Raw genomic sequence first — 72,089 nt, 5'->3', positions numbered from 1 at the left:
GCAGTCTTTGAGTGCCTTGTGGCGGTTGTAAAAAGTCTCCCACGTATTTCGAATAAGTGTTGTCATATTGTCTTGTCTTTTTGGGGGTTTGTGAAGTCATTTAAATGTTTTTGTAAATAAAAGTCAACTTAAGATGGTTCTAGGAATGAGCCAAACTATATACTTATATTAATATATCAGGTGGTTCTAATAAAACAAACGACCTGTGCCAGTTTCAGGAGGAAATAGATGAAAAGCGTCGAGGGGCTTCAGCTGCCGAGTAGTTAAAACTGCTGATTTGCTCCTCACACCTGTGAGTTCGTAACCTTGCTATCCTGGTAGATTTTGTTTTCATATTAGGAAGCCATCCAGCTGACTTATCGAATGGTGGTGGTTTTAACCAGATTCACGGTTGTTCCGGAAATAATGCTTGGACGGGCAACTGGGATTTTCGTGTACCAATAAGAAAAATATGAAGTTAAACCCACTTAATAAAAGAAAAAGAAAATTCGTTAAAAAAAAATCTCATTTCCGATTTTTTTATGATATTACCATGTAATGTTTATTGAGGTTAATAAAATTGAATTGAGCCTCCGTGGCCGAGTACAAAATTCAAATCATTTGCCACTTACCGATATCGGTTGTGCCTTTCTTGAGGCGTTGAAATTTCCTTGTGAGGTCTCTATCAAGGAGGCTAACGGAAGGACAGTGCTTCTACATAGGTACCTGCCCCTTAGAAAATAATACGCGTAAGAGCATCTTTGGACTTCCTCCTTCTTCAACAGCTTGAAAGTCGACAAATTAAACTGAGTCTGTGTGACCTTAACCCAACAAGAACATGGAAATATGTATATATATATTTTTTTACATAATTTGGTGGCATATTTCTGCCAACCACATATCCACTTATTTATCTCAAAATTTTCCGTAAAAATGTCACTTATTCAGTTATTATCTGGCAAGTGACAAAGCAGCGTGTTATCAACTTAAGTATCTTAGCAGGATAAAACTGCCTGTTAGTGCCAACTACTGCCATCCACATATTCACTTACGTTAACTAGGTATCTTGATTTTTGTCAGTTAGTTAGTTATGATTGGTTATATCCCGTAATCGTCCCCTATCATTACGGAATGAATGAAATACAGAAATGGGCATAATGAACATGCAAATTTATCATTCCTTCTGAATGTTAAAGTGGCTTCCGTGGCTAAGTGGTTAAGGCCGCTGACTTCGAAATCATTTGCCCCTCATCGAGCCTCATGTGGGGCTTGAGGAGACCATCCAGTCCAGCTGGCTTACGGAGGGTCAGTGGTTCTACCCAGGTGCCCGCTCGTGATGAAATAACGCCCGGAAGGGCACCTGGGGTCTTCCTCCACCATCAAAGCTGAGAAGTCGCCATATGACCTATGGTTGTGTCGGTGCAACGTTAGGCCCAACCAAATAAATAAATTCTGAATGTTATAAATCATTTCTAATAAGTTGCACAAACCATTAGTGGTGGTTTGCAGGCTTCAAATTTAGACAAGCATACAAGCTAAATGCTAGTGGAATTTGAGAATAGCTAGTGGGCTTGGAATGTACTAGCTAATTTCAGCTAGTCAATAATATACCAAGCAAATGTCTTCAAAGCTTGAATAAAGTTTGTTCTGCAGGTATACATTTTTTCTGCATGAAAAGAATGTTATCATTTATGTTTATAAATGATATTTCATTGTTCAACAAAACTCTGATATAATGCATGATTGCAGCTTGCATCAAGTTAACATGTAAGGATTTGACTTCAGCTTGTAAAAGGATAAAAATGGCACTAGCTATTTTAAGCTAATAGAATTTTTTTGTGTGACTGGCTACTTACAGAGATTAATCAGTAGGTTTTGGCCAGTAAAATATTAATAAAGTAATTAAATATTATTGTTAAACATTAGCCGGTATCTTTTCATTTTAGCTAGTGAACAAAAAGGGCACTAGCTACTTTTAGCTAGTAGAAAATGTTGCTAAATTTGACCCCTGTGGTTTAGGACGAGGAGGATATACACTAATTCATTCCGTACAAAGTCTAACCGTTAATCGCCAATTTGGGTACGAATATTAACTGGATATACACTCGTTTAAATGGGTCAGCCGTGTTGATGTACTTATAAAATAGACTTGCCCGGTTTGTAGGTTGGTCAGGGCTACGAACATGTATTGTATTTTGCCATCGGAATATTTCTATAAAATGCTTCTTCCCCTTCCGTTTCGATCCGTCCATGTTTACAAACACGTTTGTTTATTTTATAGACTGTAGTTGACGCAACTTGACCCCGATGGTTGAGCTTTGTATTATAATACATAATATTGAAAAGGAGTGTACGTTAAAGGCTTCATCTCTTTGCATACATAAATTTAAAATTGACGTAAATATTTCATCATATAACTTTACTGTAGTGGTGTAAGCACATGATTTCAGATACTTGTTTTTCTCAAGTTATATGTAGAGAAATAGGTTCGAGCCCTGTGAGAATCTTTTTTTTAAATCATTTTATCTCTTTCAACTTTTTTTCTGTTTTTAGTCTTTAACTGTTTCATTTTTATTACATTTTGTGTTTTTATTTTTTATTTTATTTATTTTATACACTTTTTATTCAAAGACATCAGTTTATTCATACATGTACAAACATGATAATAAAAAAAATCAGTCCGTTTTGGTAAAGACTCGATCTGAAGTAGCTTTTTCAAAATATTAACTAACATTTGAAATGATTTTCGGGCATCCAAGGAAGAAAAACATTTTCAAATGAACAGAACAGAACATATACTTTATTCGATTTGTACAGAGTACATCATCAGTATAATAACAAATAATATTTCAGCTAATATAGTAATCACAGTATGACAAATGACAGTAATGTATGCTAACGCTATTTATATACACACTATTGAACAGTCATGTCAAGGAAATTTTATTGAAAAAAAAAAAACACGAGCTGCACGAGGAAATGGAAATATTATTTTTTGAAAATATAAATTAGTGTACTGGATGTTTGATGAAATGTAAGTATAAATACTTTGATACTGCATTATATACAAACTAATTCCATATAAATATATACACGGCTACCCTAAGTACCCCTTATTTCTACAATGAAATAATCGATATGAATAATCAGCCTAAGGTAAAACCATCGCGGTCAAGTTGCGACTACTTTCACATATGTGGGCACTAACAGACAGTTTTGTCCTTTTAACATAATTATCTGGATTACACGCAATTTTGCCAATTGCCAGATAATAACTGGATATGTGGCATTTTTAGTGAAAACTGTCTACATAAATAAGTGGATATGTGGTTGGCAGAAATATGCCACCATAACATAACCATTGTTGAATTGTTACTAATAAACTTTGATAATGTGGCAGTCGAGTCCAGTAAGTCCAGGGGTGTTCAAAGATAATCCGTCATAAATCTATTGTAAAGCAAATATTGGATTTACCTGTATTGGAAAATAAACAGTGTCGACTGTATTGAGGTCAACTGCCACATTATCAAAATTTATTAGTACTTGTTTTTGCAAAACAAAATAAATCGGCGGCTATTTTAGCTTCCTGTAAGGTCAGATACTTTGTTCGTTTTTGGATATTTAGATAACACACGTTCTGTTTTGTACTAAATCATCTATAGGCCAATTCGTGACTGAAATAAAGTTCATGAGAGAAAGCATCTGTAATATCTATAAAATTAGGGTAATGTTCTAGCTTTAATTTTTATAAGCCAAATTCAGGACACTCTTATCATAATACGGTCAGTCATTGAGTTAGTTTCACCACATTCCATTGCAGGTTTTTCCTTGTTTCATCTCAATAATAATGATATAATGATACAAATAAAACGCATTATAGCAAATAAATTGGTAGATATAGTACTATATTTATCAGTGAAAAAAAATGATAATCCTGCCTTGCGTTTACCTATACACTTGTTTGGCACAAGATAAAAGATGCTTTGGCGCTTATGCATAGCTTCTGGGCTTGAAACCAATCTCTAAAAACTGCGTCAGGCAGTCGACGTTCTGGCTTAGTGGTTAGAGTATTGGACTAGCACCTGTGCGATCAAGGTTCGAATCTCGCCACTGACAGCCAGGAGTTTTAGTCCTAAAATGCTATGGTGTTTGGTTTCTTACAGATACGGGCTCGTCCGGGATACGAACTTTATCTCGTACAGAAAATAGCAATTTCTATGCCAAAATGGCTAGCTAATACGACTTCGTGTAACGGTCCTTTACGTATACTAATAGCCTGTACGTTTAAAACCAATCTCTGACAACTGCCATAGGGAGTAGAGTCTTTGGCTCTGTGGTTAGAGATCAAACACTAATAAATATTATTCCCTCTTTTTTTCAATATAAAACTGATATTTTTAAAGAGCTACCAAACATAGCTGGACCCATTTCAGAGAACAAATCCTTACCTCATTTTAAAGAGTTATGATAAAAATTGTATAAAATGAAGAGAAATGTAGGGTTCATATTTATTCTAAGAGAGATTTCTCTTGTCACATTTGCTTACTGTAAAGTCACATCAAAATCACACTGCTGTGACCTAGATGTACTATTCATACCAAAATTGAGTCTCACTTCACCAAAATTTAATGCAACCTACTCTCCTCTCCAATTTTTTTCTGCCACAATGTCAAAAGTATATCCACAATGATATATAAAGAGACACCAGCTTTAATTTAGACCTAGTGAAAAATTACTGTTAATAAACCTGTCCGCCATTACTCGACTAGACCAAATTCTTGCGAAAGAACATGTATTCAAATGTGACGGGTTACATGTTTCAAACCGCATATAAATACAACGCGAGCATATTCTAATCTTTTATGAATGACGTATTTTTCTAAATGTGTGAGGCATTTCGGAGAGGGTATCAAATTCTACCACTTTACTAACACATACACTGTTATACTATATTCGAACAAAAAGGTATAATCAGCTGCAATCAATATGAAAAAGGCATGTATTTAAGTTCATAACTGCTTTTCCATAAGTTATAAAATTCTGCTTATATAAAATATTTTCATTTTGCCAGGTTTGTCCTTACAAGTTACACTCATATTGTGCTAATGTTCTTTGAGGTCATTGGTTTACTGACTGTTTAAATTTGCGTCTTATTTTCGCTTATCTCAGTACAGAGATGTTCTATAAAGCCGCCTCGAGTAAGGAGTGGTGACCTCATACCTTTATATGTTTCATTCTTTTTGATTGGTTTAACATCGCACAGACACAATTATAGGTCATATGGCAACTTTTTAGTTTTGATGTGGAGGATGACCCCAGGTGCCCCTCCTTGCATTATTTCATCACGGACGGGCACCAGGGTAAGACTAACGACTTTCCTTAAGCTTGCCGGATGTCTTCCACACATGAAGAATTCAACGCCCCAAGTGAGGCTCGAACCCATATCGATGAGGAGCAAGTGATTCGAAGTCAGCGACCTAAACCACCGGGTCACGGAGGCCCCATGTGCTGTATTAGGAGTGATAACCTTAAGTATCGCGACAAATTACTGTAAATGTAATGGAATTATGATAAATTTAGTTAACTGCGTAACTGTCATTATTGTGGTTTTCCGAAATCTAATCTGCACATTAAGCTCAATACTGTAATGAAATTGCTCATTTTATTTAAATAGAAATATAAAATATTACTATTCCTTTGGTATTTAGGATAAGAAAAGTCCGGGCAATTGATGGGACAACCCGACGAATAATTAGCAGGATTAGGGTTGACAAACGGTGTTCACTCATTAATTTCCCTTGTGTAATAGTCTCTAATAAATGGGACCGGTCTTCAGGTATAAGTCGTCCATACATATATGGCCCTGGTCCGCGTTTCATGGAGAGTCTTATGTTAGTCCTAAGTCCTAGGACCTAGGACCAAAGTGAGGATGGAATATGTTTGCACTTAAAAGGATCGTTTCAATAAACAATCCTATTTTAGGCACAGACTAAGTCCTAACATTTGACTTAGGACCAATTTGTTCTCGATTTGAAATTAAAAAAAAATATAGCACATGCGCTGTTTGCCGCAATATGTCATTTGTCTGCTCCAAAATAATGGAATCGCTGCAGGAAAGCTATATATATGGCCGACTTACACCAGAAGACCGGGCCCATAAATCGATTTCGTCTACATTAACAGAGATGTTTTACACAGTCAAGAGAAACAATCTGTTAATACAGTGAAATTATTCAGCAATCCTTATCCTGTCTATGTTGTATCAGTGCAATGGAAAAGTATTAGTTATCTATGTTAAATGTTATGCAGGGTAATGTAGACATGCATCTAACAGTCCGGATATTAATGTTTTTTATTTTCTCATATTTCTATGTATAGTTCCCATATTTGACGAATATATATATTGGTAGGAAAGAGTTCTCTTTCAAAACATATTTAACTGTATATAATTTTGTGGGTTTTAAACTTTTTCAGAAAGAATCCTCTGTTTGTTGATAAATTTCACCACAAAAAAAAAAAAAAAAAAAAAAAAAAAAATTCACACTTTCCCCAAGGCATTAACTGATTTGACCTTTTTTTCAGAATGCTGACCGTTGTAATGATTATGCAGGGTTTTTATGCCTAGAGGTAAAAAGTTCATGGTTTGCGTGAGGTAGGGGAAACCGGGGCAAATCGGAACAGAAAATAAAGCTTTAACAGTTTTATGAATTTCTTGTTCAAATGTACTATTAACATTTTGATCAGACATTGAATCTGCTTCAAAAATATAAACTCATTTAAAATATTGAGTGAATAGTTAGCAAAATACGTTAGTCTACCCAAAGTAGCAAGCCGCGATGTTCCAATATGTCCCGTCGACGGGGCATATCGGAACACGAGCTGGGATGAATTGGAGCAAAACTCCGCTTCCATATCGAATCTCTGCCGCGGCTCTCTACTTTCCGGCATTTTGAAGCCACATAAAAACATTAAAATGGTCTTTGAAAAAAAATAAAAGTCTACGGCACCCGGTATTCCCAGGCGGTCACCCATCCAAGTACTAACCGGGCTCGACGTTGCTTAACTTCGGTGATCGGACGAGAACCGGTGTTTTCAACGTGATATGGCCGTAGACAAATGATGCAGGCTTTCTGCGGCTTATATACTAAACAAATCACAAAGAACATAACTGCTAATTCTATTACTATTATTAATAGCATTATTATTATTTTATTATTATTGTTGTTGTTGTCGTCGTTTATTTATTTATCTATTTATTTGATTTGATATTTTTCTTTGTACTTCTAATTTACCAGAATTAATACACGAACAATGGACCCCCTACCAATTAAGACCGCCCGACAGTGTCGTGGCACACTGACATACGCCAATTAAGGCACACTGAGAAACACACGGCGGTTCAGGTTCGAGCCTGTGGTTCAATACGTACACGTACAGTACAGCCTGCTAATTTTAATGTGCATTTTACACTACTTCATTCAATTGTCTTCGGATGAAATTGAAATTTCCCGCGCCGACATTGCTTAACCTATGTGTAGTTTTAGAAAATTTGGGGAAAATACTGTACAAATTTGAGAAATCAAGGTTGCGTAAAGCAAATGTATTGCGTATGCCTAGTATATCACAGTCATGTGATGTTTTCTGCCAGCCTATTTTGTTGTTTTAATTTATAAAAACGGGTAATAATATTTCGATTTCAGGGCACAAAATGGCCAAAATTGCACAAAATAAAAGCGGTGAGTCCTGTCCCGTATTCACTTATTATTTGCAAATGACTGACCTATATCGTATGTGTTTTAAATCAAATGGTCAAATAAAAATGATGGTAAGAAAAATGTCTACATTTTCGCGAATTTGAGCTAAATGTAGGTGGATGGATGATCGTTTCCGTTTCTTCCGAGCGTTTACCTTCCCTTCGTTACTAATAAATTGCAGTATCGAATATGACTACAAGTATTCAACTGGAGCGTACAATACACTGACTAGACGTTAGGGGTAGGGCAGATGCCAGTTTTTGGACTTTTCGCAAACCGACCGGAGACCGTCTTCCTTCGATTGAACAGAAATCAGCTAAACAATGAGATTTGAAAGAAATAAAGCATATAGTTTTCATGTATTTGTATGCTTTCTTAAAATCCAATAGAAATATTTGCCATTTTTAAGGTACTTCCGCCATCTTGAATTTAGAGTGACCTTCATTTGAGGTGTGAAAATATAGTGAACAAAAGCTTTCAAATGCAGCTGTTCCAGAGTACAAAAACAGCTCAGTTTGCAAGATCTGAAGTAAAAGTAGCTGTATAAAAAGTAAAACTAAAATTTAGAAATAAACAAAGAAGATGTTTACCTGTATTTTTCCAAATTTTTGGTTAGATTTATAAATCCTTTCAAAATACTTTATTAAAAATTCATGAATGGCAAAAGTTAGTTCAAAGTATCAATTAGTGCAAAGGAGAATTGTCTTACCGAATAGAACTAAACTTAGTACAAAATCTGTTTTCAAATCTGACCACCTCATGTATTAAAACGAAAATAAATCTGTACATATTGCTATTTTCAGCATACATAAAAGTAGTGCAATGTGCGGACAATGATTTTTCTATGTATGGTGTACCAAACTGCCTAAAATTGTAAGAGAAGTCTCAGACTTAATGTGAACAAGATTTGCAACGATCCAAAATTCTTTTCAAGGATTGTGCAAGTATATGAAAATTTTAATTTACTATTGTGGAATTTATGTACTAACGCGCTGCTTATCTCACGGAAAATTTTGGTGGAAATGGAATTTTTGGCACCTCCTGCGGTAACTACCGAAGTTACTTAACGTAACGTTCTCACACATACGTGATGTATATTTATAAGTTATAAAAACAATTGAAATATATGCGTTATCACGATATATGCAAATATTTTCAGACAATCTTGAAACATTTGGCCACAGTATTTCCGCATACAGGTCGGGGACAAGTTCGATGTGTATAATGATTCCTTAGAGGTTTCATGCGTCGTAAACTTGCCAATTTTGATCTTTCGACTTTTTATACAACATGAAAATTTATGCAGCATGTAATAAATCGCAGAAAAAAATGTGCAGCCAAATATGTTGGGAGGTATTATAATTTGTATACAATTGTAGATAACCTGATGATTTGTCACACTTTCATAGATTTAAACAGATATTCTTGCATCACAAACTACTGTTTTCACTGGATCCGCCCATATATTAACGGGAAAAAAAATCGTGTGCAAACAAGGCAATTCACCCCGCTCATGTATTAACGGGAGAAAAATCGTGTGCAAACAAGGCAATTCACGTGCTGTTAATACCCGATTTTTATTTTTAAAAATGCTTTCCCAGGGACGTATAGATGTAATTCTGCGCAGATTGACATCTAGTATCTACGTCTTTTTTCTTTCATAAAAACCTCTACTTGAAGCATTAAATATGCAATCTAAACCATAGAATGATTTACTGTATCAGTAACTAACGAATACGCTGCCCTCCCCTAACTCCCCTTTAACTCTGCGTCAATTCAGATTTTGTAGACAACCGTGAATTTTAAAGTATTGCGTGTTTACCTGTACGATTCTTTGTTTTTAGGTATTATATTTAGGATTTTGATAAGTATCAGTCAGTATGTTTTAATCTAATATCTCGAAGAAATTATATAAACAGCTTCGAATCATGACACTACGTTCGTACTCATCCATACTCCAGTATAACTCAAATGTAAGTTATTATTCTTAAAGTTGTGATCGAGTCCACCAAATTGTGAACTGATATGAAAAATTATCGGTAATTTTATATTGTAATAATGAGAGATAAAAAATTCGCTGAAAAACCTTCAGGATGTGTTTTTGATAGTGATGTTTATTTCCGGGCCCTGGATACGGATATTTAAAACATGTTTACCGTTTCCAAGAACAACTGGAATGGTAAGTAAAAATGTACCGGAATCGTCAAGTCATCACATATGAAAACAATATATAAATCGTCGTGAAATATATTTTTATGCAAGAATAGCGACCTTTGGTCTCGGTCACAAACAATCCCGCGGGCTTCTGCAGACGTAAATACACACACAAAAAGCGCGTATTATCCCTACAATAAATGTGTATTGAAATTCCGGCATAGAAATAGACACTGACTTTACATTAGTGGTTACTGCGGTGTTGACAGCGGAAGCAGCGGTCCAGTACTAAGACTGTCTGCAAAACCAAGGATAACGAGTTCTTTATCTGAAAATTACGAACATTGGGATCAGTGTTCAGTATACTGGCACGCGAGTAGTCCCCGGACAGCAGTAGTCCCGGACACCCGCCCGCAACGCTCTATTTACGCGATTCGTCTACATATTTTTGTGCCTAATCATACAGACGCTTGTTTTGGAGAAGTTTATCAAGTTCATTTTTTCACAGGTAATCATTTGAGTATAATAATCGTGGAAATCCTACCCAAAGGTGTCTTGTTTACATTTTCACTGGCGGGTCTTCCGTTTTTAATGCGCATGCGCAAGAGAGGCCCCTCTGGAGGGTTTTAAAATTAAGGCTACATGTCTTTACTTCACGACTAGCAGACGATACATACACTTTCAACAAGAAAAGTTATTTTCTTTGTGACAACAACAATACTAATTTACCAAAATATTAAAGAGGTGTTATAGCTAGCACTACATTGTCCAGATATAATATAAGCATAATTATTTTGTTTTCTGTTGTCGCAATTTCCGTGTGGCCGGGACAAATAAATATGACGCAAACTTGTGATCTTTTTACAGTTATATAAAATATCATTTGTCTTTTTCATAATTCCAGCTCATATGGGCAGTTCCCGATAAATATATTCATGAAAAATTGGTGTCCGGGCATTACTATCGAGCATGTTAAAATTTGACGTTCTACAGACCCCTTTTCGGGCCTCGCTAATCCCCCGCGAACGTGACGTCATTTCACAGGAAAAACCCTAAACTGGTAATACCGGAGCTAAGGTTTGTATATATGTAAATCGTTTTTATTCTTGATATTGGTTAAGCTTTTGAGGACGAAATATATGCGATTTCTGTCCGGGGACTACTCGCGTGCCAGTACACATGAAAATAATAGACTTGCTATTTGCCGAGTGCACACTTGTTTTCTATCATCGTTAATATAAAGTAAACTAGTAAATATTCGTACATATGCATAATCTCATAAACACTTCTTTATTGTATGTTCTCTGAAATTAACAAATAACTGGCTCAGCTGAGACACCATACTTTAAAGTAAATGCAGTTTATTCACCACGAGGTTCAAAATGCACGGGAGTCTCGTGATAGTACATGCCTTTAATTTCACATGGTTGAAGTGTAAACAAATAGTTAAATTTGCTTCGTTTTATTTCTCACGGAAAAGATCGGACGGTTTTTTATATTGGAATAATCATAGAACATATATGCATTTAAAGTTGAAAGTTGATTGTTTTCTACAGGACGTAAAACTGAAACAAGTAAGCACTTTTACTTTTCCAGCAATGTTCCTCAGGTGAACTTTGACATTGTTTACAAAGAGAAATCAGAATTGTGTCATTTTGAAATGCGTTGTTCGGCTGAAACGTATAGTTCCCGGAAAAGTTCTAAAATGGCTTATTTGGGGGATTTTTGTTTTATTTATAAATTCAACACAATGTGCAATACTTCCAGTTTTTGAAAATGATTGAAATTGAACTTGTTTTTAGAAAAAGTCCCGATCTTTCATCAATATTTTGTCAGCGGATGCTTACAAATTTTAAGTGAAACGGCTTTCTTGTCCAAGAGAGGTGTGTAAAGCAAAAACTATCATTACACAATGCGTTTTTTCTTTAAATGTAAAGGATCGGTAACGGATAAAGGAGATCGGACAGTGCAAAACTATACTAAATGGATATCTCTAACCATTGATAAGGAGGCATATATATTTCAGTAAGGAAATCTGAGGTAAAAGAACAATCATATATTTTATTTCTTGAAATAAACATGGCGGCGAAATATTTTAGAAAAACTGTGCACGTGTTTTGCGCATTAGAATGTTTAACGACATTTTCTTGAGAAAATAGCGCTCGTGTGCACTATTTTGGCATTTCTTTGATTTGAAAATAAATATTTTAAAGCAATTTAGGATGCATACGATACTAAAATTTTGCACCAAAAATGTTCACTCATTTTCTTTCAAAGCACTGTGGATATAGGGTTCAACGTAACTTTCATGCTCGCAAGTTTACCTACAGATATATCTTTTCAAGTTTTATCATATATTGTTTGTGTCCTTGCATTTCGAAAGCTGTTTCGAGGATTCTGATTTTTCACATGAATTTCTAATTTCAATTTGCGGAAGAACCTTAAGACTCTGTAGTCCATATGGAGATAACAGTGTAACATAGGTTAGCGAAAATATGGACAAATTTTCCGAAATATTACCATATTTGGCCTTGTGGCAAAAGTTAGAGTGTCCAACAATGCACAGTGCCTTGAACACAAACCTCTCCTGTACCTATTCTGCATAAACAAAACTATCTGTCAACCGATTACTTTTTTCAGAACTCCTTATTCAATTAGGCCTCTGTTTGTTTTGACATTTGTACAAAGAGCTAGCAATTAAGGTAGCAGGGTCCACTTAGATTCGAAAATGTTGGACACGGACAGTCTTACAGGTAGCGAGTCGCAACATTGCAGTTCCCTTATGAGCAGAATCAGGGTGGCCATTTTATAAATTGCGTACATGTTTTGTGCTTTTAATTAATGGCAAGATCAGGATCCTCATACAAGAATAAAGAAAGTTATCAAAACGAAAGTTTTACACCATCCATGAAAAATAGCATGCCAAAATCATCAATTTTGCACTTTTTGAACAGCTTGCAATGATCCTGCTGTAAGAAGCATGTCCAATTTTATTGCATTTCTCAATTCAATAGTCCTTACTAAACTTCAGGATATAAACGGAATGGAGGCCCATCCAGCTCGTTTTTTTCACAAAATAGGAAAATGTTCCTGAGGTGGCAGGGGAGTGCAGATTTGCGAATTCCACATTGACGTGTGGGTACTAGTGTTGAAATATCCACAGAAATCTCGTTTTTGCTTATTTTTCTTTGAAACTACTGTGGACCATTGCAGATACTATAGACTACATAAAGACGACTCTGCGGTCCTATACACCTGTCGCTTTCCACGCCAGATGTAGTGAAAATCGGCCAAATCACCCAAATTTTATAGACCAAAAATAGCCTAACCGGGCCTCACTTTGAACTCTGCCATTCACCCATTTTATATTTTTAAATCCAATTTCGTAGCATATATGTATAGTACGAACATAGATGCATACCCAGGTGGTGTGGAATGTGTCTGCCAACCACAACATTATTTCCCTAATTTTCACTTGAAAAAAAGTGGATGGATGACAGCCGCGCGTCTGGCCGACTTTTTGTTCTGATATTTATGTTTTAGCCTCAACCGGAAGTACGGAGCTAGGAATTTTAAAACACCCGCCATGTAGAATCAAAACCGTTCCTCATTCCCAAGATATATTAAAGAATTAATAATGATAAATAACCAGTAAGATAGATATGTCTTTATATCTACCCTGTCCTGTTTATACAGAAAATCGACGGGGCCAAAACTACGAAACCGCTCCCCTGCCACCTGAGTATCAATCCACAAGCACAGAACCCTTCCGTGATTTGAATTTTCCGCGAAAAGGTGCCTCATTGCTTCATACAAAGATACCAGCAGTCGGTTTTACAACAGACATAAGAATTTTACATGTGTCGGCTGTATAAATTTTCTAAAAAATTAACAATCATTATCTCTCACGTTAATTTACAGACATCCAAAATCACGAAGTTCTAATTATAACAAATATTGACGGGGGCCAAAACTCGAAGTGTAGCAGGATTCGAAGTGTACCCTGCTACCTTAACATTCGCAGTTTCGCATCTGACCAACTTCAGGACACCAATTCCGTCCAGGTCGGCTGACTGCATGTCAGGAGTTTTTTTAAATGTCCATTATCATTTTGAATGAAAACAGGGCCTTCAGTTTTGACACTTACCTTTATTTTAAGATCTTGCTAAAGGCCAATTCGCATCTAAGGCTGGCAACTACCAACTGCTACCTTAACACTGGTTATTATTACCTGAAAGCCGCAGGTATATTGGAATGCAACAAGTAGTGTAGCACATGGGGACTGGGTGATTGCACGTGATTTTTTACTGATATGCGATCGGCTTATCGCATTTATGGAACGCCGTTTTTGCAATATAGCTGACACTCTATATGATATGATATATAGAGAAATGTTTGTGTCCTGAAGTCCTCATTCATTATTTCATATACTTTTCAGCAATGCTCAATATTGATACCTAGTTGTGCATAAGAGATATTTTAAATTGCTCTTTAATTTCCTGGATTATCGTCCTACGTCCTGTGTTGTCTTGCTGTATATGTCAAGGCTGATCACTACCAAATAGAAAGTAAGCCTCCGCAGGTCTATCACAAGTAGTCCAAATATAAATAGTACTAATCTTCTTTCCTTTCCTAGTGCATTTTCTCGGCAGCAACGGGCTTACTTTTACCCTACCGTGTTTCAGTATGTATCACTTTGCATTCTATTAAATCGGCATGTTCCTATCGCATGCTGACCCCGCCTCAGATTGGAATCTGTTCAAAGATGAACTCAATCGACTTAGTTCTCTACACATTCCAACTAAAACTACTAAGACACGCTGCGACCTCCCATGGTTAACTCCCAAGATCCTTAGGCAAATCCGCAAGCGTGATAAAATGTACACTAAATTGAGGAAATCCAACCAATCCCCATGTAAAAGTAACACCTTCAAAGCCCTTAAATATAGCATCCAAAAACAGCTAAGGAACTCATACTGGTCTTACCTAGAATCAGTCATATTCATGGACGATTCACAACCAGGTAAAAATAAGAAATTCTATTCCTTCATAAAACATAAGAAAACAGAAAATTGTGGTGTAGCACCTCTTAAGCATGAGGGTCTAACATATACTGACCCTGCCACCAAGGCCAATATACTAAATAGGCAATTTGAGTCGGTCTTCTCAAAACCACAACCACTCAGTTTGAAGCAACTCTGCAAAAAAGTTACTACAAACACTTCAGCACCCAACATGCCCATGATCTCCGTAACAGAAGAGGGTGTTGATAAACTCCTGCAGGGGCTCTCTCCAAACAAAGCCTCTGGCCCAGATGAACTCTCACCAAGAGTTCTAAAAGAGCTACACCACGAGATAGCGCCCATCCTTACAATTATATTTAGGTCATCCCTGGAAACTGGCTGTGTCCCGCCAGATTGGAGAAGTGCAGTTGTCGCCCCTGTTTATAAGAAAGGCCCGAAATCCAAGGCCAGTAACTACAGGCCAATATCTCTCACCTGCATAGCTTCCAAATTATTGGAACACATTCTAGTCTCCAACATCATGACACATTTTGACAATAATGACCTCTTAAGCCAGTACCAGCATGGCTTCAGATCTAAGCATAGCTGTGAATCACAACTGATCAGCTTTACACAAGAAGTTTACGACAACCTTGAGCAAGGTCAACAAACAGATGTAATAGTAATGGATTTTAGTAAAGCATTCGACAAGGTTGATCACAATAAATTGATATTTAAACTTAATGAGCTGGGTGTCCACCCTCTGGTATCACAGTGGATAAAGTCATTTCTGAAGGGTCGAACCAAAGAGTAGTTGTAGACGGCTGCACTTCTGACACCCTGCCTGTCCTGTCCGGTGTCCCTCAGGGATCCGTCCTAGGGCCCTGTCTCTTTCTGGCTTACATTAATGACCTACCAGATTCTATTAGAAGTAAGGCAAGACTGTTTGCAATTGATACCATAGTATACCTTACAGTCAAGTCCTCATCTGATGCCCAAACACTACAAAAAGATTTGTACGCCCTTGAAAAGTGGGAACAGGACTGGTCAATGGAATTCAATCCAGACAAGTGTGAGGTGCTGAGAATTACTCGCAAACGAAACCCTGTCATGTTTCCTTACACCCTGCATGACAAGGAACTGAAATCTACCGATACCGCTAAATACTTAGGTGTTACACTAACTAAAGACTTAAACTGGTCTGAACATATTAATACTATTTCCTCTAAAGCAAACAACTCTCTTAAATTCATCAAAAGAAATGTTCAGACAACAAACAAAAAGGTCAAAGAGAAAGCCTATAACACCTATGTCCGTCCACAACTTGAGTATTGCTCATCCATCTGGCACCCCTGGCAAAAGTCCCTCTCATACAAAGTCGAAAAAGTGCAAAGATCAGCTGCACGGTTTATCTTTAACGACTATAACTATACAAGCAGTGTAACCCAGATGATTAACACCCTAAACTGGCAAACTTTAGAACAACGGCGCATACAATCTTCTCTCATCTATTTTTACAAAATCCGAACAAATCATGTATGCGTCGACCATAACCATCTAACTCCGACCAGAAACCTGAACTACCTAATTCCACAGTCCCGTACTCAATACCACATGAATTCCTTCTTCCCCCGTACAATCAGACTATGGAATGGCCTTCCCCAATATGTACAGTCCAGCCCCAGCCTCAACATATTTGCTGAGCGGCTGGTCACTGTACATCTGCAGTAACTTCCTTCACTATGTTTTTTAACTTAGCACCTGTAGTAATTTTTATTCTTTGCACCTAATGAGTTTTCTCATTTTTAACACTGCCCAGACAAGCGCCTTCCAGTCATAATCGTTAATGATTGTTGGAAGTATCATGTAGATGTAGATGTAAAAATGGCGGCGTAAGAATTTAATGTCTCGAAAAGAGAAATTGAAAGAAGCGAAAAGGAGTATATTCAGCGGGTTGTATTTACCGAACTGTAGTTTTCTTATATAAAAGTTAACACCCCCTTTTCTTTTTGTTTTTGTAAAGTAGAGATCTAGTTCTTTATGGGAATATAAGTCTCTGAAAATCTGATATGCTAGAAAATGTCGAAAAAACGTTATGAAGTAAGTGGATTTTATATGAAATAAAGAAGAGCTGGATTTAGTGGTGTTCAGCCTCAACGAATTCCAGGTGAAGGCATGAATCGCATTTGTGATATCTCTAGTAAAGTATTTCAGTAGTCAAGGAATGTGACCAGTTGATTTAAAAATTATACATGAAAGGTAAATATAGTAATTTATGTTCAAACCAATAACTTTCAGAATTATGAAATACATATTTCATGGATCTACTTGTAAATCATGTAGAATAGAGTAATATTTCCAACATAAAAGCGTAGTGGTATAATAAAAAAAAAACAAGCATGGTGTTCAGACATACATTACTTTTTAGGCTGAGTGGTCATACATACATCTATAACAATTTCTGTTCTGTATAACTTCTGGCCGCAGGAAATCTTTCGACTTGTATGATACTTTACTACCACCAATAACTTCATCACTGCATCTAGAGCTAACCCCTTCACTTTATGTAAGGTGAAGTAATCGCTGCGGGGAGTTTTATGCTTCATGGAGCTAGGGAAATTTATATCATAAATAAGAAGGTAAATATAAGTGCCTTTAAAATATATCTACCTACTTTATTCAGAAAAAGTACCCGGACCACATCATGAAACTTACCCCAGCCACAATATGTGGCTTATAGGTTAGGAGGTACTAAATCTCAGTTGCTATTGTCAATTCTAATATACTTGTCTCTGTTAAAACACACCTATGCTAGAATGACGTCACGTTAACGTGCGGTGACGTCAATGTTTTTGCTGCGACCAAGACGAAGAGCGCTACTATATTTTATCTGCTGTTTAGATTAAGGCCATATCAGAATCGAAATAGTTTATAGCAAAACCGTGTTTTAACACTGTTTATACACTCGGGCAGTAATCATACATCGTACAAGTAACCGCTAATCGTGCAAAAAATAGCGTTAAAACACTCTTTTGCTATAAATCATTTCTTAAATTTCATCCTTTTCAGTTTTCAAGACTTGCAAAACTACATTCTAATATAAATATGAAAAACTCATGCATGTTTCCTTTAAAAAATTTGACGTCAGGTCAACATATTATTAGCGCCATATATCGACCTGGAGAAATGCTACTACATTTGATCTATTATTTCATACAAAAGACGTTCAAGAATCGATGTAACAGACATTTGGTGTTACATTTAGCTCACACACACTGTATCGATTGTCATGCGCGAAAAATATCTCATTAGAAGGCTACAAACTTCCAAGCTATTCCACAGGACGTGCTATTTCCCTTTATGTTAACATTGCTAAAACATGCCTACGCGTTGACGTCACGTTGACGTACCACATTTGGCGCTATACATGCGCCACTGTTTCCCTATCTCATCTACTTGTTTACATAAAAGGCTTATCAGAATCGAAATAATATAAATATTTCAACAATATGAATCGGTTATACGCCACCTACATAATTTACTCGGGCTACACCCTCGCGATATTATTTTTCAGGCATATATCATGTTAAAAGATGGTTCTGCTATATTTGTTATTTCTTAATGTTGTCTTTAAAGATCAGCTACTTTTAAAAGTATGCAACCTTGACGTTATGATTAATTTCTATTTTGCATTTTGAGGTGCACTGGGCTGCTACTTGGGGTATGAAATTTAACGCAAAAAAAAGTGTTGCATCTTAAGTGTAAAAAGTAATTTTCTCACTTCTATGAACTAAGAAATACCACTTAAAAGCTTGTGGATTCTATTCAATATGTCAAACTGCTTATATTAAATGATTTAACTGGTCCTTCTACGTATAGAAACAGATAGAGATACACTTTCAAAACATATTTGAATGTCCTAAATACACAATAAAAGAACCACGTGTATAGTAGGCAATAACAGTTTAGTAGCCTGATGACCAAATAAAATAGAAGTCGGCTCGAAAAAGTCCGCCTTTTTTTGACGCTCTTTTTATACTAGCCTAGAATAGCCAGCTAGTGTACATGTAGTTCTTATATAGCACGATGTAAGGAAACGCATATTTGGACCGTAAACATTTTAATCTATTCCTTTATCACTATCAGTTTTTTTCAGTTTTTTTCATTTGTTGAATAGAAAGCTAGACTGCACATGTCCATAGATTTATTGCTTCGTCATCATATATTTTGTAAAAAAAACTGACGGAAAAGAACCTGCTAATGAAAAGAAGCTTTATTTCTTTTAAAGTATAAACCATCCTGTAAGAGATATTATTATTTTCATCATGACAAGTATTGACACAAAGTATAAGATGTATAATTATTGTAAATGTTATATTAACAAGTGACATTTTGGGGAAAGTTACCGCTAATGTTGTTAAAAATTGTAGCCTGAGCCATTTGCAATATAAATTATAAATCCTTCTATACTGTTAGTATTCATTGTAATTGTAAAAATATAGTTACAATAAGGTATTCATAACTTTATCATGACATCACAGTACATTAGGGGTTCTAATTGACCAATCAGAGAGCTGCATTTTCGAGTACCTGCCAGTTTCCACTTGGGTATTATCAAGTATATTTACAATGAACATATAGTGACTTTAGAAATAAATATCACACTAATTTAGAAATCAAAATAAGATTTTTCACTGCACATGCCCCAGATGATGCTACAAACAACCAAACTTTGAAGTTTCACTGAATTATTATATCGATTTAATACCTTTATTTTAGTTAAAAGTTTGAGATTTTACACAGGCAGTCTATGATAAAGTCCGAGTAAAATGTAATCAATACCCAAGTGAAATTAGTATCATTCCACAATGTTTTGGACATGTTAAAATTATGAATTATTAATAGAAATGCTGACTGAAATATTATTCTTTGATCAAAAACGATCATCTTTTTTATTTAGTATTGACATTGTTCTTCAATAACATATAGGTTAATTACATTTAAAAAAAGCATTGTGCGATTGCAGCAATTTGTGTACGTTGGTATAAAATAGGTAAACGTGTCTTTTTCATCAATGGATGGATGGATTGGCGGAACGATGAGAGTCGATATTTTAGACCGAACTATTTAGATGGAGCTAGCATATCAAGTTTTTTCACTCGGTCGTCATTTAAAAAATCAATTTCTTCGCCAAGTAAACAAATATCATCTATTCAGCCAGAAACAAATGTATTTATGATTCACATTTTCAATGTCTTCGTGATTATACAGATTATAAACCAAAATATTCGCATTTGGAACGCGCACTTGCCGTGACGACATTGTTTGATCACGTGACTCACCCAGACAACGAAGCTGTGAGGAAGACAAATATTTTGTCTTGTATTTGATGCAATTACCAGGAAATTGACCTAATTATCTCTCAGTGAAGTATGGAATAGCACATGCAGTAAACTGTTACCTTTTAAAATCGGACAAAAACAAAGTGTCATCGATAAAAAGGGAAGTTAGACAAGATGAGCCACGTCCACGAGGGGTAGGTCAATTAAAAATCAATTAGTGTAATTGTTGTTTAGCAATTAAGCACATTTTATATTTGTTATTCAATTATACTGTACTTTTAGGAGTTAGATATTTAATCAGAATAATTTATCACTGTGCTGTTGCTACCGGGAGAAATGCACCTATCTTGTCCCAGTTTAATTAAGTTGGGACTATCTTATTTCACTGCCCAATTAAAGGTTGAACATTAAGAATGAAAAACTGGTGTTGAGAGCAAAATATTGAGCTCAAGATAAGCTTCTTATTTCCCTAAATAATTTTATGTTTTGAAAATTGCAAAATAAACAAAACACATTGAAAATCAGAGTATAGCACGTTATCAACTTCATCTTCAGTAATTGCCTCACTCTAGAAGAGTATACTCACGATTTGATTAAAATACTGTACATGCGCAGCCGCAACTTGTGTATACTCATACGGCAGTGCACATTATTTATCCCCCCACCAAAGGTGAAGGGGATATTAGAAATGCTCTCCGTCCGTCCGTCCGTGCGTCCGCAACGATCTTTGTCCGGAGCATAACTCCAAAAGTACTTGAGGGATTTTCTTCAAACTTCATACACTGATAGAACACATTGGGAGGAAGTGCAGTGTGCAAGAACAATAACTCTACCTTGCCTGTTTTTTGAGTTATTCCCCTTTATCTTATTTTCTTAAAAAATTTTGTCCGGAGCATAACTCCAAAAGTACTGGAGGGATTTTCTTCAATCTTCATACACTGATAGAACACATTGAGAGGAAGTGCAGTGTGCAAGAACAATAACTCTACTTTGCCTATTTTTTGAGTTATTCCCCTTTATCATATTTTCTTAAAAAAATTTGTCCGGAGCATATCTTCTTCATGCATGGAGGGATTTTGATATATCTTGGCACAAATGTTTACCACCATGAGGCGGAGTGTCATACGCAAGAACCAGGTCCCTAGGTCTAAGGTCAAGGTCACACTTAGAGGTCAAAGGATACAAGAATAAAAACCTTGTCCGGAGCATTTCTTCTTCATGCATTGAGGGATTTTGATATAACTTGGCACAAATGTTCACCACCACGAGACGGAGTGTCATGCGCAAGATCCAGGTCACTAGGCCTAAGGTCAAGGTCACACTTAGAGGCCAAAGGTCAGATACAAGAATGACTTTGTCCGAAGCATTTCTTCTTCATGCATGGAGGTATTTTGATGTAACTTGGCACAATTATACACCATCATGAGACGAAGTGTCATGCGCAGTTCCCTTCTTTAGAATTACTTCCCTTTGTTGTTACTTTAAATAGCTTTTATTGTAACTTTTTCATTACTAGTCGTAGGGAAAAATCGAGACCACTTTTCTGTAGTACAACAAACATGCTAAATCCAATTTTGAGGTGTATTTTGACCAGTCTCTTCCTGATAAAGATTTTTGTGTGGACTTGCAATTTTTTTTTTTTTTTTTTTTTTTTTTTTTAAAGATTAACTTCCCTTAGTTGTTACTATAAATAACTTATATTTTAACATTTTTATAATTGACCCTAGGGAAAAAACAAGACCACTTTTCTGTGGTACAGCATAGATGTTACTCTCCAGTTTTAGGTGTATTTTATTAATTTTATTATATATAAGGTATCTCTACCTAGTAAGGAGTTTTTTTGTGGACTTTAAAAAACAAGACTTACAATGATTACTAAACAACCACAAAGTTAACATTCCATTTGCAAATACAGCTGCTAGAGTAAAGAAATTTGCTTTGACGGGCATATATTGTGACATTCTGGCACTCTTGTTCCCTGTTAGCTTTCCATTCCTTCTTTTTACAGTAGCCATATAGAAAAACATCATAGCTATACTCTTCATGAAAATTAATAAAATTTAGCAGTAAACCACCTCACTACTGACTTATTCTTTCTTCCACATCTTAAAACCCCTGATGCGGACCACATCCTTCAATTATGATATGCCCGGTGGGGGGATTAGCCATGTCTGACATGGCTCTTGTTTATATTATAATAATTTAAATATGGGTTTTCCAAAATTTTTAAAATATGTAACAACTGGGAGTCTCTTGCATTTTGACACCCATCGCCAGTAGTATATGATAAGCAATAGATTAAAAGCTATACTAATTAATGAAAAAGCCAAACCAATCTGCAGGTTAAGTAAAAACACTTGAAGCCCCATAGGTTAATTTTATACTAGATTATAGTATAATCAAATATTGTTTGATGGAACTCCATGGGACTCGCAAATTTTTTTTCGAGTGATTTGTTGTCCAAGCCATGAAGGTTTTGGGTCATTACATGTTACTCAAACACTGGCATATATATACCATATGAGTTTGAGCCACCTTCAGATCAAAACAGTAAATGGTACATGTGTTTCAAGTAGAAACTTAAATTTGTTCAACAGTTAAGAATTTAGTGACTGCTTTATTTCTCACAAAGTATATTTGTATATAACAAGTATGCAAAATAATTACAGAAGAAATTATTTCAAGCACATCAGTCATTAGAAATTGAAGGAAAAAACTTTTCATAATTTAACTCAGACAAGCCTGTACATCTACACATTATTCCACAGTGTCCTGGTTGCCTTAGTAATCATTTAGGGCAACCCCTCAATTTATTCCTCAGTCATATGTAGGGATAGTAATAGATCTAGGTTTACTTTGATTTCACATCATCTGAAACATTTGTTTATTGTAAGTTTGAACAAATTCCATAATTTCGATGGAACTGCCTAGTAAATTTTGAAGCATATTGATAGATTTCATGTCTTGAAGGGTAACTTGTTCTTTTCCATTTTATTATCGATGCACCTTTAATTGACCATTGCCAGTGTTTCAGTAATGTCTAGCAAGTATATTGAGGGGTGAATGCGGCATATAAATAAAGAAGTGCTTAGACCTCTATCACAGTCAACCCTCGGTATATACATAGCAGTTGTGAACTACTGTCTGAGCATTCCGCTAGCTTTGCCTTAAAAAGTTTATGCTCAAACCTTCGACATTTAATAAGGTTAGAATTGGGTTGTAAAAGAAATAAAAAATATCAAGGAAAAGAAATAAATGATGCCTGATACATACTTATATGGTTATAAGACATTTCTATGCCCCTGAAGGTGGGCATATTAAAATCACACTATTCGTCTGTGCATGCGTGCGTGAGTCATGTGTCTGTGTAAATTCTGTCACGCTTAATTATGACCCGGGTCAAAGTCACAAAATAATGTGTGATTTTTTTGCACAGACAACTGTAGCATTCATGAGCATGCTTCAGGGGGCATTTGTTACTGATAGTGGCAGCTCTTGCTCATTGAGTAAATTGCAAGTTATTACATTAGCTTAGTTTGTAGAGTGATTACTAAGGATTCCAGTTTAGGGAGGACTTGAGTTTGAATCTGGAAACAGGAAGGTTTTTTCTTTACATATTTCATTGTAACTTTACCTTTACAACTGTTTTTGGCATTTTTTGAATTCCTTTGAAATTTAACAGCTTTGAAATACCTATACCGGTAAAAGGGAAACTTTCAAACACAGGATAGATGCCTAAATTCTTCAATATATACAAATTAAAACACTAGAATATGTGTTCTTCCAGTATGTTTTATTTACAGTCTACAAATGGTTTCATTTTAGTTAAATTTGAATTGTCTGTGAATCAGGCTGGGTATTAAAGCTGTTCATGATCTGTTTATACTAGTAAAGTACATTCTCATAAATTTGATTAAGGTAATTTTTAGTGTTTATGTGATCACCCTGTATCAGATTTGTTCAAATTGTTTTGCTTGACAGATTTTAGGGGCCACCAGAGCTAAAAACAAAAAACTTTTAAATGACTTCTTCTCATGAACCACTTGATGGATCATCACCAAACTTGGTCTGTAGCTTCCTAGTAAAGTCCTTGCTCAGATTTGTTCAAATAGTTTGGCTTGACTGATTGTAGGGGCTCCCAGAGCCAAAAATAGAAAAAAACCTTTAAACTACGTCTGCTCTTAAATCATTATAATGGATTATTATCACCAAACTTGGTCTGTAGCATCCTTGTAAGGTCCTCTGTCAAATTTAATCCGGAATTGCCACTCCTATCATCTGTTCTACAAGGCCGTCTCCTAGAAAACCCCGGTCAAGTAGCTCTTGAAGGGGAACCAGTACCCCAATGTTTGGACTTTTCAAGTTGGAAAGACCAGCAATCACACCGTGCAGCTGACTGATTTTAGGGGGAAAACTTTCAGACACATATGAGCCACGCCATGAGAAAACCAACATAGTGGCTTTGCGATCAGCATGGATCCAGACCAGCCTGCGCATCCGCACAGTCTGGTCTGGATCCATGCTGTTCGCTAACGATTTCTCTAATAATAGACAATGTAAGTGAACAGCATAGATCCTGAGCAGACTGGTTTGGATGCGCAGGCTGGTTTGGATCCATGCTGGTCACAAAGCCACTATGTTGATTTTCTCATGGCGCAGGGTTAGTTTTTTAGCTCACCTGTCACATAGTGACAAGGTGAGCTTTTGTGATCACCCTTCGTCCGTCGTCCGTCGTCAGTCCGTCCGTCAACAATTTCGTGTCTGCACGATAGTGGTTTCATTTATGATTTTATTTTAACCAAACTTGCACACAACTAGTATCACCATAAGATCTTGGTTCCTTTCTTGAACTGGCTAGATCCCATTATGGGTTCCAGAGTTATGGCCCCTGAAAGGGCCAAAATTAGCTATTTTGACCTTGTCTGCACAATAGCAGCTTCATTTATGATTTGAATTTAATCAAACTTACACAAAACTTGTGTCACCATAAGATCTTGGTTCCTTTCTTGAACCAGCCAGATCCCATTATGGGTTCCAGAGTTATGGCCCCTGAAAGGGCCAAAATTAGCTATTTTGACCTTGTCTGCACAATAGCAGCTTCATTTATGATTTGAATTTAATAAAACTTGCACAGAACTTGTGTCACCATAAGATCTCGTTTCCTTTCTTGAACCAGCCAGATCCTGTAATGGGTTTCAGAGTTATGGCCCCTGAAAGGGCCAAAATTAGCTATTTTGACCTTGTCTGCACAATAGCAACTTCATTTATGATTTGATTTTTACCAAACTTGCACATAACTTGTATTACCACAAGATCTTGGATCCTTTCTTGAACTGGCCAGATTCCCTCATGGGTTCCAGAGTTATGGCCCCTTAAAGGTCCAAAATTGGCTATTTTGGCTTTTGCAGCCATATAGAGACTTCATTTATGGTTTTATTTGATACCAACTTCCAAAATATCTTCAACAACAATAAATCTTGGATTCCATGACAAATCAGATCCAATCGTAGATTCCAGAGTTATTTTATATCTTGATTACCTCCCCTGATTGTAATCAAAATGGATTTATATCAGTAAGTACTTATAGGACTTATTTGAAATTTCATTATTGTCATTAGTTGGACTGAGCCAATCAGGGTAGATAACTATGGACTGATTTAATGTCAAATTACCTCCCTTTATTTCAAATTAAAATGGGAATATCTCCATAACTAATGAAGATACTGATCTGAAATTTCATTTATGTCAACAGATTTATTTGGCAGATCCTTCTTTTGTTCACTTACAATATTTTTTTTATAATTACTTCCCTTTTACGTTACTATAAATAGCTTATTTTTAGTAACTTTTTTATTATTGGCCGTAGGGAAAAACCGAGACCACTTTTCTGTGGTACAACATGGATGGTACCTCCAATTTTTAGGTGTATTTTGACATATCTGTACCTTGTAAGAATTTTTTTTTCTTTTTGGTTAAATTTCTTCCCTTTGTTGTTCCTGTCCTTTGGACTTAGATATTTTTTCTGAGGACCTTCTTGTCCTCAAGTGCAATGGTAACAGGTGAGCGATATAGGGCCATCATGGCCCTCTTGTTATCAATTAAGTCAAATATCTCTGTTGCTATCAAAGTTATTGACTTTGAACTTAAAATAGTTATTTAATTACTATCAAAGTCTACACCAGGAGAAATGATTCCCATACTCTGGTTTGAATTTTGACAGGGTTATGCCCCTTTTTATACGCCCGTTTGAAAAACGGGACGTATTATGGGAACGCCCCTGGCGGGCGGGCGGGCGGGTTGGCGGGCGGGCGGGCGGCGTCCACAGACCTTGTCCGGAGCATATCTTCTACATGCATGAAGGGATTTTGATGAAACTTGGCACAGTTGTTCACCATCATGAGACGGAGTGTCATGCGCAAGAACCAGGTCCCTAGGTCTAAGGTCAAGGTCACACTTAGAGGTCAAAGGTCATATTCAAGAATGACTTTGTCCGGAGCATATCTTCTTCATGCATAGAGGGATTTTGATGAAAGTTGGCACAATTGTTCATCATCATGAGAAGGAGTGTCATGCGCAAGAACCAGGTCCCTAGGTCTAAGGTCAAGGTCACACTTAGAGGTCAAAGGATACAAGAATGAAAACTTTGTCCGGAGCATTTCTTCTTCATGCATAGAGGGATTTTGATATAACTTGGCACAAATGTTCACCACCATGAGGCGGAGTGTCATGCGCAAGAACCAGGTCTCTAGGTCTAAGGTCAAGGTCACACTTAGAGGTCAAAGGATACAAGAATGAAAACCTTGTCCAGAGCATGTCTTCTTCATGCATAGAGGGATTTTGATATAACTTGGCACAAATGTTCACCACCACGAGACGTAGTGTCATGCGCAAGAACCAGGTACCTAGGTCTAAGGTCAAGGTCACACTTAGAGGCCAAAGGTCAGATACAAGAATGACTTTGTCCGAAGCATTTCTTCTTCATGCATGGAGGGATTTTGATGTAACTTGACACAATTATACACCATCATGAGACGAAGTGTCATGCACAGTTCCCTTCTTTTGAATTACTTCCCTTTGTTGTTACTATAAATAGCTTATATTGTAACTTTTTCATTACTAGTCATAGGGAAAAATCGAGACCACTTTTCTGTAGTACAATATGCATGCTACATCCAATTTTGAGGTGTATTTTGACCAGTCTCTACCTGGTAAAGATTTTTGTGAGGACTTACAATTTTTTTTTTGATGTTTTTTTTTTTTTTTTTTTTAAGATTAACTTCCCTTAGTTGTTACTATAAATAACTTATATTGTAACTTTTTTATAATTGACCGTAGGGAAAAACCAAGACCACTTTTCTGTGGTACAACATAGATGTTACTTTCCAATTTTAGGTGTATTTTAAGGTATCTCTACCTGGTACGGAGTTTTTTTGTGGACTTACAAAAACAAAACACTTAATTATTACTAAACAACCACAAAGTTAAAATTCCATTTGCAAATACAGGTGCTAGAGTAAAGAAATTTGCTGTGACGGGCGTATATTGTGACATTCTTGCACTCTTGTTATCTTAGATTTTTAGCTCGACTATTCGAAGAATAAGTAGAGCTATCCTACTCACGTCGGCGTCGGGATCACACCTTGGTTAAGTGTTTCGTACCAGTCCACATTTTGACAAAGTCTTTTGAGATAAAGCTTTGAAACTTTCAACTCTTGTTTACCATCATCATGGCCAGTTATAGGCAAGAGTACATAACTCAAGGATTTTGGCTGAATTATGGCCCCTTTTGACTTAGAGATCATGGTTAAGTTTTTCGTACCAGTTCATATTTTGACAAAGTCTTTTATGATAAAGCTTTGAAACTTTCAACACTTGTTTACCATCACCATGGCCAGTTATAGGCAAGAGCACATAACTTCATCAAGGATTTTGGCTGAATTATGGCCCTTTTTGACTTAGAAATCTGGGTTAATATTTCGTACCAGTTCATATTTTGACAAAGTCTTTTGAGATAAAGCTTTGAAACTTTCAACACCTGTTTACCATCACCATGTCCAGTTATAGGCAAGAGTACATAAATCCATCAAGGATTTTGGCTGAATTATGGCCCCTTTTGACTTAGAAATCTTGGTTAAGTTTTTCGTACCAGTTCATATTTTTTGTGAAGTGTTTGACATATGGCTTTGAAACTTTTCTCACTTGTTTAGTATAATAGTCTCTATCTGTAGGAAGGAGAACATAGTAACTCTGTCATCTATTTTGGCTGAATTATGGCCCTTTTTGGAACTTTGAAATTGTTTCTGTTTTCGTACAAGTCCATGTTTTGTCAAAACTATTTGACATATGGCTTTTAAACTTTGAACACTTGCTTATCATTATGATTTACGTCTGTATGGCCCTTTTTGGACTTTGAAATTGGCTCATATATTGCCATTAAATTTTAGTGCAAGACTTATAGAAATCAAAGTAATACATGAACATTGTTTGTCTAATCTGTTTATTATGCCCCCCTTCAAGGAAGGAGGAGTATATTGTTTTGCAGATATCAGTCGGTCAGTCGGTCGGTCGGAATGTATACCAATCCGTTTCCGGATGATAACTCAAGAACGCTTGGGCCTAAGATCATGAAAGTTGATAGGAAGGTTGATCATCACCAGCAGATGACCCCTATTGATTTTGAGATCTGTATGTCAAAGGTCAAGGTCACTGTGACCCTGAACAGTTAAACGGTTTACGGATGATAACTCAATAACACTTGGGCCTAAGATCATGAAAGTTGATAGGGAGGTTTATCATGACCAGCAGATGACCCCTATTGATTCTGAGGTTAGTATGCCAATGGTCAAGGTCACAGTGACCCAGAACAGTTAAACGGTTTCCGGATGATTACTCAAGAACGCTTGGGCCTAAGATCAAGAAAGTTGATAGGGAGGTTGGTCATGACCAGCAAATGACCCCTATTGATTTTGAGATCAGTATGTCAAAGGTCAAGGTCACAGTGATCAGGAACAGTACAATGGTTTCTGGGCAATAACTCATGAACGCTTGGGCCTTATATCAGGAAAAATGATTGGGAGGTTGGTCATGACTAGCAGATGACCCCTATAGATTTTGAGGTCATTAGGTCAAAGGTTAAGGTCACACTGGCCAGGAAGAGTTAAACGGTTTCTGGACGATAACTTGAGAATGCTTAGGCCAAGGGTCATGAAAGGTGATAGAGAGATTTATCATGACCAGCAGATGACCCCAATTGATTTTGAGGTCATTAGGTCAAAGGTCAAGGTCACAGTGACCCTGAACAGTTAAACGGTTTCCGGATGAAAACTCAATAACACTTAGGCCTAGGAACATGAAAGTTGATAGGGAGGTTGGTCATGCCCAGCAGATGACCCCTATTGATTTTGAGGTCAGTATATCAAAGGTTAAGGTCACAGTGACCCTGAATAGTTAAATGGTTTCCGGATGATAACTAAAGAACGCTTGAGCATAGGATCATGAAACTCGATAGGGAGGTTGGTCATGACCATTAGATGTCCCGTGTAGATTTTGAGGTCAGTAGGCCAAAGATGAAGGTCACGTTGACCCTGAACCTTTAAACCTTTGGGACGATACCTTGAGAATGCTTTGGCCTAGGATTACGAAACTTAATAGGGAGGTTGATCATGACCAGCAGATGACACCTGTTGATTTTTAGGTCAGTAGGTTAAAGGTCAAGGTCAGATTGAACCAGAACAGTAGAACTTTTGTTAACAGTGAGCATATAATTTCTGTTCGTTGTGCAATTATTGAATGCATCAAGGGGGGCATCTCGTGTTCGACGAGCTCTTGTTTCTTTTGTCTGAATATCCATGGAAATATTTTGACCCCATTCTTCAATCAATTCTTCGAATAGTTGAGCGCGCTGTCATCAGACAGCTCATGTTTGTTAAAGTTTTCGATAAAGTCAAATATCTCTGTTATTATTAAAGCTTTTCACTATTTACTGTCAAAGGTTACACCAGAAGAAGTAATTCCCGTAACTCTGATTTGAATTTTGTTAGAGCTATGCCCCTTTTGAACTTAGATTTTTTTGTCAAAGTTTTATAAAGTTTTTATTGGCGAAGCTCTAATTCAAAGTCAAGCACTGTGAAAAGCCAAGCATGCTGTCTTACAGTTTTAGAGTAAAACTTTGTCTTAATTAGTTCTTCACTCATAAAGGCAATTAATGACTAAAACCCACTAAAAGTACGTTAGAATCTAAGAATTTAGTTTATATAATAATTTAATTAAAATAGCTTTATTGTGATGAAAGCTTCAAGCTTCATTTGAGCCCATTTTGTGTGTTACCTGACATTTTGTTTAATTATATGATCTCCAACATACAGTAGGGTATTAAATAACAAATTGAAAGTGCAATATTTTTAAGTCCCTAACTCAGTAGGGGAAACTTCCCGATCGGGAAATTATTTATGGGTTTTTCACTACTTCCCGAACAGGAAACTTGTTACTTATTATAGTAACATGCTTCCCATTTGGGAAGTAAAACCGCTATATTTTAGGTAGGTTCATTAAAAATGCCCGGTGCATAAGACTATACATGAGATCTCGAAATTGAATATGCCATATTGAACTTAAAAGACATATCTAGATTTCTACCGTTTAGAATTTTTTTAAATGTCCTAGTATTTTTTTAATTTCACATTGAATCTGCCCTTTTTCCGAATGAACTGCAAAAAAGCAGAGTTTCCCGATTTGGAAACCAAACTTCCCGATCAGGAAATTCTTCTTATTTGCGTGGTACATCTTTTTATCATACTTAATGGAATATCAAGACAGACGAAGTCATAAGAACCAGAAGAAACATGTCAAAGGGAGATCTGAAAACACTTGATAAACTACATAAAATAGAAAATCACAAAACTAGTGTCATATTGCAAAGGCTGTGTCTCCTACATTGAAAACTTTAAAACTATTATACAGAATGCAAAGAAAGTAGATCAAGCAACACAGACCGATACTATTGAACACATGTACGTGTACAGGTACATTTTTTACCTTAATTGATGCCAAATTTTTCTTTCAGTAATAAATTCACAGTATCTAGTTTGATACAAAATGATACATGTGTATTTGAAATACCAAAAGCAGGACGATATTCGATGCGAGATGTTTTTCAATGTAAAATTCTGATTTTGTTCACGAGGGATACATAATGCTTTTCCAGATTGTTTGTATTCTTCACATGAATATTTTACAAAAAAAAAAAAAAAATCAATTGTCAAGGTGATACAAAATGTATTTTTCAAATTGAAAATTTTTGAACAAACTTAAGATATTCGAAAAAGTAGCTTTAAGGCAACTGACAAGGAAACAGTATGACATACTAGTATACTGTCATATGCTAGAACCAAAAATATTATTAAATTAAAGTCTGTTCTTTAGCTTACTTATTATACATGATAATATAACAGTACATGTACTTGTATTACAAAACATAACGATAAAATATGAAAGGGGTTTACTTATAATGACATAGAAATATAGCAGTGACAAGTCCCTATAAGCTCATGGTTTGGAATACTAGTTTATGCTTTGATAGGAACAGAGATATTTGACTTTTAAAAAAACTTTAATCAAGGGTGATACCATCGCCAGCTCTACCTTTTTCTTTTAAAAATCGAGCTAAAGATTAGAACCAATACTGACAGACAATTAACCTTGTGGTGCTTGATATTGTAAAACATTAAACATAAAGAAAACTAGGGCCATAAGATGCATCTACCTGAAACTGAAAATCTGTTTAAATGCAGCACATGCTCTTACAGTATTTTGTGTTTTGACTGTGTCAGATGTGATACCTTCAAGAAAAGATATAACTACTTTGTTTCTTTCACTTTTATTTTTATCAAAATCCAAGTTAATCAAGGATTCTTTGTCTCTATTAATAACTGATATAGAATTATAATCTCTTAATATATCTTCCTTTTTTGCACACCCAAATGCAAAGGCGACAAATGCTCTTTCAGACTGTTTTAAACCTAAAAAGAGAAGTAAAAAAAATATGACATCAGTTTACTATCGAAGTCTACACCAATCCACATAACTCTGATTTGACTTATGATATAGTTATTCTCCTTGTTAACTTTAAAGATTTTGATAAAGTCAAATATCTCTGTAACTATCAAAGGTTTTGACTTGAAACTTACAACATGTATTTACTGTCAAAGTCTACACCAGGAAACAATCCTCATAACTTGAAATTTGCCAGAGTTAGGCCTCTTTTTATCTTTGATTTTGTTGTGTAAAAGTTTTTGATAAAGTCAGATATCTCTGTTACTATCAAAGATTAAACTAGTTTTTTGCTATTAAAGTCTACACCAGGAGAAACAATCCCCATAACACTGATTTGAATTTTGATAGAGTTATGCCCCTTTTTAACTTAGACTTTTTTTTTGGTAAAAGTTGTTGATGAAGTTTTTTACTATCAAAGTCATCACTAGGAAAAACAATCCTTATAACTCTGATTTGAATTTTGACTGTTAAAATTTGTACTTGCAAAACTCTAATTCAGAGTCAAGCACTGACAAAAGTTGAGCATGCTGTCTTATGGACAGCTCATGTTATTCATCTGGTTGCTATCTTACCTTAATGAAGTGGCTGACATCACAGGGAACATAGCAACTGAAATTTCTTCTGTCTAACTGTATAGGAGCCTTTGACAATGATCAAATAGTTGGAAAAACATGGTCAATTAAAACTGATACCAAAGTTAATACATAAGTTGTAACATCATTTTGTGCAGTAGATTTGAATTCAGAACATCAGTAGGTTTGAATTCAGAACATCAGTATGTAGTGAAAAACAAGGTGTAAAGAAAAAAACAGGTCAGTATTATGATTCAATTTATGACCCACATTATGAATATTTGTACATTGTTTTCAGCAAAAAAGATTATTTTTGAAGAGCAGAGATCCGCATTTGTTGAATGCAATTTCTCTGATAGTACTGAAAATGATAAAAACTGAACAACAGAAAAGTAAAGAAATAACATGTGTATTATGTAGTAACACATACAAGAGATCTTAAAAAGATATAGTTGGGATTTTCTAAAACTACAAAAATGGCCGTAATTCTGACAAAATGCAGATTAGAGTTATGGTTCTTTATTATACTTTATAGTCCCTAATGATCGATGATAAACAAGTGTGCAAAGTTTCAAAACTGTAGCTCTTATAGTTTTTGACCTAAACAAAAAATTTAACCAAGAAACTAAAATTTTCCAAGTACAATAAAGGGCAATTATTTTATCAAAATGCGTATCAGAGTTGTGGTTCTAGGCATACATAGTCCCCTAATGTGCAAAGTTTTAAAGCTGTAACCCTTACAATGTTTGAGAAAATGTGGACCTAAACAAATTTTTTAACAAATGCAGACACCAATGCCAACGATCAAGTGACGACAATACCTCATAGATTAAAAAAAACAACAACAAAAAAACAGACGAACTAAAAGGAGAAAAAAATACATTTACATCAGAAATTATGCTGGAGTCACACAACACAAGATCTTGGAATGTGTCTAAAGTAAATATTCAAATAATTGATCCACTGCCTTTGAACCCAAACTCATATGAGTCTGTTAAAATCCTGGGTCACTAGACACATCAAATTACGGGATCACAACTCCCTGAAAACTTGAAATTTGAAATAATTGCTTTTTATAACAAAATAAAAGAATAAATTTTCTGAATGTCTGCTTTCAATTTCCTGATTGTGAAGTAACTTAAAGGCTAGGTTTCCTGATCAGGAAGTTAGGTTTCCAATTCGGGAAACTCTGATTTTAAGCAATTTCTGAAGAAAATGGTCAATATCACTGTCAAATAAAAAATTCAATAAGACATTTAAAAAAATTGTGAACGGTAGAAATTTAGATATATCATTCAAGTTTAATGTGGCATATTTAATTTGCAGATCTTGTGTATATTCTTATGCACCGGCTATTTTAAATGAAATGGGTCTAAAACTTGCGATATTGCTTCCCAAACGGGAAGCATGTTACTATAAAAAGTAACAAGTTTCCCATTCAGGAAGTAGGGAAAAACCCATAAATGATTTCCCAAACGGGAAGTTTCCCCTACTGTAACTTCCTGTAATACTCAGTTAATGCACTTAATTTCACTCATGTTCATAGATTCACACAAATTTAGCCTTGTGCATTTTTTTGAGACATTATAGTATTACACACCTGTAAGTGTACAGTAGTTTAGAATACAAATACACAATAGTGTATATTGTAGTCAACATGCAGTACTATGGGACCTATTATTATATGTATGTCAGATCTCGTTACACATTTATTACACACAAATAGGTAACATTAGGTAACATAATGTTTATAATTTTGTGAAAGGCTCTTGTCCATTAATACAGAACTCTTGACTATACAGGTATTTCCGATGTAATTCATATTTGTCGCCATCAGTCTGGAAGGAATATTGATTCCTGACTTCATTTCTAGAGAGTATTCTGACAGAGTTCCGCATCAATGTTCTGTAATTAGTAGGTATAACAACATGCTCCTTATTGATAAATGTTTAATGTGGACAGATTAGGGAGACAGCTGGGCAGAAGTCAAGTTTATACGAGAATATATATTTCAAGACATGTCACACTTAAGATATAGTAACAGGTAATGTTCAAAAATTGTATTTTTCAGCATTTAAAAATTTATAATCTTCTATTTATGTTATTTAAGGAATTATGAAAAAAGGAATTAATTATAGATTTATAATTAAGAGATGAAATGATAGATTTGTTTGTCAATCTTAGTGTCTCAGGTTGCTTATTTACTAGTATATTTTTTTGTGTTATGTAGAATTTGCAAGGGCATTAATTGTTCCATTTTATTTACTGCAGTCAAAAACCAGCATTTTGCAACATTTTTAGCCCACCATCATCAGATGGTGGGCTATTCAAATCACTCTGCGTCCGTGGTCCGTCGTCCTTCCGTCCGTCAGTCCGTCCGTCCTTCCGTCCGTTAACAATTTCTCGTTATCGCATCTCCTCAGAAACTACCAGGGGGATTTTGACCAAACTTTGTCAGAATGATGTATTGGTACCCTAGTTGTGTCCCCCTGAAATTCAGACTGGTTCAACAATTTTTTAATAAGTTATGGCCCTTTGTTTATTTCTATAATTTACATAGATTTATATAGGGAAAAACTTTGAAAATCTTCTTGTCCAAAACCACAGAGCCTAGGGCTTTGATATTTGGTATGAAGCATCATCTATTGGTCCTCTACCAAGAGGATTCAAATTTTTCCCTGGGGTCTAATATGGCCCCGCCCCGGGGGTCACATGGTTTATGTAGACTTATATAGGGAAAAACTTTGAAAAACCTCTTGTCCAAAACCACAGGGCCTAGGGCTTTGATATTTTGTATGTGACATCATCTAGTGGTCTTCTACTAAGATTATTCAAATTATCCCCCTAGGGTCAAATATGGCCCCACCTCGGGGGTCACATGGTTTACATAGACTTATATAGAGAAAAAATTTGAAAATCTTCTTGTCCAAACCACAAATCCTAGGGTTTTAATATTTGTAATGTAGCATCATCTAGTGGTTCTCTACCAGGTTTGTTTAAATTATCCCCCTAGGATCAAATATGGCCCCCGCCCTGAGGCTCACATGGTTCATATAGACTTATATAGGGAAAAGGTTTTAAAAACTTCTTGTCAATAACCTACAACATTCAAATTTGGGCCACATGTATGGTTTTGAGTAGCAAGATGAACCTTGACATGAGTTGACCTTGATTTTGACCTAGTGACCTAATTTCACATTTCTGTAGCTACAACCTTCAAATTTGGACCACATGCATAGTTTTGTGCACTGAAAAAAACTTCGACCTTGACATTGACCTACTTTCACATTTTTGATGGTACAGGCTTCAAATTTGGACCACATGCATAGTTTCGTGTTCCGAAATGAAATTTGACCTTGATTTTGACCCAGTGACCTACTTTCACATTTCTCAAGCTACAGCCTTCAAATTCAGACCACATGCATGGTTTTATGTACCGAAACAAACTTTGACCTTTACATTGACCTAGTGACCTACTTTCACATTTTTGAAGGTACAGGCTTCAAATTTGGACCACATGCATACTTCTGTATTCCGAAATAAAATTTGACCTTGATTTTGACCTAGTGACCTACTTTCACATTTCTCAAGCTACAGCCTTCAAATTTGGACCACATGCATGGTTTTGTGTACGGAAACAAACTTTGACCTTTACATTGACCTAGTGACCTACTTTCACATTTTTGAAGGTACAGGCTTCAAATTTGGACCACATGCATAGTTCTGTATTTCTAAATAAAATTTGACCTTGATTTTGACCTAGTGAACTACTTTCACATTTCTCAAGCTACAGCCTTCAAATTTGGACCACTTGCATAGTTTTGTGTACCGAAACGAACTTTGACCTTGACATTGACCTAGTGACCTACCTTCACATTTCTGTAGCTTCAGGCTTCAAATTTGGACCACATGCATAGATTTGTGTTTTGAAGTGAAATTTGACTTTGATTTTGACCTAGTGACCTACTTTCACATTTCTCAAGCTACAGCCTTCAAATTTGGACCACTTGCACAGTTTTGTATACCGAAATAAACTTTGACTTTAAGATTGGCCTAGTGACCTACTTTCAGATTTCTCAAACTACAGCCTTCAAACTTGATGCACATGCATAGTTTTGTGTACAAAGAACTTTGTCCTTGAAATTTATCTAGTGACCTACTTTCACATTTCTCAAGCTACAGCTTTCAAATTTGGACCACATGCACAGTGTTGTGTACGGAAATGAAATTTGACCTTGAGCTAGTCAATAAGTCTTGAAATTTGGAACACTCAAAATGGCACATTGGTGGGCGCCAAGATCACTCTGTGATCTCTTGTTATAGATAATATTAATATATATATGTTAAATATTGTGACAGTTGGATGTTTTTTTACAAGGTAACATAAGTGATTTGATATAACTTAATTTATAGTGCACTGCAAAATTGTCATTTAAACATACATGGTTAAATGTGGAGATATGTGTATTCATATTGACCTGACCTGATCATTTTGAAGATTTTACATTTAATTATTGACATTGTAGTTACGTCCTGTTTGCACGGTTTATTTGCAAATATGTAGAACCATGTCTAAAGCATGGTATTATACACCCGACAGCTTCGTAAACTGTTAATCAGAGGTTTTGTGAAATATGAACTCGACAATGTTTGTTAAACAATCACTAGGCGACAGTGTTACACCATCGTTCATTGATTTCATTTCTAATCAAATTGATAAGCTATCATTGACACTGCTTGTTGATGTTTTCGCCACATTTTTATAAAAGATAGCTTTAATTCTCATACATTGTCAAAGATTGCTAAATTGTCACAGGGGTCAGGGAGGGGGCAGATAAATGTTTCATTATAGTAAAATTTACAAGAGCATCATAGAATCACATTGCCTCCAGATTAGACTAGCCACTAGACTGATAATAACTGTATTTCTATATTTTTCCTTTTTTGACGAATTCAATTTCATAGAGACAAAAGCCAGTCTATTTTAGAGATTTTCACACAGGACTGATGTTGATATTATCATGATATTGGACATAGGATATAGACTGGCTCAGTTCACTACATTCAATCATAAAAATGTAAAAAGATATATCATAGTCTAGGAGCTAGTCTACCTCCAGATGAACTTCAGTGTTTTAAAAAAGTTAATAGATATAGCAAGGTATATTAAAAATAAAGTTATAAATCGGTATCATATAAGATGATATGTTAGTATGATTTATAATACAGCTAATCTCAATTTATGAATATTACATTTGTCTACAGAGCTGTTTTCATCAGGCCGTAATGAATTATTTGCTTGTTTATCATCCTCAAGCACCCCCATTATTTCATGGCGCCCCAATACTTTTCATTTTAAAAAAAAAATCAACACTTTTTGGTGTTTTAATACAGGATAAGTTTTACTATCAATAAATATCAGAAATAAAAAGTAAATCCTCTCCCCGATTCTAAGAAAAATTTGTTTGATAACCAAGCAATTAATTCATAATGGCATTACATAATAAATATTGTATAGAATTCACTAAATTTTTAAAAAAAAATATGTTTGTAAGCATTTTATTTACAATTCTTGACAAATGATAATACATGTATTTTTTAAACTTAGAAAAAAATGACATAAATTTGAAGGTTGTCCCCCTTTAAATTATGATTGCACTGTAGCTTAGTAATCTGTTACCAATAACTTATACTTGTATTGCTCTGTATAGGCACTGTAGGTGTGTGCCTGTTGTAATTTGCAGAAAATATGGTGGTTCGTCCTAGGACTGGGACGATTACTCTGTTAATCGGATCCGATTCGATGACAAGGTGAAACCGGGTTCAATTTTGCAAAATTGCTAATCGCCCTCAAACAATAAACATCACGAATTGTACTAGCACATAGACCCACAGTATATTTTCGCTAAAACACATTTAACATCTAGTAAAATAGTCGAATTTCCCTGTCATGATATGTGTAAATTGAAATACACAAAAATATGTCTTATTAATTATCACATTGTTTGCAAAGGATGAAGTTCATAAGTTCCAAATATAATCAGCTGCTGGGAGTCCCTTGATACCGTCGTCAGGAAAGAAAACAGTATTTTCAATATGGCGGCCGATTAACCGGTTTGGTTCGATTTCATATAAAAGATTAACCGGTTTCAAAATTTTGAAATTGTCCCAGCCCTAGTTCGTCCTACATATAGATATACCAGAAAACACACTTAACATGCATTGTAGACCAAAAAAAGCTGTATATGTGTGTGCCCCTTGACTCTGATAGCAGATCGGTCCAGATTCTGGTCTAAGCTGGACCCCTGGTTACATTTTCTGCTCAAATTAATTTCATATTTTAATTGCAAAAATAACTTCTATTTTGGTTATGATCGCAAAAATCTTACACCAGACATGAACAGAAACTAAAAATTTTATATCACACCAATAGCTGTATAACCTTTAAGCCTGCTGACGGCAGGTGATAATGCCTTTGCGACCAGTGCAGACCAAGATCAGCCTGCACAAACATGCAGGCTGAAAATGGTCAGAACTGTGCACTGTTCAGTCAGTAAATTTTCAGGGAAAGCCCCTTTGAATAAAAAATGGTACTGTCGGAATTGAATGATAGACCAGTCCATTTTAGAAATTTAGCAGGGTAAAGGTAAATTTAAGTTGTTTATGTCTGTTACATTAGGAGAGGGTGGGCATTAACATTTTGCCGTGTCCCTTCATGTTGCTATAGGTCAGTATGATTTCCTTTGATGGTGATCGCGATGGAATGTTCCTCACAAAGTATATGACCATTATACAGAAATCATAATTAGCATGACTTCCTGTGCCCTAGGGTTTTGTTTTTGCTTTCAGTCAGTTGTAACAGAATTATGGCCCTTGAATTAGTACTTACTAATATCATCAAAAGTCACTTAAACACAACAGGTCTTTAAATTTTTACAAAAAACCGAAGCTGATGACTATGGATAAAAGACAAACAAACTAATCGTGAAAAATACCTGGGTGACTATGGGCGTTTATACGTTCAAATATGAGGATAATTCATCAGCATCGTATAAAATAAGTTTTTATGGTAATGTAAAATCTTATGAAATGACCAAGTGTTAGTCCATGTCATAATTTTGTCATTAAAGAATCAATATAATAAATGTCAATATTTGTTGATCTTGTCAAAGATTGTTTGAAAATGAATTTTTATGGAAATTATATGTAAAACTTACATCTTTGTTGACACTTTATGGCCCATATTATATGCTTAGCCATTTTAGTCTGTTTCATAGAGAACTTAACATCTAACAATAAATTTTGTTTTAATTAAGATTTTATAAATGATGTCTAAATAGTAAAGAAAGGATTTCTTTTTTTTTTTATAAAATAATAGTGGATGATAAACAATGAGATTCTAAGTGAGGAAAAATAGCCAGTGCAAATTTGTATGCTGCTAATTACTTGAAAATGATGGAAAATTATTATGGACAAATACAGCTCGTATCAATGCTGTAATGTTCTGGTAGCTAGGGAAAACTGAAACAAACAATAATAGACTTATTAAAAATGATAAACAGATAGCCATTCTGAGCTTAATGGAAGATGCTGTTTTGAAATGTCTTTGTGTATTAAAAATCTTGCCTGCAAGCTGAAAACAAGTGTGGAGGAAAATTAATGGATTTTATACATATTTCAAATCTTGGATACAGCAGCTGAAGTCAAGATTTTAGATTAATGATTGATATTTGCATGTTTCATCCTTAAAGTATTTGCAAAACTGGTTAACTTTAGGAAAAAAATATAATTATGGATAAATTTGAAGAATATTCTTGAACAATCTGACTTAAGTACTTGATCTTCTAAACGAAGATCTGAAAACGACCCATTCACATTCGTCTTCTGTATATTTTGGATTTCCAGTATTGCTATTTTTATTTTATCCAATCAGACGACTTGTTCGGATGTCAAAGAGTAAGAAAAATGTGCAATCATTCCAGGGCTCGAACCCGGGACCCCTCTCTTACAAAGCAAGTGGCCTACCGACTGAGCTAACCGGCTATCTGATACATCATGATATAAGAATTGTAAATATCAAAAGTCAAGGCTACAGGTAGATTTGCAAGATGTTGTAAGTTAGGCTCTGATTGGTTAGCGAAAGGGTCGTCAGAACGAGGCAATGAATAGGTCGTTCTCAGATCCTATGCGTAGCGTTATAGGATATGTACTTTAGTCAGATTGATTCTTGAATACTTGGATAAAGTTTTTTTTTCATACTTGGATGATTTATTTCTATTCTGAAATAAACCTGGATAAGATTTAAAAATAAATAAACTATTTTGTAGTGTAAATTTGAGTTAATAAGCTTGACCAGTAAAATTTTACCTTACAAAATATAACCTGAACTCTAAAACTGTAAAATTGCATTGAAAAAAAGAAAATTGTTTGTGAATATTGAGGAGAAAGGAGAGAAATATGGAAGTAAAAACTGTAAGGTTTAACCCTAGAGTTCAACATGATATTGTAAGCCCATGGAGGAAGAAGGAATCATTAGGGTTAATGTTGTTTTTCATATTCTTGCTCCACTTTTATCATATTAAATCAAAGTGATAAATATTGTTTACAACAATAAAGATCTACATATTTCAGTACATATCCATCGTTGCCCTTATTCACAACCCCATACCTTCATATTGAATCTTATATTGGCATTGTACATCAGTCGCCAATGCTTCAAGTGTAAACTGTCATAATCATTGTACACCATCATCTGATGCTTTCAACTTATTCTATCATTGCTGTTGTACATTTACATTCCATTCTTGCAATAAATAAGAACTGTACTCTAAAATACCTTGCTTTTAATGTTTTATGTGTTTGCAATTGAACTCCCAACAATTTCAATACTTGCAGTATATTCTGCCATTATCATTGTACACAAAACATCCAATCTATCATTGCCATTGTATACCAACATTCTATACTTTCAAAGTATTCTATTATTGTTACTGTACACCAGCCTTCCATGCTTTCAGTATATTCTGTTATTGCCATTGTACACCAGCATTTCATGTTTTCAGTGTATTCTTTTATTGTTACTGTACACCAGCATTCCATGCTTTCAGTGTATTCTGTTATTGCCATTGTACACCAGCAATTAATGTTTTCAATGTATTCTGTTATTGCCATGATACTCAAACATTTCATACTGTCAGTGTATTTCTTGCATTGCCATTGTACTCTGACATTGCCATTCAACAGTACACCAGCATTTCATTTTTTCAAAAAAAAACTGTTATTGTCATTGTACATTAAAGTACCGTGCGTTCAATGTATTCTGTCAAATGTTGCAATTTTTCACTCCAACATTTATTCCACACTTTCAATGTATTTTATCATTACCATTGTACATGATATCCCATGTTGTCCGTGGGTTCTGCCACTGCTACTAGTACAACTTAAATGGAATTTGTCAGTGTTATTTCACATAACTATCCCATGCTTTAAATGAAAAGTACATACTTTCAGCAGATTGTATCAAGAATGTAAGTGGCCTTCTAAACTGTATTTCTTGTTTTTCTGTTTCAGCCCTTTGGCCACCTACAATTCCCTGACGGATCCCAATCTGGCAGGGTATTTCGGCAACACCCGTATGAGGCGTCACCTGAAGAAGTCAGGGCTGGTAAGTAGTTTGATGATTCACATTGTGACTGACATGCATTTGAACTGCATGGCTTTAACTGTACTATACGGTTTTTGTTCATAGTATTCTTACTACTAGAAATCATTTTAAGGTAGCAGACCTTATAGACAATCGGCCATTTCCGTTTATTTATGTTTTCCCTGTATGCGATTTCGGCATTCTCCAGTTGTTATGAAAACTAATGTTCAGTTATGTTGGAGGATGTAGAATTTGCATGCGAAAGATATGTAAATGCACCAAAAATACTGACTGTCATATGGGTACATTAATGAATGAAATCTTGCTAATTATGTGACTGTAAGTCTGTTTCCATTAAATCTGTAATGAAAGATCGTTTTTCATGGCCAAGTTATTGTATATTGCACCTTAGTCTTTTTGGTACAGTAAAGCCAGAGAATAAAATGAAGTTTGTGCTGCAGGTCCCTTTTGTATTTTGACTTATTCTGTCAAAGTATTGATGCATAATGTATATTTATTGCCTTTACGAATACAAGTTTGATTAATATTGAAAATTCTAAGATATCATGTCAAAGAGAAAAAAAAATTGCAAGTTAGTTGACTATGATATTCCATTGAATAAAGATATTAAATTTAATACAGATGAAGTTATAAAGATTGTTTGGCAGTTGCATAGACTTTTGAAAAAGATTTTTGTTACATATATAATATAATCAAGGGTAAAGTATTTTTGACATTGGATAAAAAAGAAAAAATTGCTAAACATGTTTTTAATGATATTAAGTCTACATAAAATGGACTTTTTTTACAGGTAAGTAGACGAGGGGAGATAATATCGGAAAACCAGTACCGGCTCAATATGGCACGCAGGGAACACAAGAAGCACGTGAAAGACCTCCTAGCCCAGGCCATCGTACACAAAACACTTGACCTTGAGAGATACCGACAGGTAGAGATCAAAAAGAAACTGGAAGAGATTTCCAAGATCGAGCTGGTGCGGAGAGTTAGGGTAAGCATTAAAATTTTGTAGAATAAATTCAATCTAAGCTCACTGTTGTTATAGGCATCCTGTGTTAAAAAAAAAAATATGAACGCTGCACTAGCCCGCAAAATTGATATTCATGACACCAGTCTAATTTAAGGTAACAAGTTTTAGCTAAGAAATTGTAATAGAAATAAATAAATAGTAATGACTTGTTATAAAAAAATCTTTAGATTCTTAAACAATGTTCATCACTTCTGTTTCTTGTAAATTTGTCTTTATCAGCTTAAATTTCATCACTGTTTAACAATGTTAAATTGAATATCAAGACTTCATCTTTTTTTATGGTGTTAACAGAAAATTTTAATGATATTTAGCTACTAAACTCAAGGTTTTCTTTTAATATCAAATTAGGCTTTCATATGTTATGTGTAATTTTTAGTGAACAGTGCTCTTAAATATTTAAGTAGATAATGGAAGTAACATTCGGAAATTTTATTCGAAATCCTGTGCAGGACTTAGTTATTGTGAATGCCTATCTTAGGAAATAGCTAGAATATAATGCATACAAAATTATATGCCATGAATATGATTAAAAAAGTATTTTTGTATGTTGCTTCCCAGTGTAACTAAAGTACAAATACTGGAACTTAATTAGTTAAACCTGTGAGTTTTGGTAACTTGTAGTCTGAGAGTTGCAGACGGGTGTATGACCTTGACTATCGAGACGGGCAGGTGAGAACTCAACAGCAACACTCACTGTTTATTTATAGACATTGTAACTATGCCGGGTATTTTTCAAAACCATTGCTTAAAGCATTAAGCAATTTTTTTTTGAAAAACCTCTACTGTTTATCTAAAATTTAAACATAGAAATCAGTTCCAAGTTGGTAATGTTTTGAAAAATACCTTTTATACTTTAATATTATCATGAGGATATCCTCTTATTTTTCATTTTTCATTAAATTTATGGTATATATTCAGTAGAAATTTGAAACGGATACAAAAAATTTCTGGATGATTTTGTTTTGATGTTATTACATTTGTTACATAATTATTGACTCAGTAGTGAAAAAAAAACATTGTATATACATGTCTTTTGAAGTTGTTAGGTATTTCTTGAAATAAGAGGATGTCAGCTTAGTTATATAGATTTTCATTTCAGCATGGGCTTTGATATAAATATACATAAATGAAAAAAAGAGACGCATATATGAATATTTTGTCGCATTTGTAATGTGGATGCTTGGCAGTTTTGAAATCATTTGAAAAACTGTGTTATATGCATTTCTTTTTCATTATTATATGTCCACAATTTCTTATTATGTCTCCCCCAGGAGACATATTGTTTTTGCCCTATCCGTCCGTACGTCACACTTCATTTCCGAGCAATAACTGGAGAACCATTTGACCTAGAACCTTCAAACTTCATAGGGTTGTAGGGCTGCTGGAGTAGACGAACCCTATTGTTTTTGGGGTCACTCCGTCAAAGGTCAAGGTCACAGGGGCCTGAACATTGAAAACCATTTCCGATCAATAACTAGAAAACCACTTGACCCAGAATGTTGAAACTTCATAGGATGATTGGCCATGAAGAGTAGATGACCCCTATTGATTTTGGGGTCACTCCGTCAAAGGTCAAGGTCACGGGGGCCTGAACATTGAAAACCATTTCCGATCAATAACTAGAGAACCACTTGACCCAGAATGTTGAGACTTCATAGGATAATTTGTCATGAAGAGTAGATGACCCCTAGTGATTTTGGGGTCACTCCGTCAAAGGTCAAGGTCACAGGGGCCTGAACATTGAAAACCATTTCCGATCAATAGCTAGAGAACCACTTGACCCAGAATGTTGAAACTTCATAGGATGATTGGTCATAAAGAGTAGATGACCCCTATTGATTTTGGAGTCACTCCATCAAAGGTCAAGGTCACAGGGGCCTGAACATGGAAAACCATTTCCGATCAATAACTAGAGAACCACTTGACCCAGAATGTTGAAACTTGATAGGATGATTGTACATGCAAAGTAGATGACCCCTATCGATTTTGGGGTCACTCCATTGAAGGTCAAGGTCACAGGGGCCTGACCATTGAAACCATTTCCGGTCAGTAACTTGAGAACCACTTGACCCAGAATGTTGAAACTTAATAGGATGATTGGTCATGCAGAGTAGATGACCCCTAACGATTTTGGGGTCACTCTGTGAAAGGTCAAGGTCACAGGGGCCTGAACATGGAAAACCATTTCCGGTCAGTAACTTGAGAACCACTTTACCCAGAATGATGAAACTTCATAGGATGATTGGTCATGCAGAGTAGATGACCCCTAACGATTTTAGGGTCACTCTGTTAAAGGTCAAGGCCACAGGGGCCTGAACATAGAAAACCATTTCCAATCAATAACTTGAAAACCTCTCGACCCAGAATGTTGAAACTTCATAGGATGATTGTTCATGCAGAGTAAATGACCCCTATTGTTTTTGGGGTCACTCCGTTAAAGGTCAAGGTCACAGGGGCCTGAACATTGATAACCAGTTCAATCAATAACTTGAGAACCACTTGACCCAGAATGTTGAAACTTCATAGGATGATTGAACATGCAGAGTAGATGACCCCTATTGATTTTGGGGTCAGTCTATTAAAGGTCAAGGTCACAGTGGCCTGTTCATGTAAAATCATTTTTTGGAAATAACTTGAGAACCACTTGACCTACAATGTTGAAACTTAATAGGATGATTGGACATGCAGAGTAGATGACCCCTTTTTATTTTGAGGTCACTTGATCAAAGGTCAAGGTCACAGGAGCCTGAACGGTGACTTGAGAACCACTAGGCCAAGAGTGTTGAAATTTAGCGGGATGACTGGACATGCCAAGTAGATAATCCCTATTGCAGCCAACCATCAGTGTCTCTTTGACTTTCGCTCCTGACCTCTATTGACTTCTTGCCTATAGGACTTTGCATTGGGGGAGACATGCGCTTTTTTACAAAAGCATTTTCTAGTTTATAATAGATTTTCACCATTCTTTTTTTGAAAGCATGAATGTGTATAACATGATCTGTATGTATTGTTTATCTTGTAATGTTTGTAATTCCGTATGTTACATTGTTATGTATTGTGACGCTGTGCAATTTAGTTATGTAAATTACGATTGTCTTAATGTTTATGCTTTAACACATTTAACAGATGTTAGAAAGGTCCAGGAATGATGTAATCATAATAAGTAGTTGTAGCCAGATGTAATCACCCATACACATTTAACCCTTTGTCATGTGTTTGCAGAATATATTTTGAATATTTGTTTTCTCAGAAACTATATTCCAAGTGATTGCAAAGTATTTGCACCAGACTTTCGCAAACAGTCTGCAAAACATATCACAGTGAAGCAAAGGGTTTGCAAATAAACACTTAGATAAATTACAGACTGCAAAGGATTTGCAAACAGACAGCAAAGCATCTGCAAACAAACACTTAGCTCATTTAGTTAGCAAAGGTATTGCAAATAAACACTTTGTACACAAAAGAAAGAGCAAAGCATTTGCAAATAGTTAACATAGATGAATTTGCTTTCCTGGTAGACTCTAGGTACAGGAAGTGATTAACCATTCTGTTTCCTGATTGGTCTATATTCAAATGGCAGGATTTTTGAAAATATTGTGAGGAAATGTTTACACATCAGTTAGTAGAAATATTTTGGTGATGCAAACTTGTGTTAAACAGATCATTATATTCTAAATATTTTTTCTGGATATAAACTTTGTTGAATATGGATAATGCAATACCAAGTTATTAAGCAATAAGACTTCCAAGAACCAGAGAATATTGCAGCATGTGGAAAGGTAATTAATGTTAATCAATGATAGTTATTTAAAACACTTTTTACTGAAGCAATTGTTGAAACTTACATTATTACATGATTTTAGTTATTGTTACTGAATGATCACTGCAATGATTGACTTTTAATAGATATTTAAACTGCAAATGGTTTTGTGACTTTACTTATATGTTTTTCAGATATTAAGTCCTTTTCTTTGAACCTCAGAAATTCATTTTTTGCTATTTGTTACGTATTTGCAAATACTTTGCATATTATTTGCTTGTAAGTTGCAAATACTTTGCTATCACTTTGCGATTACTTTGCGATTACTTTGCTATTACTTTGCAATTACTTTGCTATCACTTTGCAATGTGTTTGCCAAAGTTTCAGCTGCGAATTGTAAATTGTTTGCGAAGTATTTGCATTCTGTGTACGTAGCGTATATTTGCAAAAGCTTTGCAGAATAGTTGCACGTTTCGTTCCATTTCTACTCGTCTGTGGAATATATTCAGCAATCATGTGCTGCAACTGTTCTGCAAAGGTTATGGCAAATATTTGGCAAAGATAAAAAATATATTCTGCAAAGGCCCTGTTTTTGCATGGGCAGTAACTTTTTATTCTGAAAGTTACTAAATCAAATACTTTTGGATTCAGGTGTTATATTATTTTCTTTCAAGGGACTGTAGCAGTGCTAATGTAGGTTAGTCTTGGATCTGGCACAAACATTTTCAGGATTTTTACAAGTTTATTATGTTTTTATCTTGTTTTTTACACTGGAGGAAGAAACTTGAGATTTTCATAGACCAGTATACTGTAAAAGCACATATTTTCGCTGGGTCAAAATTTCACGAATTTGAAATTTGGAGTTTTATTCATGAGGTAAAAATATTCATGAAATTGTAAAAATGGTATACTACTTGAATTAGAATTTTATGAATGGTGAATAATTTATGCTAGGATTAAATTTTGTGAATATAGCGAAAATTAAACCCTTGTGAAAATTTCTGCTTTTACAGTAATAGGTAGGAGAATTATAATGTAGTGGTGGAAACTGATACTAAATCTTTGTTTAAATTCAGTTTTAGGTTGAATTTGTAGGTTGGCAGAGAAGATGTAACAGTTACATGATCAACATATTTTTTTGAATAAATAAATGAAATTAATATTTATTTGTTAACTGACAGGAAAAAGGGTTGATTTAATGTTGTTTTACTTTCATTAAGTTTTGTTAATCTCCAGAAGAAGAAAATATTGTAATATTAGAAGTTGCAATTTCATACTCGTTTAAAGTGAACTTGTAAAATGCTAATTGAAAGTTTGAAATACGCAGATTTATGAGAAGCAAGCAAAGATATTAAATTCTTTGGATTAATTGTTAAAGAAGTTTTCAACAAGTAGGCATACATGTATATGTTTTGGACTTCTGACCTCACGTCTTGGTAACTCTGTTATTAGGCAGACCGTAAGAAGAGGCAGGACGATTGTTTAATGCCACTGCTTTCACCTAAACCACCCAAGAGAAAACCTATAAATAGATCTGTAGTGCCACGTAAAACACCTCAAAACCTCATCGATATGGAAAGATCAGAAATGAAAGATAATTTACGTCCAGCATCTATTATGCAAGACACGGTTGGTGACCACGCAGTATTTCCTCGCCTTTGCCTTTTTGCATGCTCTGTAACAAATGCTGTATTTTGATTGGTTGTTACTGATCATGTGATTTGTTATATTGTATTTTGATTGGTCAGTATAATGTCATGTGATTATTGCAGTGTGCATGCCTGCTGCCATGATTATTAACAATTAAACCAACAATAAGCAATAATCCATTTTGTTACATAATTATTTTGAATAACCTGTTTTGCTATATACAGTATATATTTTCTTTTAACTTAATTTTTTAAGATTATTTGGTTGATGGAATATTATTCAATCAATTTTAACAAAACAGGTTGATGCTAAGTCCTTAATAAACTGATATCAAAATTTGAAGAAAAAAAAAATAAAGGTTTTGCAGAGTTAAAAATGATTAAGTGGGGTTTTTATTCAAAGAATAAAGTATAAAAAGTAAATAAAATTTGATTTCTTGTTACTTTTTTCTTTAATTTAGTACATTGGCTTTGATAAGGATTCTGTTACTTAAACAGTTAGTTAGATTTTTTTTGTTTTCATGCATTTTCAGTTTAAAGGCATCTGCAAGAAATAAGAAATGTGATTTTTTTCTTTAAAAGATAACATCTTTTAATATTTGCTATACTTACATGAAGAAAGAAATAAAAACAGGATAAATCTGTTACTTTGATGTCTAGCTACCTTTCAGTCAAGCTATCTAATTTATTGATCATTCTGCTGTAAACAAGTGCTTTCATTAATTATTTACACAGGAATGTACCCAATTAGTCTTGTTTATGGTATATAAAAAAGTCAATTTGAAGAATGGGAAGTTTTCTACATGTAAGATGCTTTAGAACATTGGCCTTAAAATATGGTGTCAAAGGATCTAAACAAGACCTTAAACTTCTGACTTCATGAAAAACTACAGAATTTTTCTTAGTACTTTGAGCAAAATTTTAAAAAGTTATTGACATATATTGTTCTTTTTTTTTCCGAAGCACTTGTTTCAGAGAATACTAACTATAAATTTTGCTTATAGTTTTGATTATTATAGTTCATTACTGAATGAAGCTTTTATGATGCTATCTGTAAAAAGTCTCTAATTCAGCTGATTTTCGAATGTATCAAAAACTGGGCAATAAAGTTAAACCTGGCAGTTCAAAACGGGAGCAACTTAAGGCAGGAAACTGCACAAGACAAGTTGATACCAAAACAAAGTCAGTTTTGGGAATTGAGCTGTTTCCTAGCTGATCATGGTCTGCACTGTTTGCTTTTCAGTCAGTACATTTTCAGTCAACACCCCTTTGAATAATAACTGGTACTGCCTAAATTGAAAGATTGACTGGTCCATTCTAGAAATTTAGCAGGGCAAAGGGCAAATGTGGCTCATAAGAGCAGTTGTTTCCATAACAACTGGAGAATTCCAAAATTGGATAGGGAAAAAACATGATCAAATGGAAATAGCTGTTTGTTTTTAGTAAATAGATCTATCTTCTTAAAAACAGGTGTCTGTTAAGGCAGGTTGAACTGTAATTCATTTAATAAACTGCTGGTTAGGCAGAACAGTTATATTACAGGCCATATTGTATTGATTAAGATTGAACTATATTAATTTCTTTTGTTTAACAATCGGCTAAATTAGATGATATAATTACAGAGGTTTACATTGACAATGTTATCTAGCATGCATGAGTGCTCCTGCAATTAACAAGTAATTTATTTTGCAGCAGATGACATATTGCCAGGCCTGAAAAGAGTTTTTTTTATTTTCTTAGATAAGCACAAAATTGATCAGTTTTGTCTTGTTACTAAATATAGGCTACTAGGGGGCGAAAGGGGGACGAAGAGGTTTTACCTTATTTATCGCCCCGATCACAAAGTCGACCTCAGTCCGGGAAGCACTCAGAAGCCTCTTCTGGTCATCGCCGTCCAAAGAGCGCACCGGCCCCTCCAAGAAATAGACAACACTCCTCAAAATCAGGGTATACAGACACTTATGAAGATGTAAGTTGGAAAAATCTTAATTGATACAGGGTAGCTCAGTGATAAAAAAACAGAAATGTTAAGTGAATACAGATTATTGTAGATTGATTATGAAATAGGTTCTACAATAATTCATATTAATCACTCTAAACACTTAATTCCTGATGGTATGCAACACCATACAACAGTATGAGAAAAGGGAAGCTGAGTTTCCCTTGTAATGCTGAGTACCAAGCAAGAGTTGCTGGTATCATTTTTCAGGTCTTTGATATATGATGCAGACAGGCAGCAAACCAATTACCCTCTGCTCTCGGAGCGGGGTACTCTACCAATAGGGTACCAAGGTGGTAAACTCCAGAATGTTTAGAAAATCTACTATAATAATGGAATATCTGAAATAAACAATTATTTTCTGAGGATTTAAGAAACATTGGGTCCTACATATTTCTTTTATAATGATTGTGTGTCACAGTGAATATTCCCAAGTTAGAATGTATACATGTATTTGAATGTCACTACCATACCAATTATCAGACGGAAATGTTTTTTGTTTCTATGACAACACTGAAATAAATATCTTTTTTATCGTACTTTCAGCTTTATAATGACAATGATAATTTCAGAAGAATGGTAAAGAATAATTAAGTTATTTCCTATATTGATCCGAAATTCCTTGATAATACACCATCCATTATTAACAACTGGCACTCTTTACTAATTCATGCAGAACGGCCGTGTCTTTTATTTATGAATTTCAATATTCCAAGTCCCATCTAGGGTGTGATTGTTTGTTGAGCGGAAATTACTGCAACAGTTATGGTTTATCTGAAGCAGTGAAATGTTTTTTCTAGCAACGGTTGCTCCGCTCAGCTCAGAAAATAAATGTGTCGTTTCTGATGCATGTTTGAAAATGCTGCATGTTTATTTTTCTAATTGTTTGCATGATTCACACACCATTTTCTAATTTCATAAATGAAGATTATTAACCCACTCATGCTGAACTAACTAACGTTTGTTAAATTAAGTTAAAATTTTTGTTCTTTTTTGATGGTGACAAAACATATCTATTCAGTAAAAGCAAATTTTTCCTTTATGTTTAAAGAGCAATATATAAATATACAGCTGTAGAAAAAGTTGTAAATGACATTTTGCTTGATATTGACAGTGCAACACATTTCGATGTTTTTTTTACTGTTTTCCAAAGCCAAGCAGTTTATTTGGCGCACAAATTAAACTCTGTGTCCAAAAATCTTATATATATTTACAGTTTATGGATAAATGAATTTCAATATATCATTCAAATCCCATTATTTAAATTAATCCTCGAAAAGAGATCAGCTTAAAGGTTGATTAACTGAATTTACGGATTTGTAAAGGTCAGATCTTTTAATTCTCCCTGATTTGTACTGTAGTGTGCAAAGGTATCAAGAGAAATTAATATATTTTTCCTTTAGGGTAAACAGGTTTAAGAGTTGCTGGCAAAAATGTTGCAATTATTCAGACTTAAAGTCTTAGAATGTGATAATAAAGATCTTCAACACAGTCATGTATATAATTTTATTTCTTTACATTTTTTTTCAACATTTATGAACTTCCCATTACAATACATTCCTTTTTCGTTTTAAATATAGTATCTTTAAACATGTTAAAGAGGTAAGGATTTTCTCATTATACAAATATTGTTAAAACAAAGAAAAGAATTTTTTAAAATTGAATAAAAATTTCTATTTAGGTAGAGAATGTATGTAAAGGTTCTTATTTTTTAGCTCATCTGATTTTTTTGAAATGTTGAGTTATTGTCATCGCTTGATCGGTGTCTGCGTTGGCGTTGCCTGGTTAAGTTTTATGTTTAGGTCAGCTTTTCTCCTAAACTATCAAAGCTTTTGCTTTGAAACTTGCAACACATGTTCACCATCATAAGCTGACCTTGTACAGCAAGAAATATAACTCCATCATGCTTTTTGCAAGATTTATGGCCCCTTTTGTACTTAGAAAATATCAGATTTCTTGGTTAAGTTTTATGTTTAGGTCAGCTTTTCTCCTAAACTATCAAAGCTATTGCTTTGAAACTTGCAACACTTGTTCGCCATCATAAGCTCACCCTGTACATCAAGAAACATAAATCCATCCTGCTTTTTTCAAGAATTATTGCCCCTTTTGGATTTAGAAAATCAGTTTTCTTGGTTGAGTAATATGTTTAAGTCAGCTTTTCTCATAAACTATCAAAGCTATTGTTTTAAAACTTGCAACACTTGTTCACCATCATAAGCTGACTATGTACAGGAAGAAACGTAACTCTGTCCTGCTTTTTGCAAGGTTTATGGCCCCTTTTGGACTTAGAAAATATCAGATTTATTGGTTAAGTTCTATGTTTAGGTCAGCTTTTCTCCTAAACTATTCAAGCTCTTGCTTTGAAACTTGCAACTGTTGTACACCATCATAAGCTGACTATGTACATCAAGAAACATAACTCCATCCTGCTTTTGCATGAATTATGGCCCTTTTTGGACTTAGAAAATCATGGGTAGGACAGTTTTTCTATTACACAAAAAAAGATCAGATGAGCGTCAGCACCCGCAAGGCGGTGCTCTTGTTTAATATGCCTTTAAAGTTAAATATGAATTTCCATCTTAAACCATGAACACATTAAAGCAGAAATAGATAATACGTGAATAATAGCAATCTACATTATCATATTGCAATGCCGTTCTGCTCTTTTAATGCCGATTGATCATAACACAGGTGGTATCAATGTTACAATAGATATATTTATTTCAAAACACTGGATAAAATAATTTATTATAGACATGTGTGTTCCTAATTGATTGATCTTGTGTTTACCTAATTTGTCTCGAAACATGTAACGCCCTGTCCTTATCTTGATAGTTTAGTCAGTGATTGAAACAAAAATCCAATAGAATTTAGGGTCGTTAAGTTTGAAAATCAAATATTTACATAAAGTTTTAGAAAATAGAACTTCAAAAGATTTTATACATGTCATTTAAAACTTAATTTGCTGAACAACGCTACAGACAAGTACCATACATTAGGTACAATAAAATGAAATAAATGAATGGAAGCAAAATTAAACACATTTTATACTATTATTAGACATTTAGTTGTACTATAGTTGTTTTAGCATTCTTTTTCTTAATGTACAGTAATGTTTTTCTTGTTGGTTATTTTTAGGTAATATATGTGGATGACAATGGTCGACCAGTGTCGCCGCCACCTCCGTCTGACAGACAATCCTTTAAAGATTCGCTACGAGATGTAAGGCCAGAAAATATTGACACAAGACATTTATATGCAGTAAGTATACACAAATGTTTAGACACACACCAGAAATCATGGAAATCCTGCTGGCGGCAAGTGATTCTGCCTTTGTGACCAGTGCAGACCAAGATCAGCCTGCACATCCATGCAGGCTGATCATGGTCTTCAATGTGCGCTATTTAGTCAGTATATTTTCAGTGAACACCCCTTCAAATAATAAATGATATTGCCCAAATTGAATGATAGACCAGTCCATTATAAAAGTTAGCTGGGTAAGGGTTAAACTGATGTATAGGATGTAACCTAATGACTGGACATATAGTGCTAATTTTTTTACATTTTGAGTTCTTAAGTTGCAGTTTGAAAGAAAACTTTTTCATGAAAAGTTGTTCTAACAATTGAAAATCTTTTTAAGGTATGTCATTTATAATTGTTGGAAATCCATTAAAGCATTTCATAATTGTTATCTGACAAAGTCTTTTCTTAATCATTTCACTGTTGACAATTCACTTTTTTTCTTCAATTTAGAGATATAATTCTGAAGTTCAGGTTGTTTGATGTAGTGGTAATTGAAGTAATGATTTTATGAAAGTAAAATACTTATTTTTTCTTTTTCCACTTGAAGTTGGATTCTGAGGCTCTACAGCAATATGCTCTCAGATTGTCCAAGGCCGAGAGAGGACGCGATGGGGCCTCTTCACCCTACCTCTTGTCTACGCATGAATTGACACAGTAAGACGACGTAGTCGTGCGCAAGACCCAGCTTCTTAGGTCAGAGTCCCAAACCATCTCAACAATCAAGTTGCCAAGTACCAATTCAAATTCAAAGTGCCATCAGAGGCAGTGTGTCAAGTATGTTAACAGTTTGCATCTATTTGGTTAAAAAGTTTTGCTTTTTTTTAAAGCATATTCATGTTGAGTTGGTATGACATTCAAAGTCTCTGCTACCTTTTTGGCTTAAACATCATCAGGTTAAATTGTAATGAGGTAACATAATAGGGTGGGGGTGTTGTTTCGTCATGTAAAATTGAGTTTTCTGCCATGTGATATGTCATATATGATTGTGTAAATAGAATTAGGCAAGCTTCATATAAAACAGTTGCATCTTGCTTTTACTTCATTTCTTCTGTAGATCAGACATTCTATCTAAGATTAAGGATGTGGACTCAAACATGGCCCAACTGCATCTAAATTACTTTCCTGTTTTTATGATTTTATAGTTTTATTATAAAAACAACATGGTATCTACAAAAAAAACAACAGGTGTTACGTTTTGTTATGATCAAAGTTTCAGAATGAATTAATAGAATGAATACATAAAAATGCAAAAGATTTGAGTTTCAGAAGTAACTTGTACATATGTATTTCTCAATGTGTTATAAATGCCTAGTAGTGTTTTAAGTCATTATTTTGCTAGAAATAGGCATTTTATTATAGGAGGTAGATAAAAATGCATCAAAGTTTTGGTTTTAGGAACTGTCAGGAACTATAAGTCCATTACACACAGGCTTTGAATTATCATCAACAATGGATGTGATAAAATTAAGTTTTAAGACATTAATTACACATCAAGCATACTTGTCTGTATAAGTGATGTATTACACTGGCAAATTGTAACATTACACCCACAATACACGCCATGCATTTCTTTGGGAAACCAGGACACAACTCCCTGTGCAATCCCTATCCTTTACTGCACATGTTACTTAAAGCTCACCTTGTAAATATCTATATAGGACTGGTTCTTCAATGCATTTATGGGTACTCATATGACCAAAATAATCTTGAAACCAAAGGCTGCTCATAAAAAAAAGAATATGAAAAAGTAGAAGTCTAGACTCATGCTTTCTCCAGACTTCCATAGTTTTACTGGAAGTGGACCTATAAAAATTTTATGTTTAACTGTGTCATAAATATAATGAGAAGTCATTTAATTTTTGACTACAGACCATTATAAACACATCATTCTTGTTGTATTTGAAAGCAACCTTAGGTATCAGTAAATAGTTGATGAAATAGAAACTGAAAATGGCGAAAGGATAGATTTTGCTTCAATTCTTAAAATTTTACTTGAAATTTGCTCTATATGCACCATAAATCATTTTGGTTGAGAGGTTAGCGGTATTTTTATGTTTGTATAATATGATATTGTTTTCATGATTATTTGTTCATATGACACCTTGCTCTGTAGGGAATATGTATCTTTTCAACCTGTTGCACAATGATCATATCCCTTTTCTCCCTCAATTTACAGAGCGACTCCGGGGAAAGGTCCCAGAAAGATCCTTCTACAGTTGAAGTATGTCATCTATGAACCCTTTGTTCACTGCTCACTGATACTTTCTGGCATTTTTTAAGGAATATATTTTCATTAATTTGTTGGAGAACTCTCTTAATTTGTAAGTCATGGGAATATTGCCATAAAATGCCAGAATTTATCAAAAATGCCATTTAAATAGTTTTATTCACCTTTTAGAGTTTTAACCATGATGTTTTTACACACTGTCACTACATTTTAACCCAATGAACAAATTCCTATTTTGTAGATGTAGTTAGGGTGTAATTCAATAGTTTCTCTGTTCTCTCATTATATTTTAGTGTAGTTTAATTCTTAAATATAATTGTGATCAGTTCTTGTATTTACGGCAGTTTATTCTTTATTTCCTTGCATAATTATAACATGTCATTTCACTGTTCTTCACTTGCACAGCATGAAGTAGAGAGCCCACATAGTGATGTGAGTTACCTCCCCTGTTAGTTTTGACACCATTTGCAACCAGTAGTTGAAATTTTCTTTGTGAATTGCTGGAAAATCTGGTTTTAATCTAACATAGAACTTACATTCATTGTTTTGAGCTTTTTTAACACTAATATTTGAATAACATTTTCTTGAATTTCAGTTAGATAAGACAATTTCTCACATTTAAAAAAAAAAAAAAATTGAACATTAAATTTTGGATTCTTTTGACCTACTTGTCTGATCCTTCAAATATTTTTTGAAGTATCTATTAGCTGGAAGTAAATTAATAAATTGTTTTTTATGGACTTTCCAAGAAAGCATTTTCTTTGATTATAGCAACACCTTAAATACTTCCAGGTTTTTGGTCACAAAGATTATTTCTTGCTGTTAAAGAATTTTCTGTTTCTTGTTGCACAGATACTGTTTGTAAACATATTATTTCAGCTGATGTAACTAAATTTAGCGCTCTAATATTTCCAAAGTATTCATTATAAGACAATTTTCAAAGTAAGTGTATTGCCTGAATAAAACTCAAATATTAGAGAGGTTTAGATTTCATATTTGTTCATGTGCAGGTTTTCAATCTTTATATGAGATTACAAAATTCAGATCATTGCAGTTCTATGCAATTTTCTGTACACATTCAAAATATAATTGTAATAATTGAATCTGAAGTTTAAAACATGTGCATTTTAGTGTTGCAAGCAACTTGTTTGTATAATATGTGACACATTTTTAAAAGCAGATGCTTGCGCGCATATTGTTATATATTTATATGTGATGTCCTACTAAAAATACCAGTACATATTTCTTGAAATCTCAGCCACTCTTTTAAAGCAGCAAGCCTACAGGTTTATGTCAAATCTTTTGGATTTTAGAAAAATGATTTCATAAGTCAGAAATTTCAATAGAAAGAAGTTTAAAGTGATTAGATCTATATACATTTAAGGAAGTTTTTATCTATAAAAGCGGACTTTTAACTATTACAATATGAAGACGTGTCTCAAGTGTTGGTCATACTATTGACCTTGGGTATGAAATAAAAGCAATTTAGACGTACTTTGTATCACACGAATTAAAATATCTTGCTTCTTAAACAATCTTTGGCTGAGTGGTTAAAGTCACTAACTTGAATAACTTGCCTTTAACCACTGGGTTCGAACCTCGCTTTGGATGTAGAGTTCTGGAAAATAGGAGGAAGCCACTAAGCTGGCTAAAGGAAGGTTGGTTGTTCTACCAAGGTGCATGCCCATCCATGCCTGAGGGTCACCTGGGACACCTCCACTATCTATTATAAAGCTAGAAAGTCTCCATATGACTGATGATTGTGTCAGTGTGATATTAACCTTTACCCTGCTAAATTTCTAAAATGGACTGATCTATCATTCAATTTGGGCAGTACCATTTATTATTCAAAGGGGTGTTAATTGAAATAGCAAACAGCGCAGACCATGATCAGTGTGTGCAGGCTGATCTTGGTCTGCACTGGCCGCAAAGGCAGAATCGTTTGCCAACAGCAGGCTAAAGGTTTAACCTTCCTCTCACAATAAATACTATAAAATCAAATAAAACAATATTTATTTTGTCATTTTTCATATCTGTTGTCAAGTAAAAAAGTTGTTACTGTTTAAAAAAAAAAATGATGTTCACCGGAGGCTTGCCCGTTTTGATAATTAGTTAAAAAAATATAGAGAGATAGAGTGCTAAATTTAATATCAGTATATTACTAAAATAAGAACATTATTTTATGCTTTTTGGTTAAATACTGATCGATCCAAATAATGTCAATTATTGAGAATTTATAACGCTATGCTGCAAGTGAAAACATGTAATAGTAATGTTACAAGATGTCTGACATCATTTTCGTTAACAAATCTTAAGACTAAGACTAAAATCTAAATGCAGAATGTGTATTTCAGTTCAGCTTGAATACTAGTAAGCATAAAATATTGTTTTTTTGGTGAATATGGGATATATCTCGCCTCAAATTAAGACAATTTTCCCATTTTCACTCAAGCTAATAACATGGTCATCTTTGATTCTTTTTGGTGAGGTATATTTCAGATTCAGGAAAAAAAAAAAGAAATGTCCTTGATTGACTGTATATTTCACCAGGATTACTTTACATCTTTAACATTTTGCTGTTTTCTTTGCTTCAGATTTAAAAAAGATTTGAAGTGGCTGTTATATTGAACCTAAAACTTTGTTGCCAAATACAATTTTTTTTGCTGGCAGTGTATAATAAATTATGGAAGTTCAGATCTGTTGTAAAATTTAGGAATACTTTATTTGGAATTATCATTACATGATTTAAGTAGAAAAGTTCTATTAAGGCGTAAAAAAAAATGTTTGTTTACGGTAACCCGACTTACCCTAAATTTTTGCCCCAACCCTAAATGTTTTTATGGCCTTGGGTAATATTTTTTTCAGCTTTTTAACAAGTAGTTTCAAACTGCACTTTTTACGCTTTAAACATGGTCAGTTATGTTAGAAATCAGCTTACTGATGCTCTGAAGGCATAACCCCCTTATTTGTATTCCTTTTTTGACATAAAAATAATTTCCAAAAAGTCTCACTTAATAAAAAAAAAATCCCCAAAAAACCAAACAAAAAAACTTCCAACCTACCTACCCTAATTTTTTTGAGCATGTTACCAGAAACAAAGATTTTTTTTTTTTAGGCCTAACACCAGAGCCAATGCAGGTTTTTAATTGTTATGTTATTTTCACAGCATGCAATTTTAATGGTTCTGTGCTAAAACAGAAAGTAAGGAATTTGACTTGTTAGACAACTAAAAATGAAAAACAAAATGAGATGTGAAGTTGTTGTAAATCAAAAGTAGATTGAATTGAGTGTGATCATGTAATAAAATTGACAATGAATATTCTATAAATTTTTCAACAGCACAATATTAGATCCTCCATTTGTGGTAATAAATTTGGCCCTTGACAAGCAGCCTTGTGCAATGATCTATTACTAGACCATTGTTAAAACATGTTAAGGATAACATGTCAGTTGAGCAGTTTGACATAAATATTATTTGTCTACTTACTGTGTAAGCAGAAAAGTTTGTGACATGAAATGTTTGAGAAAATACCAGCAAGGGTAATTTTCCATGTTCACCGAGACAGATCATTATAGCTGGATTTGGCAATTTAGTTTCAGGTGATTTGCAATGTTTCTCCTTGCAAACTGTGGAAATTCTGGAAATGGCATCTCGCGAATTTTTGACCCACGAATATATCCACTTATTCAGTATAAAGAAGATATTCACATTTTATTTTCTGACATGCCATTGTCTGTATGATAGGTTTGTCCACTTATATCAGATATCATACAGTAAATGTGTTTGTTTCAGTCTGCTCAGCTGACACATTGTCCTAAATGATTAGTACAAGTCATGTACTTCTTTGGATACTGTTTAATTGGAACCACCGCCTTACCCTTGCATGATCGTAAGAGGCGACTAATAGGGTCTTAACACTTGGTTTTGCAGTAACTCTGTGATTCCAGCAGGTATGCAAATTTTGATTCCATACCTCATGTTTTTATTTCGATGTAAATGAGATGTGGAACAACAATTTGTAGTCCTGTTTGGCACCATATAACCTATACTGTGTTGGTGCGCCGTAAAACCCAAATAAATAAATAATACTGTATAGGACGTTTACAGTATAGTCACACCTGTATTAAAGATTACTTGGCTTCTACACAGTTTTCATCTGCTTGTTCATCCTCAGCATAGTCTTTGTATACAGGTTTGACTGTACAGTAAACATTGCTTTATTGAGCATCAACCGCTTGGGCTCAAGTGTGGCTTGCTTGTCCACTTTGTGCAGCCCTCAGCTGTACTTGTATTTTCTATGTTTGAATTGCACCCCAGATAACTTGAGGATTTTGCTCATTTTCCTTGTTTATGATAGTGATTGTTTTATTGTATGAGTGTTGGAGATTTTTCTTCCAAAGGATGACAGAATGATTTATGTCTTAAAAAACACACAGCTACTTTACAGGCTATATTTTAAATGCATGAGTTTGTGTGTGTGATTTAATAATAAAAATTATATTAGATTGATTTTGTATTTACTTGTGAAAATGTCAAAAAATAGTTTTGAATTTCTATGTAATTTTATAGTAAAAGATATATTATTGATGGGTAAATCTTAGAGTCAACAAAATTATGCCCTTTAATATTTGTAATCTGCTACATTTATTATTTAGATAATTTTCATAACTAAGGCAATAAGTCTTATAAGCTCAAATTTGACAAGGAAAGGGATTACTAAATGCTGTAAAATCATTTAATTTTGTGGGCATAGAATATTTTGGTTTGGCTCAAAATGGATAATTATTTTGTGAGGATATTAATTTGTAGATATCCATGTATCAAGATATGATGAATAGGAAATTTACTTGTTCATTTACAAAATCTGGTCCCAACGAAGATAGAAAATCTCATAGTATAAGCTTTATTGTCACAGGTTTCTGTTCCCTGCCAGGTCGATGAATTTAATGCTAATGTAGAAGATAGAAGGGGGATAATTGTGACTGAGAAAATCGTCCATTTTTCAAAAAATCCCCAGTTTATGGAGTTCTACTGTAGTAGTCATTCGGTACTTCCTTATTTCAGGGTGCTCTCATGCTTCATCGGCAAGAGCCTGCAATGATGCATCAAGGTGAGGTCCAAACCCTGTGTGAAATCACTATGAAGTACCATGGTCCGAATCTGACCTTACCACGGGACCAGTTTGACCCCACCCAGGAGGTCAGCATAGAACAACAACATTGTGGTGGGAATACTCTACCAGTGTTTAAAGAGAGACTGCAGGCTGGCAGTAAGTGACAGTTTCTGTTGTTTTCAGCAACTATAAGATGTGAAATATCCAGTAAATATGTATTTAGTTAAACTTAAATCTGTATAGAAAAGTTGAAAATCCAAAGACCGATTATATACTGTCCTAATTCAAATAATTCCGAAAAAGACTATATTAGCCCACCCAGTTCGCTCTTGTCTTATGATCAGATCAGGAAGGAAGGAATGTTTGATTTAACGTTGCACCGACACATGATAGGTCATATGGTGACTTTGATCAGATCAGAAGTTCAATCTCCAGTGGAGGCTTGCCATCATTAGACAGAAGATATGATCTGAAGTCATTGGCCTTCTGTCTGTGATGGGCGTAGGAAGCTGCCATGGCTAAGTGGTTAAGGTGGATCACTTTGATTTACTTGCCTCTCACTGCCATATATTCAAAATCTTTGGTGGGTAGTAGTAGCAGAATTCTTCATTAGAGGAAGCCATCCAGCTAGCTTTCAGAAGGTTGGTGCATGTTCTACCAGGATGCCTAAGACTGAAATAATGCCCGAGTGTCAGCTAGGGACTTCCTCCAACTTGAAAAGCAGGGAAGTTGCCATATAATCTATATTTTTTGTCCGTTTGAAATCACCAACTAAAGTACAAAATTTGATGCATGTAAGGAAGTTGTCACCTGTGGAGAATGCAAGGTATGACATGTAAGGAAATAAAGAATACAGGTTGGGTTGATTGACTGCAATTAAATAACCAAAACAGTGTTAAAAATTATATTAAATGACATTTCAAACATGACTCAAAATGGTAGAGATTGTGTCAGATTATAAAAATAAGGCAAGGTTTAACCTTGACATTTGTTTTCCAGGTACTTTCTCCTTTATTTCTCGCCGTCATCGAGGATATCCGTTCAGTTTGACGCTGTACATTGATGGACGTGTGGACTGCCGTGTGAGCACATGTTGCGAGTACAAGCACGGTATCGGTGTCAAGTTGGGAGGAAAGATGGGTCATTTCAGTCTGACTGGAATCACTGGTGCTACACCTTGTTACAAGTAAATACATTAATATAATTAATAATATAATGAGGGTGTGTAAACAGAAAAACAACACAATATTTAATTATAATCGCAAAGGGCTTAACAGCTTGACTGTACAATCAAACTAAAAAATATTTTTGCCAAAAACAAAAAAACTGATGGAGGATTGTCAGTTACTTTGTGCTGAAAACATGCTTTTAATGATAAGGTATCTGAGCACAATCTAAGATTAAACCAATGACTGCATACTCAGAATGAACTGAAATATTATCAGGACAAAATGTCAACAAAATACTGTAGAATCAGTAATATTTGCGGGGAAAATTTTTTTCATTGCTTTTGTGATTTTGTTGATTGACAAAATTAAAAACTAAGGAACTAGTACAGTTCTCATTCACTTTACATGGAAAATTTGGAATCTGCAAAATCTCTCCCTGAAATAGCCTTTTTAGCTAAAACCATGAAATTTCTTGCCCATGAAATTAGAATAATGAAATTAGTATAACTTCATGGTACAGATATGCAAAACCTGTTTTATTATTTTAGGTGTAAATTAAGTGTGCAGGCGCCACCAAGAAGTCTAAAACTGAAGAAGGGTTACAGCAAGAAGAAGAAGCAGGATACTGGAGAAGTTGTCACTGTTGAAGGAACCCCAAGAAAAGCAATGACCCCAACTACCCCAAAGGAGGAACCACAGAAAAGTGATGATGGTAAGATTATCATAGATTATTTAGACAAAACATACCTATAGTAACATTGTCGTACATGAAATGTAGGGATAAGATCCACCGAGTCAAAACATATAAAAAGTTATTTGTCAGTCTGCAACATTAAATGTCCATGAAATGTGCAGAAATGTCAGCGTTGTTTCATCATGTTGACGTCATTTACATTTGAATTATCGGTAAAGGGGCCATTATACATTTACACTATGCCATTGAACACTCATATGTAAAAAGGTGTGTTAACGAGCACAAGAATCAGTCTGTTAACACACATTTACTCCCCTGTTTAAACACCCCCTAAAAATGACAAAAACAGAAATTTTATGTCGGAATGATTATTTACCTCCTAATTACAAAGATTTTGAATGGTAAAAATACTCTTTGTTTTTCATTAAAATACTGAGGTGTTGATTTAGAAAATCTGATATTTTGTGTTACTTTTATTAACATCATTAGCTTTTTCAACATTCTTTGGTCAATATTCTGAAGTGTCATGGTTGAACCGAAACTTTCCAAAAAATTATAAGAGAAATTGAAAAATTCTCTTTAAGTTGGTTGTAAAGTAAGAAAACTGAAAAATAATTAAGTAAACAATATTACTTACTGAGAAATGTTATGTAGTTCTAGAAAAAAAAGCAAAATGTGTGTGAATCTTAGAGAAATTGTGTTCATGGAAATAAAATACTAATAAATCTCAGTTATTTAAAGTCAGAAACATATCAGGACTAAAATAATGTCAGCTAATTCAATGTCAGCCATGACGCTTTTGCCTCTTTAACTATTTCTTAACTTAAGCCTTTACTACATGTATTGTTTTGTAATGTATTTGATGTTTGAAACTTATATCCTCTATATAACTCTATACTGGTGTTATTTCTACTTTCTGCAGACTCTGTCTTCCTTTATTGTCTCAGTATATGTCTATGCTTTATTTAGGTAAAATTATAGAGCTGTCATTTAAGGTTATCAAACAAGGGTATGCCTCCTTATGTACATAGCAATACCAAATTAAAGCATAATTAATCATAATCTTAGTTTGTAAATGTAAAGTACAGCTAAATTCCTGCCATTTTACAGCACATTTTGTATGTTTGACTGCCACATTAGTGAAAAATATTTCTGAATCTTACGGGCTATGTTGCAGGTTTTGTAACTAGATACTCCCTGGAATTCACCAAATGGCATTGTGTTGTAGTTTACTTCTTTGTTAAGGATTGCTAACAGAATACACTTTATTGGATGACTTGCCAGTCAATAGTCAAAACTATTAGCCCTTGGTCCTATTGAATGGCCACCTGGACAGTCATCAAACCTATTTCTCAAGGTCTGAAAACCTACAGCTGATAGTCCTTTCTGTTCACTGCAAGCCATTCAATAAAGTGTTTCACTACATGACATCAGAAATAAAAGTTCAAAGGCTTTTTTCTCAGTTTTTAGCTTTAGCCCAGGAAACTCTATTTTCAACTATTGATCAGTCTGTAGCACAAACTGTTGACCAACAGAATATAATACGAGTCACATAGTAAAAGTTCTCAATTTTTGAAACATTGGTTTAAAACAGGAGGCATGTCCAGTATACTGAAAAAGATTTTCTAGCTGAGAATTGTTCAGTAGTAACTTAAATAACTAGTCATCTTATCTACACTTTACACTGCTGTTTGCAAAATACTTATCTTACTTCATTTCATTCTTAATGCTATCAGAGGAAACAATTAGAATAGAGAGACATGAGAGTAATGAGTCAGAAGATGATGACAATGTTGAATCAGAGAAAAATGTTGTAGTAGCAGTGGAAGATGATGATACTTCCAGGGGAGGAAACTCGGTAAAAAGTAACTTTAAGAGAGACAAATATGTCCCTCATAAATCTAACAGAGAAAAGAACTCAAATGATGTGATTGAAAGTAAAGTAAAAGAGGACAAGAATGAGAACCAAGATAACAAAGAAAATAATGATGACACAGATTCCAATAAAGAAACTGAAAGGAATTCTCAAATTCAGCCACAAAGTGAAGATGTAAAAGAACTGGATATAAGAGGTGCAGAACAAACAGAAAAGACTAACACAGTTCATGTTGATAGTACAAAGGAACGGAAAGATTCAGAACACTATGAAGACAACATTAGAGAAAATGATCCAGGCAACCAAGATACCTACAATGAGATTGAAGAAGAAATCTTCAGCGAGTATGACAAAACGAGAGCAGATGACATCATTGATGAAGAGATAGTTGAAGAAGAAAACTCAAATAAGAATACAAGCAGAGGCAACAGTGAGCACAGGGAACAGAAAACTGAAAGTATTGAAGAAGACTTAGCGGAAAATAGTTACCATGGCAACATAGACACAGCCAATTTTCAGCACAATATTGAGGAGGATATTGTTGAAGAAATAAGTACAGCAGATAAGAATGAGAGTGAAATAAAAACTGAAGCAGTCAGTATGGACCAAAGTCAGAACAAGAAACCAGATGAAGAAGTCATTGAAGACTACAGTAAAAATCAGAAACTTGATGAAGCAAAGGGTGATTATAAACAACTGTTGTCATCACCGAGCAAACATTTAGTTATTTCCTGTTTTGTTAATTTAGTTTTGCCACTTGATGTTGTGAGAAAGCTTTCATATATGCATTTTGACCATTATTCAAGTTATTGGTTATTTAAAGATGATTTAAATTGGTAAAAACCATTATTCATTTAGAATCAGCAAAATGCATGGAAGCATAACCAATTAGTTTTGAATTGCAGTGTGTATATTACACAGAGTATTACAGCACAAAGGACTTAAAAACAGAGGAAAATCAATTGAGCCATACCATGGGAAAACCAGCATAGTGGGTATGCGACCAGCATGGATCCAGACCAGCCTGCGCATCCTCGCAGACTGGTCAGGATCCATGCTGTTCGCTAATAGTCTCTCCAATTCCAATAGGCTTTAAAAGCGAACAGCATGGAGCCTGACCAGACTGCGCGGATGCGCAGGCTGGTCTGGATCCATGCTGGTCGCATACCCACTATGTTGGTTTTCTCATGGCACGGCTCAATTATAGATTTGAATAATTCACATTGAGATCTTGGGCATGTATGGAAGCATGCATGTAGTTATAATTTTTTTTAATTGAATTTCCAGGTAGTTTACTCTTTAATTTAGTACAGGCTTTTGTTTCAGTTTTGTCTTATTTACTGCTATACACAAAATAGAATAAAATTGCTTTTTACAGGATTACAGGAATAACTCAGGGGGTCTCCCCACTGACAATATTTTTTAGAGTTAGCCATTACAAAACACTGCAAGAGCATTTTGAAGAAAAACTATTTTTTTAACCTGAACTTCATCCTGGTTAAGAATTTCTACTTCAAATATTATTGACCACCTTATTCATACTACAGTGTCCCAGTTTGACACAGTCATTTATCACTTTGGTTATATTTAATTTACATGTTTTTTTTATGTCGGGGAAAGTGGCAAAATATGGTGCATTGTTTCTAATGAAATTTAATTTTAAGTTTGCATTGACTTGGCTGGGGCATTTATCAAACACATGGGTATTCTAATTTATGTATTTTTGCTTATTCAATACAGGCTTTTTTAAAAATGTGATTTTTCACTTTACCAGATGGATAGAAAGAATAATCTAACATTTAAAATACTTTAAGTCCTTGTTCAACAAAATTCCAAACATTTGCTTCAGGTTAGTCAATGCTTTTTCTTTCATACATTTTGCATTTCTTAAAAGTATGGATATATAATTTGGATGCAAAAATTCACCCAGCCTAATCTTGTTAATAGAAGCTATGAAATCATTTAATTTCATTGGAATCATTCTTGTTTGTTTCCACAAAAGCAGGCCTTTCATTAGGACATAAATTTATTGATACACATTTTTAAAGATAAAATCAGTGGGGAATTAAATTTTGTGGATTGAGGCTTCTACAAAATCCTTGAAGTAGTCCCATGAATGATGATTCACAGTAGTATAGTTTGTGTTTGGTGCTCATGTATGATATGTTCAGTTAGCAGAGGGAGCATGATAATTACACTGTATATATATATTTATCCATTGAGTAATGTTTTATGTTGTCTTCTATCCACAGTTGTCTTCCCATCACTGTGAAGCACTTTCAATTCTTGTGAACTTTATTACGCAAAATTGTTTAGAATTGCTCTCTTTCATTTATTTATGAAATGTTGCAAACACAGCATTGTGATAAAACTGGAGATGCATTTGGATGATACCATTTATATTACACAACCTTGTCAAATATTTCAGGAAAATTTCATGAAAATTTCAAATATTAGCAAAAATAAAGTTCTCAGGAATAAGAAGTGATTTACACATTATGTTAGTCTTGCAAAAATTTCAGTTTAATGTTTCTTATGTCTTTAAAACTTTAACTAAATTTCATATGCTGTTGAGATTTAGTATTAATTTTGTAAACAGTTTTGCAACTATACAAGTTTTGCAATGGTTAAACTGAAATATGATTGTCAAAATAACAACAACCTGAGAAGTTAGTTCCAATATGTAATGTATGATTTTTAGGAAAATAGATATGGACATTAGCAGGCTCTTGATTAAAATGTTTAAAGATGACAAAATTATGTATTTTACACATTTATTTTAGTTACTGAGAAAAAAGTAAGGTTAAGGCTAAGGAAATTAATGTTGATTTGATCAGAAGATGTTAACCTTGACCTTGTCTATTTTCAGATAATTATGATGATGACTTTGAGGAGGAAGATTCAAAAGGTATGTTCTTATTCTCACATCTTCTTTGAAGTGACATTCCTCCATACACTCCTTGATGAGATTATATTACCCCACCCACTGACTTTTACAGTTGTATTTGACGTGACTTTTGAGACACTGACGAACACGTTTTTATTTTTGCTCATAGTGCATCCATCATTTTAGAATCAATGGAATAAATGAGAGATTTCAAATTAAATCGTAGAATTTTAAGAGAAATTAACTAGGTTTTGAAAATAGTTTAGCTACAGAAGTGTTAATATTACTGGAAATTTTCAGGTCACAAGAAATCAGATAGTGATTCCTCCAGTAGTACATCTTCATCAAGTTCGAATTGAGTATACCTAGATATCCTGCAACTTGAATGCCTGATAATTTTATATGTAGCCCTAATAAAGCACTGTGTACATGCCCTATAAACGTGTGTAGAAATTTAGCTTCAAAACCCCAAACTTCACAGCTGCAATTAACGGCAGTCTTAACTTTTTTCTTTAAGACACTGGCTTTAGTTTATTCCTAATTAACAATTTATTTTGCTCTAGATATGAAGTTTATTTAATCAATATATTATTTATCAGTATTGAGAGGGAATAAGAAAGCATTCAATAACAGTATTTTACAACACAATCATGTGATATGTGTATGTCTGAACAAGATTGATTGAAGTATCATTGGTAACACTTTTTATGACTTTTAGCAACTGTAATATTGTTCTGTTCAAGTCTTATATTTAAAAGAGGTATATAGAAAGAACATCAAGATATTCAAGAAAATATGTAACTATTTTTGATGAAAGTGTTTAAGATAAAACAATGATTTTTTTTACATTAGTTGAAACTATCTTGTTACAAATTACAGGTATTGTGAAATCATTATCATTCGTGGGTGACTGATTTTCATGGATTTTACACATCATTTATGTATTTCAGCATGCAAAATTTGAAATTTATAGATTTATATTTCCACAAAATACCTATCTTGGTTATAACTAAGGAATGTTATACCCACAAAAAATTCAGTGATTTCACAGTATTTCCTCTTACTAATTTTGTTAGTTTAGAGAGATTTTCACTTGGCGCTATAGTTTAGTTGACTGATGTAGCACCCTCAGATATGATGGAGAGTGTATGTTAAAATTATCCTATCAAATCCATTGATACATGTTACTGGTAACTCTCTGTTTCTGTGCTTGGTAGTATATCAGGAACTAGTAATCATGTGTAAGTGTGTGGTCTTTACTACACATTTATCCAGCAGGGGTGGGGGTGTGGGGTCTGTTGTATTTTTAAGCTACAACAGACAGTACTATAGATCTCAAGTGAAAATGCTCTATTATTTCAGTTTCAATGTGAAAAGGAACTTGTTTGTATATGTATCACTTAAAGTAGTCCATGGTAACAACTGAAAGTACTTGAATTTTATGTATGGCATAGAGATTATGAAGTGAAATCTTCAAAATGAAGAGTCAGAAAAGGAGGAAGCATGGCAAAAAAAACATGGTTTCTTAAACGTTGAAGATTGCATGTCATAAACCTTAATCTTACACTTTACTTTACTGAAAGTGACAAAACACTATAAAATTTATGTTTGGCATTCTGTTCTTGACTTATGTGAAAGAAGTGATTTTGTTATAAATGAATTAAGTTCCTTTTTGTAGTTACAGTGGTTATAGATGGGTTGTACTTGCAATGCTTTTATTCAATTAGCTCACGCTGTTTTGAATGTTTTGTTAATTATTTTTTCTTGATTTGGAAGTAATTTATTATTTAAATATATGTGATTGTTAATATTAAATATGTATTATATTAAAAAAAAAAAATGACTTGTGTGTGATTTAAAACTGCTGATTTTTTTCACTGAAATTGCTACATTTCACTTAGTAGCTCTAAATATCCATTTTCCAAAATTATACAGTTTACTGCTAATGTTGCATTCACCGCAAGCTTGTAAATAAAAGCACGTCTTGCCAGTAGAACCTAATCTTTTACAGTTTATAGTTATCTGGAATATGACTAAAAGTCATTTTATTTTGTGAATAATGTCAACAGATGAAAATTACGCTGATGATTTCGAGGGAGACAGCGATGAGAAAAATGGTGATAAAAATAAAACACACTGAGTTTGTCGTGGTTTGTGCATTGCCATGATGATACCGTTGCATCGTCAGGGCAACAAAAATTCTCTCAGGAGACCATTTCAAAACAAATCTGTGTATTTGATTATGATTTCTGAAATCTATTTTAGACAGAAAAAGTGCTAAAATGAGATATTTAATGTGTATGAAAACTGATCTGTTTAGGGCATATTGAAATAAATTGTGCAATTGATGCGATTTTTACAGTGGTTTTTAAGGAAATGGAGTTAGCTTTCTCAAGTGAGGAGCTTATAGTTGAGAATGTGATAGAATGGAAATTACTCTGCATTTTTATAGAACAGGTCAACGACTTTTTTAGTGTAATATGTATGATAATCTAAAGTGTATTAATTTCTATGAAATTGTAAACTGTCACAAACATTTCTGTTTTAAAGTCCTTGAGTGAAAATAGCTTCTGAATTGTTCTAAATTTACAGATAAAAACTGTTCACATTTTAGGTTATTGGTTTGTTTTCTTTTACAATGCTGGCAGTCATTTTGATGTTCAGACAACTTACAGAGAACTGGACAATGTTTCAGTTTATCTTTCTTAGTAGTTCGTAAAATAAGTCAAAGATTTTGAATAAGTTACCATGTTAATATACTTTTGATTCTTTAAAAAAAAAGATATGAGCTGCGCCATGAGAAAACCAACATAGTGCGTTTGCGGCTAGCATGGATCCAGACCAGCCTGCGTATTCACGCAGTCTGGTCAGGATCCATGCTGTTTGCTTTCAAAGCCTATTGGAATTAGAGAAACCTTTAGCGAACAGCATGGATCTTTACCACACTGTGCGGATGCGCAGACTGGTCTGGATCCATGTTGGTCGCAAACGCAATATGTTGGTTTTCTCATGGTGCAGCTCATGTAACACAGAAGTCATGGTGTATAAATATTCCAGGGTAGAGAGTTATCATTATGTTGCTTTTATAAATTCTGTTTTAAAAAATTTCTTTGGTAGAACTGTACATTAAAATGACAGCCAGGGGAGATAATAAATGCTTTGAAAATACAATTTTAGATCTTGTAAATGCATTCAAAAATTTGTAATTGGACTTTAAATAAACATCTTTTTCACACTCATTATTTTACTTTTAGAAAGAATTTAACTCTTTATGTTGGACTTTAGAAGTTTGGTGAATGACAGAGCCTTGTGAACATTCAAGATTGTACATAAATAGTTTTGATGGAGAGAACTTCAATTGAGTGTTTGAAAGCATACATTTCATGGGACATTGCTATTAATTTGAGCTGACAGAAACATTGTCGATTGGAATATCAAATTTGGGATTTAAATGTTAAATTTTGGAAACTAAAGATTGGAATTGAAAATTTTCTGAAATATATTTGTTTGAACTGGTCACCTGGGTAACAACACAGCATGTTTTCCTACAGTTTCTATAGCAACCTTGACTGTCTGGTTGTCATGGTAATTTCTGTAAAATATATATACCAATCATTATTTTAGTTTCTTTTACATTATTTTGTGTAATGTTTTGTGTATGTTTGTAATCTTTTTCTTTACTTTTTTATTTTCAAGAATATAGTACATATATATTGTTTAGATTTTGTGTAAATTGTTATAATTTATCTATAGACACAATTAGTAAGGCACATAAGAAAAGTAGAGATATTTTGTATCGAACCATTAAAGTTTTGCCATAGTTTGAAATGATTTTATACTAATGATTCAGTAACTGTTGTAATAC

General features: G+C 34.3%; 1 protein-coding gene and 1 non-coding gene across 2 annotated transcripts; one reads left to right on the top strand and one right to left on the bottom strand.

The window, feature by feature from the left end:
* Window positions 1-6,974: 6,974 nt before the first annotated feature.
* LOC123541600 (5S ribosomal RNA) lies at window positions 6,975-7,093 on the bottom strand. The gene has a single exon (XR_006684612.2). It is a non-coding gene; the product is annotated as a 5S ribosomal RNA (ribosomal RNA).
* Window positions 7,094-20,222: 13,129 nt separating this feature from the next.
* On the top strand, window positions 20,223-70,364 carry LOC123540817 (glutamate-rich protein 3-like). The gene is made up of 15 exons (XM_053525909.1): window positions 20,223-20,426; window positions 42,426-42,519; window positions 43,310-43,507; window positions 44,168-44,215; window positions 50,739-50,924; window positions 51,501-51,533; window positions 54,093-54,215; window positions 54,805-54,911; window positions 59,824-59,848; window positions 61,550-61,754; window positions 62,598-62,784; window positions 63,316-63,479; window positions 65,198-66,019; window positions 68,207-68,245; window positions 70,294-70,364. Exons 1-15 carry the CDS (start codon window positions 20,407-20,409, stop codon window positions 70,362-70,364), a joined length of 2,322 nt encoding a protein of 773 aa, XP_053381884.1. The 5' UTR covers window positions 20,223-20,406.
* Window positions 70,365-72,089: the final 1,725 nt, after the last annotated feature.

This window comes from Mercenaria mercenaria, chromosome 16 (genome assembly GCF_021730395.1).
Source record: "Mercenaria mercenaria strain notata chromosome 16, MADL_Memer_1, whole genome shotgun sequence".
NCBI classification, from domain to species: Eukaryota; Metazoa; Mollusca; class Bivalvia; order Venerida; family Veneridae; genus Mercenaria; species Mercenaria mercenaria.
This window is presented reverse-complemented; position numbering and strand designations above follow the sequence as displayed.

Coding starts and splice junctions, on each gene's coding strand:
- LOC123540817 (XM_053525909.1), top strand. CDS start 20,407: ATGAGCCACGTCCACGAGGG. Junction 43,508..44,167: donor AGCTGGTGCGGAGAGTTAGG/GTAAGCATTAAA, acceptor GGTAACTTGTAG/TCTGAGAGTTGCAGACGGGT. Junction 63,480..65,197: donor ACCACAGAAAAGTGATGATG/GTAAGATTATCA, acceptor TAATGCTATCAG/AGGAAACAATTAGAATAGAG.